A 71,777-nucleotide genomic window follows, 5' to 3' on the forward strand; every position below is an offset into this window, starting at 1 on the left:
AGCAAGAAGGATGCACTGGAGGGGGAGGGGGGAGGGAGGATATTGGAATGTGTTTTAACCAATGATAGAGTGCATGTATGGCATGTCCTCATACACACAGAGATACATACTAAGATACACACTCCTCAAATTGTTTGTAGCAAGGGAGTCTCTCTGCAGCATCAACAGTAAGGGGGGGGGGATTCCTCTACTGGAGACAGATCATTTGCCATATGAGGAGTGGGACAGGGTTGCATAATCTATAAATACAATGAACCATTGGGCCTGTAGTAGTGGTATACCCCCCCACCCCACCCTGAAGGAGGTGGGGCTGTACCACCATTTGTGTAGTTTTGAATCATTTTGGCACATAATTTAAGTCCTCACACCATCCGTTCAGATTCAAACCATGATATCGTTTTGGATTAGAGACTTTCAATAAAGCAAGCTTGTTGCTCATAGTTCTTATTGAGGATATGCAAAGAAGAAGTTATCAATTTGTAAGGAAATTGTTTTGGAATTTTTTTTATATATATGAAATGCTTACACTCGTGAATTATTGGATCTTGCATACCAGTTTTTCCACATGGAATTGTACCTTCTTACGAGGGACTGAATGGAATTTTGTATTTTGTGCCATTTTCTGCTATAACATTTCAAAAACTCATCGTTGGTCAAACAACTATTTAGAATCGAATAACACAAAACCAAATATTTGATGTGAATCTCCTCTCAGTCACACATAAATAAACACTATTCAAGTCCAACAACCCCACTTATTTACCACAGGGAGAAGGGAATGTACAAATACACAAAGAAAGAGAGTATTTGCCCTAAATGCTGTGATGTATATGGCCAAGGGGAGACATTTGTCATTAAAGAGCCAAGTGAACGGTTTATCCCCTATCTAAATAACAGGTCATGTCTCAGTGATGGGGGGGGGGGCACATAAAACAATCACCTTTTAAAGTGATTGTTTTTGATTTAATCATGTGGAAAGAAGGGAAAAGGGTAATTGATTAACTCTTATCAATGTATCCCAGCATGCCACTGAAAGAGTAATTAGCTAACCCAACAATAGTCATTTAGACCTTAAGGCACACGTCTCCTCGCTCATCTCTGGATCCCGCGATAAGTGAGGAGTCCCTCCCCATCGTGGAATGAATTTAAATATCGTCGATAATAAATGTATGCGTACTAACGGGCTCAGTAGAATTGTTCTTGGAGGCTTTTTTAAAAATTATTATTATTTTGTCAATTTGTCTAACGGTGGTGGTGGTGGCATCCCCGAGATACATCCTCCCCCGTTGCTAAATGGAAAGCTTGCAAGTCGATCCAGTGCGCATGTCCCCTGCATCCTGCACCCCCCACCCCCCACCCCCACCCCTCAGTTTAACTGACGCGACCCGGGCATTTTAATGGGCCAGTTTGGACGGTCCGCTTTTGGAGTATAACCTCGCCAATACCGGACGCTCCAAACCCTAACTTATCAAATCCAAAAATTCCCCGGATCAACTTTCTCCAACTCATAAAGTATGTAAGTATTTACAGCTATACGAACACATCGTCAAGTCATATTTCCGTTTCGTTTGTGGAGATGCACCTTGTCGGTGCGCATCCCTGCCGGACTTTTAAGCTTCACTCCGTACTTGGAGAGGAGGCGTTAAAGATGTGAGCAAATGTTTATTCAGACTGTAAGGGATATACTATGCATGTTTTCTATGCCTGTTTGAAAGAATATCAGCTAGTTGTACACCTTTCACGTTATAGCGCTCAGGTGCAGGGTTTTGAACATTTTGCCTATCGTTAAGATATTGCCAAGTGTTCATCTGGGGGTTAGCCCTGTGGGTTAGCTATCGAGTAGGTAATCTATCTGTGAAGGTGAGCGTTGGGTTAAGGTTAGGGTTAGTCAGAGGTTGAGGTTAAGTCAGGTTAACGTAGGTTATGTTAGATTTAGCTAAGTTCAGTGGGTTGAGGGAACAGGCACGCTCCCGTTCCTCCTTAACCGACTGAATTTTGCGAAACTTGGGTGGAAAAAAAAATGCCGTGTACGTGAGTGTCCACGAATGTCCATCGATTTCCCATCACCACGTCACCGTTTACGTGCCTAAATATCTCACAGAGCCCCTCTTTTATCGCTTTTAACGCCGATGTTAATGTGAAGAAAGACGCCGAGTCTCTGTTACGTACCGGCCCTGCTGACTCAATGGGAAGTCCGGTCTCGGCGTCCGATTGAAGCAATAGAATCGACGCTAACCATGAGTTTCCCTGTTCTCCAAATATGGTTGAGTACTACAGCTGTCCTGCTGAGCATGTTGGTGTGCGCTGGGTGCTGCAGACGCACTCCTGTAGCTATTTAAACTAAAGCATGGGAAACCAAATGACACTGACACCGATGAACACTGCGTTAAAGGGGCCACTGGAATCTTTGACAGGCTGATTTGTAAGCAGTACAGCAGCAATATGAAACAATCAGCACTGTGGGAGGATGTAGTTTCTTTCTGATTCTCTCCCTCTACGGCGTGTTTGTCAATCAATGCACAATCATGACTGACATGCCTTTGTCAGTCGATGTAGAGATCTCAGAGAGGACAACTTGCATTCCTTCAAGCTACAATTCTGAAGAATAGCATGCAGCAGATTTACACTACAATATATGAATATACATATCATGCAGCTTTTGCACTTGCACATTACTGTAAGTTGGGATTTTTCGTGGGAGAAATGATTGGGCCCATATATTCTCCAGAGAAGCCAAAAGCAGAAGAATACAGCAGGTAGTGATAAGTTTGAGGAGGAAGCAAAGCTTTTGTTGGTAACAAGCAGATGTGGCCAAGCAAAATCTTTACCCTTACCAACAGATAGCTACTACACCAATCACTAAAACTCAGGTTTCAACCTTGTTTCCTAGTGATGAAGGCGGTGACAGACCAGCATTTCATTTTGAGTGGTCACACACTTATGCAATTACCACTATCACCAGTAAGTCAAATGAAAGCAACACTCTTCACAACTGTAGCTTGTAGAATACTGCTGCCCATCATTTGCTTCTCACATCTTTACAACAGCTCCCACAAAAACTCTGTTCTCCCACAGAATTTATTTATCAGAGGAGTCTGTGCCCCAGTTTACCAAGATGTCAAATAACAAACCAAGAGTGATGACTGCAGTATTAAGGTCTGGTGACTCAGGTGATGGCTGCATTTATGAGAGGGGCTACATGTCTTGTAAACAGACAGGTCCTGCAATTAGCTTGACTGTAATTAAATGAACTAATGTAATTATGCACTTGTTTGCACATTCATTACCTCATAATTTTTAGACCATAGCTTTTGGACATTTAGTATGCAAATCCAAAATATCATTCTGTATCTCCTACAAAAGGTCAGTCCGTCTGTACTGTCTATACATATTTTGATTGTCCTTCGTTTTTAATGCACCATTGGCTTGCATTATTCTTCTCAGTCCTGATGCAAGTATTTGGGTATTGTTTTATTTCTTAAACAAGCATTTATTAAACCCACAGTGATGTTATGCTCCTCTACCATGATGGCTAACATTGTATTTAGCAGTTCAATGAACAGGTTTGCTAGGCCACAGCGTGTTGCCATCTTAACATAAGATTAAAATGATTTGTACAGTGTCCTATGTACATATACTGAGAGAAGTTTGACTTTTAAGTTAAACATAATAATGCCCTTAACATGAAATAATAGGATATGGAGAAATTCCATGTATGCTCATTACGCTGCTTTTGATCATCTCCTACTTAAGGGTTAACGTTGAACAAAGGAATGAAAGCATTTTAATGTCCTGGTAAATGGAGGCTTGGTTTCCTATCATCTGGCCTTTTTTGCTGACAACATATCTCTCCCCTGAACTCCCCCTGCCAAAATGTGTTCCTTTTCCAGGCCTAACTTAATCCATAGATTGCTCTAAGCACGAACGTGATGCTGATTTGCCGCATTGTCCAACTAATTTGTGATTTGAATTGGTGCTGAGCAATGTGGAAAACATTATCATGATAATCACAGGGAATTTTACACACTATCAGTGTACGTATATACCACCGTATCTGCTTACATATCCAAAACTATCCGGTTTAAGAATCCAAACAAGGTTCATCACCTTGAACTGTTTGGTAATGTTAAGTATAGTATCAGATTAAAACTAGTTTTTAAGTAATACTCACTCAGATATTACCACATCGTTTTAGGGAGAAGTTTTAGGTACCAGATCATTATCATTAACTTTGGCCATAAAGTTGTATATCATGATATGATATGACAGAATCTGAATTTCTTGTTGATACAATAGCACTAAGAGACAATGAAAAAATAATATTGAACTATTCCTAATTTGAATCCCCTTATTAATAGTATCACTATTGGTGATTCACCCATTTTGCAATCTAAAAATGGTGCAATAAGATAACGTGACGCCATGGATCTATGGAAAACATTATTGTGGGGATGCAAAATGTGACAACACAGGGGCCAGCCAATCAGAAATTGGTATGACCGAGGTTTGCGTATAGCATTTGACTTGACCAGTATGACTGAGGTTTGCATATAGCATTTGAGTTGACCCTTGCCTTTGATAGTATTCAGTGGTCTAAAATGCCTGTAGGTTGACACACGAGTTTATCTAATAGCTGACTCTCATGTAAGTTGCTTTGGCTATAAATGCATGTTAAATGAGAAGATTTAAAGTGTAAAAATGAACAGGGCACTGTCATAACACTTTACCCGACCTTTAGCCTACACCTTTCTCCTCTTGCTCCCCCTCTTTTGCATCTGTTGACAGTCTTCCGAGGGCTGTAATTACCTCTGCCCATCTTTATCTGTATCAGACTCTGACCCTTTCAACTCCTGTCTTCAGAATGTACACCAGCTGTATGTGGGTGTGAAGTTTAACAAAAGCATTAAAGGGCATGTAGCGTGTGAGAGTAGAGTGTGAAGTTGGTATTAAGGTTGAGCTGAGGTAACTATTTAAAGGGAATGAGGACAGTGACCTGACTGGCTGTACATGCTTTTGCATGGGGGAGTGTCAGGAAAAATCTCATTACCTTATCATCAGGAAATGATCTTCAAACATCAGCTGGGTTCCCTCCTCTTATTGAGAAATATGCTCATTTTACTGGTTTAGTCCATTGATGTTCGGATCTTTTACTTTTAACAAATCAAAAGTCTCTCTCACCCCCCCCCCCAATGACTTAAATGGATATTTATGTTATGTATCAGGAGTTTCTGGGTGGTTTATTTTGGCTGGTCCCAGGGGGCACATTGACAACCTTTCCCAGGAGGAGCAGTAGCTTTTTTGCATAGTTCCCACTCTGAAGTTGTATGCCAGCTTGACTGCATACAATGTCAAACTGGTGAGGTATTGGGTGCTGGCTTGGATTGGATAATTGTCTGGGGTCCAGCAGCCTTTCCTTGGTCCACTTCAAAGTTCAAGGCCTTTTCTAAACTTTGAGGGATGGTTATATCGTTCATGGCATGCTTGTTAGACTCTGCATCTTGAGGTGTTACTTTTATGGTTGATTACGTCATATTAGAAAATGAGCATACATTTTCAATATTCATTACCTAGACCTTAATCCCTAAGCCCCTTTGAGCAATGTTTCCATGCTCAATAGAAAATAGAAAGACATTCCTCTTTTGGATTTCATTTTTTTACAATTCTACAATTGTTATGCATAAAGTATGGAAGTCAATGATCCACATAATGTCAGAAGCTGTCCCTGTGTAGGCTGTTCAGCACTCCCCACCACAGGCTCCATTTGCCTTCAGTCATTGGTAACAGTCAATAGTGACTGTATAACTGAGAGATGAAGACAACAAGGGGCCCATATGAAGCATGAGCATTAAAGCAGCAGGCCTCTTTCAGCCTCCCTGCCTCCCTGTTATCATTTTGAAGTAAATGGCGAGGCAAGCTAGAGACATACTATTCCCTATATGGGCTTTGTTTGGGAGCACACTTGCCTTGCTGTTTAGGTCCGTCGAAAAGAGTCCTGCTCAAGAGAAGGGGTCCATATATGGTCATCCCAGCACGGGACTGAAGCCCCGTAGCACAGAGAAAGAGCTGGGTGGGAGAGAGAGAGAGAGAAAAAGAGATGGACTGAAAAACATAGATGTTAGTTGAGCAATTACATCATGATGGAGGATGAGAGCTGCTCATGAGCAGTGATTATTTAACGATGTTTTAGGTGAAGTTGTTCGTTGATTGACTGGTCTTCACTATTGGATGAGTAAAAAACATCCTTTCCCAGACTACTTTTTTCTATCTAAATTGGGAAACGAAATTGTTTGTGTCTCTCTCTCCCCTGTGGCGTGTGTGAAAGTGTAGCACCAAGACAAGGTTCTCTGAGAAACACTATTGTGGAACTCCTTGATGGATGAGAAACATTTAACTCTTGCAGTTACCACCACTGGCAGGGGACAACTTTATTGATGTGTCAACTACACAAACATACTCACCACTTACCCTTGTGTTTGATCAATCCTGTGTGCAGTTTTTAATTGCTGAACTTAAACCATGCTCTGCTTACCCAAGAAAAGAACTTCAGAAGATGAGCAACCTTTTATTGCTCCTATGATTGAACCAGCCCTGCTTGTTGTTGTTTTGAGTTTCAGTTAAATGTGTCAGTTGGAGGTCACGTCGCAAATATGTGGTACCATCTAAATGTCACTTCAGTTCCCTGCACTTTAAGATGCAAGCCCTTTAAAAATTAAATACCATTCTTTTTGCCTTTCTTATAAATGTTCCTGATTCCTTCATTTATTCTTATTGTCCTCACATCCTTCCTTTTTTCCTTCCTCTCTGCCTCCGTTTCTTCCATTCCTTGCTTCCTCAATCCGTTGGTGTTTTTTCTTTTCCCATATGTCATTGTTCATTAACGCATTTGCTCTTTTCTGACCTCCCATTCATTTGCCCTCATGTACAGTTGGCCCACCGCCCTAACCCAAGATGTCTAAGAAGGCCCCAACTGAAGATGAGAAATTCTTGTACGTCGACAAGGACTTCATCAATAGCCCCGTGGCACAGGCCGACTGGGCAGCCAAGAAGCTGGTGTGGGTCCCATCAGAGAGGCATGGCTTTGAGGCAGCCAGTATCAAAGAGGAGCATGGCGATGAGGTGCTTGTGGAGCTTAATGACAATGCCAAGAAGATGACAGTCAACAAGGATGACATCCAGAAGATGAATCCACCCAAGTTCAGCAAGGTGGAGGACATGGCTGAGCTCACCTGCCTGAATGAGGCTTCTGTGCTGCACAATCTCCGTGAGAGATACTTCTCTGGGCTCATCTATGTAAGTGTACCACACAGACACAGAAACAAAAACGTTATATGTAAGAAACAAAAGCATTATATGCAATCACAGTAAGACACTTTGGTAGACATACACATTATCATGTGTAGACATGTTCTAAGAAACCTATGTCATATCCATTTTCTCTATTTGATTCTGCTCACGTGATCAGTTCTGATTTCTCTTTCTGCTTGATATGACATTAGTTCCTGTACATTGTTTCCCCTTGTGGTTTCTTCTGTCAGACATACTCTGGCCTGTTCTGTGTGGTGATAAATCCATATAAAATGCTGCCCATCTACTCAGAGAAGATCATCGATATGTACAAAGGGAAGAAAAGACATGAAGTCCCTCCTCATATCTACTCCATTACTGACAACGCTTACAGAAACATGATGCAAGGTAAGACTCGTGCAGAGTTCATAGTCCCATGGTGTACAGTGTCTGACTGTCTCTGCTTCCCTTGATGGAGGAGAAACATCCAAGACAATATATTTTCAACCACAGCCCAGTTTCCCTTAAAGATTTATATTTCTTTTTAAGGTACTGGCAACGTCACTTTTAGTGTCACAAATACCTCTAACTTTTCTCTGTGGAGAAGAGAAAAAGCTCAAAGTGTTCGCAAGGAAGGTAACAGACATGTAGATAAACTGTAAAAAATAGTTGGAATAGCTCGGTGAGTTATTTTATGACAGTAAGACTACCCTTTAGTAGAAGAGTGTTAAACTGTTGAAATTTTAGCCTACAAAGGCAGCAAATTCAAGCCTATTTCAAGTGATTTGTGTCACGCTGAACTGTTCTCTGACAGCCTTTGGTACTTGTTATGGGTGAACTGTGGCAGTAGCAGTCAAATGTCTTCCTTTTTGTCCATGTGAGGATGTGACAGCTGGCTGGCTTGCAGCTCTGTCTAGTTGTGCATGTTAATACAAGGGGGTGATAAGGACCACAAAATGGCCCAAACCTGTCAGTTGTTGAAATGCAGAGCTAAGTGTGCATTATTGTGTGCATGCAATACCAAAACTCTTTGTGGCTGTGACAGTATGCTCTCATTCCAGACGAGATGGTTTGTACCAGGCCTATTAGTAAACCATTTTCTTGTGGAGGTGACGAAAGTGCCGTGCTTACAGTAAATTGCTCTTGGCCAACCCAACTGCAGTAGACCTCACTGTGTCTGCTGCTTTCCCATAGAAGTTGTGTCTTATCATTTCAGGGATCATGGCCACTTGATCTCATGTCGGCCAGAGGGTTTCGTGTTATTCTCTCAAAGGAGTTGACATCTGGACTGAGATTGGTGGTAGACAGTTAGACGTTTCCTGTTTCAGTACCACTCCCCACCTCCATATCGTCTCTCGGTCTCTCGGTCTATCTATCTATCTATCTATCTATCTCTCTCTCTCTCTCTCTCTCTCTCTCTCTCTCTCTCTCTCTCTCTCTCTCTCTCTCTCTCTCTCTCTCTCTCTCTCTCTCTCTCTCTCTCTCTCTCTCTCTCTCTCTCAACACGGATACAGGAAAAAAAAGTTTTAGTACATTGCAGTACAGGCCTGTTTCGTGCGTCGCACACTCATCAGCTGCTAATGATGAGTGCGCAACGCACAAAACAGGACTGTACTGCAATGTATTAAAACTTTTTTTTCCTGTATCTGTGTTGATATTCCACTCCTCATTAGTTGAGCACTTGTAACACCATTGACGGTTTCGGAGGAAAAAAAACCGCTATATATTTGTTAAATTTATCTATTTATTTATTTATTTTTGCTCTGTGTAAATACTAGATTCAACCAGTCTACGTTTTTGCTCTATACTGTGAACTTGTGGACGGGTTCATCTCTTCTGCACATTTCTCTTTGGAGCTTAGGTTAAAGCAACTTAGAGGACAAACAAATTGAATGTCTAAGTAAACTCAGTGCAGTGTTTTTTACCCCCTTTGTTTTTCTGAGGATCCATAAACACTAAAACGTTCTTATAAACTTAAATGGGTGGTGCTAGCTTGTATTTTAGCTTTTCCCAGAGGTCTCATGTCAGTGTCCAGTCTCATTACCTGGGATGTACTGTAGGTCTGTCAACAAAATATAGGTCTTTATCTAACCACACAAGCATAAGTATGCTGTTGCAGTTGGCCAACTCTAACCCTGACACATCAAGTGAGTGTCTTTATGCGAATAGTGTAAATCAAGCATTTACACCATGTAGTATTAGTTATGGTGAAAAAGTATCACCATAACATCCTTTTGGCCTACTTCTGGTGCAGTCTATTCCATTTTGCATCACTGAGTAACTTAAAAAATACGACTTTGCATGTGCATTGAAAGTGACATAACTATTCACTCCTCAATGTAATTCAAAGTGCTGCGTGAAGATGTGAGAAGATTATTTTGTCTTTGTTCGTTTACCAAGCAAAGGGCAAATTTACCTCTACCTTTTTACGAGTTTTCCAAAGAGTTTCTGTAGGTTAGCACTACACACAGCCCTACACTGTACAGGAGCTGTATATTGCAGGTGAAAGGAAACAATGACATCATTATGCTTTTCACTCCTCACCTCTTTTCAGTTTCATCTCAAGAGATATTTGTGTAATTATCAAGTGCTTTGAACGATGTTTAACGGATCACAAAGACTTGTTTAAGAGAAACTCAACAGACAAGTACTGTCTATGCTGGACATTATTTTGAGTAAGTTGTCTGCATCTTTTTCACTCTACTCATCATAAATGGTCTAAACAATTCAACTATGCTCAAGTTTTTTTTAGAATTATGGTTAGATAGAATCCTATCCAAATAAGGAGGAATATTTTTAAGCTCTGTTTCTTTGGTGTTTGTTTTCATGGAGCAAAGTTGTATTTTACGACCGTCTTTTCACAGAAGATTTTCATATATTTATTTCTCTGAAATTGTGGAGGCGTTCTCTGATGGTGGTAGCAGAAGACCTATTCAGGATCACAGCTTTGTCTGCGGTGGGAATGACTCTGCTTTGACTTGAGCTGAAATTATATCCGACAAGAATCCAGTCAGCCTGGCCGCTCCTGACGCTGCGCTCACACCAAGTGCGTTATGAGCAACAAACGCAGCCGACAGTCATTGATTTTCAGTGAGAGCCGGTGATAAGCAGCAGATGACCCCGTGGCAGCAGCAGTGAGCGGTGCAGATGTGAAGTTGAGCTGAGGTTAGCTTTATGCAAATTAGCAATGATGCACTGAAACAACAGACAATTGCAGAAAAGGAATACTACCCCCTGTAACATCTCTAATACAAAGTTAATTGGTGATTGGGCACAACTAAACTTAATGGTGACATTGTTTCACTATATCTTTTGTAATTGTCAAGTTTTGCTTAGTTCACCATAACTTATGTCCATCCAGCCATTATCCAAGCTGCTTATCAGAATTCCAGTCGCAGGATGCTGGAGCCTATCCCAGCAGTCATTGGATGGCAGGTGGGGAGACATCCTGGACAGGCTGCCAGTCCATCAGAGGGCACAACACATTCACACCTACGGACAATTTAGTAAGGCCGATTCACCTGATCTACATGTCTTTGGACTGTGGGAGGAAACCAGAGCACCCAGAGGAAACCAACGCAGACACAGGGAGAACATGCAAACTCCACACAGAGGACAACCTGGGATGACCCCCAAGGTTGGACAACCCCGGGGTTCGAACTCAGGACCTTTGTGCTGTGAGGCGACCACGCTAACCACTGCGCCACCATGCCGTCACCATAACTTATGTAATAATTGTATATATTGTGCAGTTTCACCATAACTTGAGTAATTGCTAACTGCCTCATTGAGCAATTATTGTAAATCTGTTATTGCATGTCTACTCTGCATCTATTTTTCTCCTGTCTATCCTGAAAGAGTGATCCCTCTTTTGCTCTTCCTAAGGTTTCTCCAATTTTTTTCTTCCTGACAAGATTTTTCTTCATCTGAATAGAGGGTGTAAGGATAGAGGGGCTTGTATAATGTACAGAATGTGATTGTAATTGTAAAGCCCTCTGGGGCTAAATGTGATTTAAGGGTATACAAAAAGAATTTGATTTGACTAGATGGCTGAGTCACAGGTTGAACAAGTTCCGGCGACGACTGCTAGAGGGCTGGCAGCAAATAGTTAGCCTCCAGAGCGCCCCCTGGCACTCGTGATGCTTTTGATGGGAGAGCAGGATAAGGAGATTTATCACCTGATTAGAAAAAGCAACTGCTTCATCAAAGGAACCGCATATCCAAATCATGGTTTTGCTGAAGTCAAACAATAGATTCAAAAATAATGAAGTATGCTGCATTCAGTAGGGTGTTTTTTATGTTTGGTAGTCTGTTTATGTTTTAATGTTTCATATTTTCATGTTTTAACCAAGTCTTTCAATGTCAGCCTTTAACATATGCTATTATGTAATGAGTTGTTTTTCTCAGATTTTAGATATGGCCATGTTTGCATACAGGAAACGATTATGTTTAGACCCACAGCAATGATGTGTAAATAGTGTCAGCAAGAAGGAGAAAGATTGGTAGTCATTTGTGAGGGTGTTTAGAGTACACTTGAAGGGAGAAAATAAAAACGTTGTGCAGCTTCAAGAGTACACTGGCTGTTTTCTGTGGGAGAACCCATTCAACTTGCTGGTAGATTCCCTTGTTTGGTAGAACATCATTTGAATGAGGACTAAAACGTTGAAAAAACGTTTGCAACATCGTCAGAACCGTGGAGTCTTCCATTTGTAGGAACCATTTGGTCATATTGCAATAAATTTTTACATTCACAATGGCTAAGCGGTAACACAGCCCAATGTATGCACTTTGGTGGATGTTTCTACCCACATTGCATAATGATAAATCATGAATTTGTACATTTTTGGCACGTGACCCCTGTTGGAATCAAACCCTGAACCTCTGCAGTGCTAGTGGCATGATCTTCAGATCTTGAGCTACGCATAACCAACAAATCTTAATGTGTGTGTGCATAAAAATACTAAGTAAAGCAGACCAGTTATCTGCATTATGCTTGGATATATTCTGAGACAAGATTTGTAACATTTCTCTCCATGGATAAGTGCTGCCCTACAGAAATCTGTAAACTCCTAAGTGAAGCGCTCGGTTGACTGTGCTTACTCAATCTCTCTGTAGGTCTTCTAGCAAAGTGAACGGAAGATAATTCTTGTTTTAGAGGTCTTAACCTGTATTAAGAACTCTGAGTCCTCCTTTCCAAGTGAGTTTCTTTGGATGTGGAAAAGCAATGGCTAGACTTATAGTACTAAGAGCCCCTTTTGTACCTCTATTTAAAAAAAAAAGTTTTTAAGTGTGTGTGTGTGTGGGGGAATTGTTGAGAAGATGGGCTTTCCCACAATGTACTGAAATATCAATGCATGGTAATAAAGTAGAGGTTCTGCATATCTTAAGCAAATCCAGATAAAAGATTAAAGTCGTATGGACTGACAAGCTCCACTCCATTCACGACATTATCTATGCTCGTGATGGGTCTCTGACGTCTTGGACTATACTGTGAATGGCTCTCTCCACACTCCCCACCCCACCAGGGTAAAATCACATTCTCCAGAATTAGCTTTTGTCTTTGATGTTGAGGAGATAAGAAATGCGAAGTTTCCACACGATCCAAGATTGCTGACCCCGCTTAGGTTTAGCGGGGGTCAGTAGATTATGCAGTTTCTGTGCACCCTCGAGTGCGTGTTTATGCCATAAAGGTGGATGGGGTCTTCATAATGTGATGCAGTCAAATATTGAGCTTCACCTGACTGGATAGGGTCTTGTAAAATGGATTTAGAGAGAATGTTAAACTGAAGGCTTGACGGAAACATATGAGAGAATGTTATGCCCCCCTCCTCCATTTGTGCTGATCCTAATACCTCCCCCCCCCCCATTCCTCTCATTGAGTTTTAGTCTCTGGTGTGAGGGTGAGGTTGGTGTCAGGGACATGTTTCTTGCAGCCGTGGATGCGTCTTTCCCTTTCTCGCTCTCTTGCTCTGTCTGTCTGTGTGTCTCTTGCTCTCACTATGTGTGTGTGTGTGTGTGTGTGTGTGTGTGTGTGTGTGTGTGTGTGTATGTGTATGTGTATGTGTGTGTGTGTGTGTGTGTGTGTCTTTCTTTCTCGCGCTCTGTCTGTAACTCATCTGCCTTAATTAGGAAGTGGAGAGAAGCAACAGACAACATTTTGTGTGTATATGTTAGGAATGGAACCAATAGAATGACAAGAGAACCCAGCCAAGTCCTGTCCAAACAGAGAAATGGCATCCATGCTGGTTTACCTTTAAGGGCAGGCCTTGTGCTGGAGTCCTGTGGGCCCTGCACAAACAAGACCTGACAGCCATTGGGAAGCACTGAATACCACTGAAGAGCTTAGGTGTGCATGAGGCTGGTGATAATGATGATGATGACGATGATGATTAGAACCTAAATCAGGCATGTTGTAGCTTGCCCTCATCTTCTCTCTCTCTCTCTCTCTCTCTCTCTCTCTCTCTCTCTCTCTCTCTCTCTCTCTCTCTCTCTCTCTCTCTCTCTCTCTCTCTCTCTCTCTGTGTTTGATGGTATAACTATGTGGTCATGTTATTTTGCTGAGCTCCAGAGTACTTTATGATGTAACAAAAAGGAATAAAAATGAATAACTGATCTAATAAAAATGAAATGCTCTCTCTGTTGTCAGTGCAACCTGGACTCAATCTGGTATCAGAGGTGTATAGTTACAAAAAAGCCTTAAATGGGTCCAGAGTTTTCTCTAAGGAATATCAACTTCTATTTCTGGCTAATTGTATTATGAGTCATTGTTCGGCTCACTGGAGTTGAATTTGTAGTTAAAGTCAAAGTGTTTGTGAAAACTGCACTTATCCTTACTCACAGGGAACCCTCTGAACTCGCAATGGATTTTTTTTTTGTGAATTTAGTGTTGAATTTTTTGGTGACAGACAAAAATAAACTGCACGTCATTTGGGAATGTGTGTATATAGGTAGCAACTACTGCACTTCATGCTTTAAATGTGCAATAGCACATGTTGGTATGCATTAAACCTTGACGCTCTAATCCTTTCTAGTATCTGTTAATATTATGATTTAACTGCATAAACCATGTTTCTTTTGTTTCCACAGACCGAGAGGACCAGTCCATTCTCTGCACGTAAGTGAAAATCTATATATTGCCTTCAAATGCAACTTTGTTTTTTGTTTACTTTTTTTTTTTTTTTAGACATTAATGTGAACAGAATAATGCTTATGTAAACGCAGTTGAACAAATGAGACATCTCTCTGGTAGTGCTTTCAGCTGGCCTCCACTAGCCAACAAGTATTATGGAATCATTTGGGATTTATGGGCATTATTATTGGAGGACTTTGTGGCAGCCACGCTCTTTAAATGTAGTGATGTGTGCAAAGTTTAGCATTTTACAATGTAAAAGCAGGATGTTATACAGTATTTCAGTGGAGCCGAAGTGGCTGTGCGCTCATCTGCAATGGGAATGCTCCCATGGGGCGTTGGAATTAGCCCTCATTCTCCTTCACAGACCCACAGACAGGAAGTATGCCCCGAGTCCTGATGAGAGAACCAGATAAGTTCTCCAAATGTTTGGGCCCAATTTTGTTGTTTGCTTGTTTTAAACAGTTTATTACATATTTGGAGTTGGGGGGGTTGGGGGGCATCCAATGAGAAACTGGGCTCCTTTGTGTGACAATAAGAGCCTGAACATTGGACTAGCCTGAAATATACAGTATATTTGATTAATGGACATTTATAAGCCAGTTACTTATTTCCCCCTCATGTAATGGCGACTTCTGAGACAGTGGACAAATATGCTGATTCAAATAAGGTGTAATTTCTCATTGATTTTTTTGGTTATCTTCGTGTACAGTCCATCGGCTTATTCTCTTCTTGTACAGTTGAAATTGATATGTGTTGTGAGCTGAGCACCAGTATCCAGTGTTGGACTGCATTCTCTACCTTACATTCTGTGGTTAGAATCAGCAAGTTCTGATGCACCAAATAAAACTAATAAAGATTTGTGTGTTCTTACCAGGTATGTAACAGTCTTAAGAGAGGATACAATACCAAGGGTGCACCAATTACTCTACTATCATTTACAGTGTATAATGCAATCAATTGTAATACAGTCAGCTAACACAGCGTTTCCCAACCCAGTCTTTAAGGACCCCCCCCCCCCCCCGTCCTGTAAATTTTCTTTGGAACCATGAATAGATCGTTCTGCTTGTAGTTACTCAATGGATCACATTACAGCACTTTGTATATCTGGCATAATTAAGCACAAGTTGATTGAGTTACTACAGGCAGGCCTATTTATGCAGGGTTACAAGGAAAATCTGCGGCATGCTTGTGGGTTCTTGAAGACTGGTTTGGGAAATGCTGAGCTAATGAGCAAACAGATTACGACTGAGGAATAAAAGTATTTCCAAGTATAATTTTGATAACCATGGCTTTTAGTATGGCTTTATTGCCCCTATTTTCTCAGAGACTGGGGAAATGGGAGGAAGGACTCCTCCTTAGTGATCTCCTCAAGGCTCCCTTTACTCTAAACTGACTGATGCCAGGATGCTGCCCATTCTTTGATCACATCAGACCATTTCCTCAAAAACCAACGCTTCCGTATTACAGGGAATTTTCTGGGAAGTTTGATTGTATTGTTTCCTCGTTGTTTATCGGTAATTAATGGCAGTAGTGATTTATGTTTAAGCAAAATTTTGGACATGCTTTAGTTGTCGTAAGGCTGTCAGTGGCCACTCTACTGTTTTAAAAATACCTGTTCTTCAGTCATCAAACTTCTGTGACATGATAGAATGAAAGAACAACCTTTGTCTGTCTGGCACATTGGGCAGACTAGTAGTGACTCAAAGTAACTTAAAAGACATGGGTTTAAACTACAGCTGGTGCTACGCACTCCTTTGGAGCCATATATGGGAGAAATGCCTCTGGTGCAGCACATGGAATGGCATGTATGACATTCTTTGGCTGTGTGCGTGCATGTGTGTGCATTGTTTTGTATTGTCAAAACATTTGACTGTAAGTTTGTGTGTATTGGGGGGGGGGTCTTAAAAAAAGATGACATTTGCTTTACAAACATTCCTTAATATTCCCTATATTTAGTCATTACCAGTCACTGTAACAGACTTCCAGCTGCAGTGCCATGTGGAGTATTGACTGTGTGGGATAGTGGCCACAATGTCTGTCTTATAACCGTGTTGACTGTGTTTGTTGTTGTTATTTTAATGATAGTATTGTGAAGTTTGTAGCATTACATCATCCCAACATAACATTTATATTTGCAATTTATGTGTATCATATCCTTCCTGTGAGAGTCTTCTTAATGATGTGTTCTGAAGTAGGAGAAAGACAGATAAAGGAAACGTTTTATTTGTTCGGCCTCCATAGTTTGTATGTGACACATTACATCAGAGGAATATCATAAAGATTTCTTCCTCGAAATTTTCAACATGACACAAAGAATGTGCCATGGGAAATAGCTGGAAGCGAAATAAATGTACAAGAACTTGACATTACAGTTTAACAGGGTCACCAGTTTCCTTTGGTTGAAATTAATTGTGTGTACATGGCAGTAAAACTGGCTTGACGGAATTACCATGTTAACTATAAAGTGGCAGGATGTTGCTGAAGAATGCTGTTCCGTTGCCCACACTGGCTCTGTTGAGGTTTTAAAGGCATCTGGTGTATTAGCAGTAGAACACTCTTTACTATGTTGACTGGAGGCTGGGGGTTTTCCCCTGGACCCTGAGATATAGAGAGATGAGCAAGTCCTTTGGGAGACCAGGGGGTGAGTGTTTGTGCTGCTCGGTGTTTGCAGAGATCTGCTAGTGTCGTAGTAAGTAGTCATATTATTTGAAGTCTTAGAATGAAAGTAATACCTCTATTATTTTAGTCTGTCTGAAAAACTGTTGCGATTACAACCTAGCTTAGACTTGTACTAGCGCCACTTTTTATGCAACTAAAGTACAATTGGATGCTAATGGTTGTTGCTGTTAAGAATTGGACATCATGTACTTTTTGTCTCCATATTAAGTAGTTTCCATACTGGTTTAAAGCCCTTCAAAGGTAAAAGGCCAAATACAATGACGATTTTAACAAAGCCCTGTAGTTGGAAACAACTGTTTAAACTCCAAAGATTATTGGGGATGATTTGCTGCGATAAATCATTGTGTATAGATCATTTACAGAGGGACTTTACAGGCAGCCCTATCAGAGTTTACTCGGTGTTAGTAAAATATACTATGAGAATGTGATGTTTCATATCCATTCGAGCACTGAGCAGAAGAGAGTGAGTAATTCATTTCCTGTGAGAGCTGCCAAGCCCCAAGACAGAGCCATGGTGGATCCCACATATTTGTTGCCTTTTATGGACCTGTATGTGTGAGCATGCGTGCATGCATGTGTGTGTTTGTAATCTGATGTGTAGCTGATCAGTCTGGGATTGTTTCAACACTATCAGTTGAAGCATCCTCAGTTTCTGATAAAAAGTGTTCATCGCTTTGAAAAGGTGAAAGTACTTAACTGACCACTAAGATAGCGAATTTTTGTAATATTTAAAAAAAATGTTTGCTTTTTTGGGGGGGTGCATGAAACTGATAACCTTGTCATTTAACTGTCTCAGTTTGCTTTTATTACAGTAATGCCACATTGTTTAGCTCATCATAGGTAGACAAATTCATTTTTTGAGCCATAGAAAGTTCTGTAACTAAGTTGTCGTGAAGTTTTGTTAAAATACTCTTGACAGATTAAAAATTAACCCTAAAGGTCATTTTTTTAGTTGCGCAAGTGTAATTAAGATGACCTTAAGTCTCCATTTTGATACGGAGTTATTGGTGAGGTCTATGTGGTCGAGGGCGTATGTGAGCAGTGAGAGGAGATGTGTTTTGTGTAATGTGACGGTGCGGTTTTCTGTTTTGCCCAATTCAGTTAAACTGAATTATTGAACTGTAAATAGTCAACCTTTCAGTCGGGTTTTCCTCTTGTTTGGTCTCTTTCATTCTTACTCTTGCATCTATCAAGATGCAGTTTCAGCCTGCTGTTTAATCTCTCTTTCTCTCTCTCACTTTTGTTGTCTCTTCATCTTTATCCCCAGTGGGGAGTCTGGTGCCGGGAAGACAGAGAATACCAAGAAGGTCATCCAGTATCTGGCTGTGGTGGCCTCTTCACACAAAGGCAAGAAGGACACCAGTGCTGTAAGTATGCATGTCAAGTTGGCTATTGTGTGTCAAAAGTTGGTATGTGTAATTCAGTTTCCTCACTCTTATGGGAGAGTTGACCCATGTTAAGGAAACTGCCCCATTTAATATTGTACCGCAATTTCCTCCAAATAGCAACAAGCAGGATCACAGTTGGCTTACGTGAGTAAAAGGGGAATGCCTGGAGTGTGTTTTTGTGTTTGTGTGTTCCTTCATCAGGCTAAAAGAGTGCATGCAAGATACTCTCACTGAGTAACGAAATACTCCCATTTTCCCCTCTTACATCAAGGGTCTTCACCTGTAAGATCCCCTGTCTTATTGTTCATGAACTCAAAGTACACATACACATTTTTATCAAGCTTTTTACCATGAAAAGGGCACAAGAGTGCTCTCTTTAATGATTTCGACTGCACGTTAGTCGTAATACAGACTTGCAGTCACCTTTTCAATCTATAAAATGTTTAACCAGGGAAGTCAATAAGTGCCTACCCTTATTCTTGTCGAACTGACAAGTGTGGATTTTCTTTTGTTTTTTAACCCATCTCCAAGGGAACACCCTTTCACTGCCACTGGAGTAAGATTTGATTCCTTAAGATTTAATTTCCTAAGATTTGATTTCCTGTGGCAGTGAAAGGGTCCATCACTTATCAATGAGCACAGTGTGAGCATGCCCGTCTCTGCCATGCCCTCTGAGGGTAGGGTGACTGTCCGTCTTCTTACCTAGAGTTTAGTGGACCTTGTTATTTGCACAGTGTGGAGTTTCTGAGTTTCCCCACCCATGTAGTGTGACCTTTTCAACTTTCCACCACCCTAACCAGGTCACCCCTAACTATGCCCAGTCTCTCTGTCAGCCCTGATTAAACAAATAAGCCACAAAAAAAAGAACAGTCTTGTTTTTGAATTGCACTTGAAGAGGGATCATACCTAATGAGTACAACTGTATCGTGACTCCTGTCTGCAGCTTATGGTTTGGCGTGTTGGTTTGGAGATGTTTTAAATGCCCGGAAAAACTTAAGTTACAGGTCAAAGTGATGTTTGTCTTTGCCAATGACCTGCTCACCCTTGTGACTGTTACTCGGAGGGTGGACAGAGTGTCTGCTTCCTTCTGAGGACGTTAAAATGTTTATGTGACCTGGACTGAATGAGAGAAGAACTAGAAGTTGTGGATAACATTCTCTTTTTCGCTTTTCCTGCTCTTTCTCTCTCCTTTTTCTTCGGTGCTTATATTCCTGCTATTATGTCTTTGTACTAGGGGTACATGATATATCAGTCAGATTATTGGTATCTGCCAATAATTGCTTAAAAGGTGCTATCAGTGTCGGGACAGCAAAATTATGCCTGATATGTTGCATATGATGCATATGATGATGCATTAATTATGTGCCACGGTGATGTTGGCATTGATAGAAAGATAGGTCTGCAGTGTGGGCTATGGCAGTTTTGATGTGACAATTACTAGCCTATTTTGAATTAATAAAGTTAATATCTAACTGTGTATTTCTAAAATCTTTCTGTGATTTCTGAAGGGAGCAGATTTCCTCCATTTGAGGCAACAGTGTGATAGTCAGGGTTTTACAGGGAAGCTTTCAAGGCTTTGTCCTGTTGGAGAACAAATGCAAGAGGAAAGACGTTTGAAAATGTTATGCCAAAATAAATGTCACATATTTTCTCCATAGTGCTCATACTCTGTGAATGCAGACGTGGAAACAGTGAAGCATTTAGTAATAACTCAAGACACAGGTATTAATAAAGCCGGTTTTTTTTAGATGTCTGCATCTGCTCCAAGCATCACAGGTACCATGGAAGTTATCAGTTATTCGATATCACCAAAGAATTCAGTATCGTGTATCCTTACTTTAAACCTTTTCACTTTACCCCCTGTCCTCTCTTTCTGTCTGGCTGAGTATTTGAACGCTGTGTTGAAGAGTAATGCTATCTGTCACCTGTCCCTTCCTTGCCATTTTCCTGTGCTCTTCTCTTTTTTTCTGTCTTTCCCTCAGTGACTGAAGCAAACGGGACCCTCTTCTTTCCTATGCATTGTGTCTGGTTAGCCGGTCTGTAACTATCCTCTTTTTCTAACTTATCAAATTAAGAACTGAAGTTTGTTTTTTGTTTTTGTTTTCTTTATCAAATCATGTAATGATTTTACAGTTTGATAGTTTTTTTTTCCTTGTTTGTTTTTGTTTGAATCGGCAATCAGGGAAGGGAAAGTGATAGCAGGTATTTTCAACTTAAAATCAATTCTGAAAAAAAAAAGCATTTGACTGACGTGATGTTATCAAACCTGGGCAGTCGTCATCTTATACCTCTGGTGTTTCATATTAAATGATAAAAATCTGCCAGACTCATGGTTGTTTTTTGCTCATTTCACGGGTTATAAACCTGTTGGGAGTGCATCCAAGAGCGAGTGTATTTAAGGGGGAGGGTACTGCACCTGACCCTGATGCTAGGCTCCTTTGATCAGCTGGATTAGCTCAACGCTGAGTGAAGGGATGTCTGGCTCAGTTACCAGCCTTCACCTTGCTCCACCCACAGACCCACTGACTGTGCAGTCATGCTGGAAACAACACATCACTCAAAATGTTCTTAAAGTGACAACATACTGTATCCAAAGGGTTTTCTGTAATACATCAGAGATTCTGGGGCATTTCATCATTTGGGGGGAACATTTGACTTGAAATTTAATCTTGCTCCTTTGCTTCAGTGTGAGCATCAGCTACTGTACTTGTCCTCCTTTTAACAATCTCAGCCAGACTGTCTCAGCCAGAGAAAAATTGATGGTGGAATTGATCACCTGCTTAGTTCACATGTCTACAAGTTATGTAATATGCTGCAGGATCTGAGGAAATTGGTGGACGAGTTTTGTAGTGATATAATATGCCGTCTTATAGCATGTCATGGGACATAGAGGATGATTTGGAGGGATTCTTAATAATTGCAAATGAGCTAAAAATGTTAGAGAGGCAACTTGTTTTGTTGATAGGATGGATGTTTTCGCTAATTTTACTTTTACAGTTTTTACTTTTTCTCACAAATCACCATAGGTAGTGTTACTCAAGTTGAGCCCTACCCCAACCTGCGCCATCTCATCCCTACCCAGCATACCTCAGTAAATTACCACTTTGTGTAATATACTGCTGTATACCCCTCTTCTCACTAGGGAGAGCTGGAGAAACAGCTCCTGCAAGCAAACCCTATTCTGGAGGCCTTCGGAAATGCGAAGACCATCAAAAATGACAACTCCTCTCGATTTGTGAGTTTTCTATTACTAAAGTGCATACGCTGGATATTTTACTACATCTATTTGTGCAATTCAAAGAGTTTTAATTTCTAGACCATTTAACACTAAACACTCAATATCTTGTTTTAAAGTTTATATTTTTTTGATTGTTGTGTCAGTCATAAACCTGGATCTGTTAACTTCTCCCCACTCCCTCCTACAGGGTAAGTTCATTCGCATCAACTTTGATGTGACAGGCTATATCGTTGGAGCTAACATTGAGACCTGTATCCTGACATGATGCAATAGTCCATATATTATTAGTTGTCCAGATTTGGCTCTCACTCTGAGAGAACAACTTGGATTGGGATTTGATTGATTAACACAAACTATAGTTTGCCAACGTTGACCATACGCACATTTCTATAAGAATCATCACAGTTTTTCTGCTATAAACAGTTTAGTTGATGGTATGTGGGACCATGACGTTAGATTTGAGTAATGCCAATGAACCGTGAGTCTCCCATGCTTTCCTTTTAATTGATATCATTATATAATAGCTTGTCTGTGCTGGAGCTATAACTGTAGGCTTGAAGTTGTCATATTTCTCAGATATAGGCAAAATGTCTTTGTGTGTGGCCTTCGAAGAGCCAACAAATGGAATTATTAAAGAAAAAAAATCTTTTACATTATTCTTTTACTCCAAACCCAGCCTGATGGTGATTCAATTCATAAGATGAGCCATTAAATATGTAATTATAAAGTTGCATTGTCTGTCAACACTCACAACTTTCCATTGATTTTGAGTTGCCATCAAGCTTGTCATAGACAATGGGATGCAATGAGAAGTACCTTACAGGTAATGTAGGTGGCATAGAAGATAAACATTGTTCCCTGGTTATTTTTTTCTATCCTGATCCTCATGTGTTTTGGACAGGGATTTTAATTGCCACTCCATTTGAGCATGAAGAATTTTAACCTTAACAGGTCTTGCTATCAGATCTTTTGGAGAAGTCTCGTTGTATCAGACAGGCCAAGACAGAGAGAGCCTTTCACATCTTCTACTATATGATCGCTGGTGCCAAGGACAAGTTGCGCGGTGAGCTGAATATACATCTATAATTTTGCCTATGGTGGACATGTACATTTTAGGGAAGCATTATTGTATTCAAGCCTTTGCTTTTAGTTGGCGTTCTTATTTAAAAAAACAAAAACAAAACAACAACAGCGCAAGGAAGAACACACTGATACATAGTCAACTGTTTACTGGAGCCCCAAATAGAAGTTCTCTACTGCTCATTTCTGTATTTTATATTTTCAGAGGAACTTCTGCTAGAGGCCTTTACGGGCTACCGTTTTCTGAGTGCGGGCCATGTTCAGATCACTGGCCAACAAGACGATGAGATGTTTGAGGAGACCATGGAGGCCATGAACATCATGGGCATCACCGAGGAAGATAGGACTGGTACTATTGATAGCTCTGATCTCACTTCAGCTGGGTTGAGTCTGATTTGGCAAGGCTGGGCACAGCTGGGCAAAAACACTGTCAGGACCACTCTGACACTAGAATAGTCTAGCCTAGCCAATTTTACTCTATTTCCTGCCTAATCTGGCTTCATACAGTCTGGTGTGTGGCATTAGTAAAACACATAAATATTTGATAATGAATGTTTATCGTTGGCAAAATACAAGTCAAGTATTTCCTATGTGGGTATTCCTGTGTGACTAACTCTCATGCCCTATTGCTTTTTTCTTGGTTCCAGGTATCCTGAAGGTGTGCTCCACAGTAATGCAGCTGGGAAACATTGAGTTCAAGAAAGAAAGAAACCAGGAGCAGGCCACAATGCCAGACAACACTGGTTAGACACCTTCAGACTATAAATACTGCACATCAGGTTTTCCGACTCAAGTGCTAACCTATTACAAGTAAAAGAATGGTCAGCAAAGAATGGAATATTTCAAATAATTGAACAGCTATAGACATAGTGTATGTTTCCACAAACATGCCCCTTTCTCTATCCAGCTGCCCAGAAAGTGTGCCACCTGCAAGGTATCAATGTGACAGACTTTACCCGTGCCATCCTCACCCCCCGAATCAAAGTTGGCAGAGAAGTGGTACAGAAGGCTCAGACTAAAGAGCAGGTACTAGAATGGGCACACTAAGTATTCAAAGGCACATACTGTTCAAAACAGCTTGAGTAGAAAAAAAATGTATGGATAAATGCTAAACGCTCATTTCACCTAGCTAATTATATGATTACTGTGGATGTATATGACACACTCTTTGTATGTGTGTCTATTAGGCTGACTTTGCTGTTGAGGCCTTGGCGAAGGCCATGTTTGAACGTCTTTTCCGCTGGCTCCTGGGTCGGGTCAACAAAGCTCTGGATAAGACCAAACGCCAGGGAGCTTCTTTCCTTGGAATCCTAGACATTGCTGGCTTTGAGATATTTGAGGTAGGAAGATGTCTTGATGCATGCTTAATAATCCAGGTAAGAAAATCAAAGAAGGTTGAATGAGTGATGAAACGTATCTGTCAACAAATGTTGTATCCAGATGAACTGATTCAACCTTCTTTGAGATAGGAAGATAGTTATCTCAGATGAGTCATACAACTGCCTCTGTTTGTATTCTTATGCCACTCTTTCATAACTCTCCTTTCAGGAGTTAAACAATGTTATACATGAGCCATGTGGGCCCAAACTGAAACTTAAGCATATCATGCAATATTTCAGTGTGATTGTGCAAAATGTACTGTAAGTTAATATGTATCATGTTTTTCCTTAGAATTGTATATATCTTGTAACATATATTAGATCTAAACTATCCCCTTGGCGTTCTTTCCTTTTGTCTTCCACTTTGGCAGGACAACTCTTTTGAGCAGCTGTGCATCAACTACACCAATGAGAAGCTGCAGCAGCTCTTCAACCACACCATGTTCATCCTGGAGCAGGAGGAGTACCAGAGGGAGGGCATTGAGTGGAACTTCATCGACTTTGGCCTGGACCTGCAGCCCTGCATTGAGCTCATTGAGAGACCAGTGAGTTGGAGCCCATTAAAGCCACAGTTTATTCAGTGTGCATCATGCAACTGTATCAGTGAGTCTGCAAGCTGCATTGTTTTGTTTTGCCCCCTTCTAAGATAGTGTTGATAGTACTGCATGTGCAGTATTATTTTCGATGTGAAGTATTATGCTAGAGATCTGCATTCAGAAGGTCACTGTCAATGATGACTACATATTCTGTGCAGAACAATCCACCTGGTATCCTAGCTCTCCTGGATGAGGAGTGCTGGTTCCCCAAAGCCACAGATATCTCCTTCGTCGAGAAGCTTATGAACACACAGGGCAACCATATGAAATTTTCTAAGCCTAAACAGCTGAAAGACAAGACAGAGTTCTCCGTGCTTCACTATGCAGGGAAGGTGAGTATGATCTGTTGCCCTAATGAATGTGAGAGCCTTCTCATACCAGATAGAGTTGTAATCTGAGGAGTGAGGTTGAAACAAAACCCATGGATCTCTAAAGTGTTATTCATGAAGTGGTTTAAGTAGAAATATGTTGCTGCAATGTGATGTTTTGGTTGTAGGTGGACTACAATGCCACAGCCTGGTTAACAAAGAACATGGACCCTCTGAATGACAATGTCACAGCACTGCTAAACAACTCCTCCAGCCAGTTTGTGCAGGACCTCTGGAAAGATGGTGAGCTCGAGTGACTTAGAGAATCTTGCATTAGTACAGTTGTTTTTTTATCAGTCAGTTGTATGTAGATAGAAGAAAAATATCATTATGAATCAATGCATGTATATGAAAATCACTATAAATGTATATGAATGGTTTCGGTTATGCAGTAGTTTTGGCTTATGGAATTTATCTGCTCCTTATCTTGTGACAGATAAATAGAATGAAAAGAATGATCAATTCATTTATACTAAGATTCAAGGTTTTAATACCTATGAAATGAAAATTCTTTAGCAACAATCTATCTTAACATAATTAGTACCTTGAAAGAGGATTATTGTCATGTCCCATTAAGTAATCATTACATTGGAATAGATCTTAAATTTTTCAAATGATGGCTATATTACATTGGAATGTAATTGAGCGACTTGAACAATGAAAAAAAGCCCACATTTGTTTTGTTCAGACCTTTCATCTTGAAATACCATGTTGACCTGATCATTAATGCAATGATTATTCTGTTATGTGACACAGCGGACAGAGTGGTGGGCCTTGAGACCATAGCCAAGATGTCAGACAGCTCCATGCCTAGCGGCTCCAAGACCAAAAAGGGAATGTTCCGAACTGTGGGCCAGCTCTACAAGGAGTCTCTGGCCAAACTCATGACGACGCTTCACAACACTCAGCCAAACTTTGTCAGATGCATCATTCCTAATCACGAGAAGAGGGTGAGAAATGTGCACTGCTGCTGCCACTGCTCCTAGTGCCTTTGAATAAACAAAATGTCTCACTGAACTCTTTTTAGGAGTAATTCAAACTAATCCAGTCTGAATGTCATTGGTCCTTGTCAGCAAAAATTCCTTTTGAAAAGGAGTTGGCTGTGTGGTGTAGGGAGGAAGCTATGTCTTCCCCAAAGTATTAAAAAAAAAGGCTTAATGAAATGTGATAAAGAATGAGCTTTTTGTTGGAGGACATTTTTGGTTAGTATTGCAATGAAATGTTTTGTGTTGATACAGGGCAATATCAAACCTATCACTGTCATTCTGGCATCTATATATATATATATATATATATATATATATATATATATATATATATATATATATATATATAGATGCCAGAATGACAGTGGTAGTGATAGTGATATATATGACAGTGATATATATATATATAGCGTTTTTTTCCGAAACCGTCAATGGTGTTATAAGTGCTCAACTTATGAGGAGCGGAATATCAATATCAATATGCCCCCGGAATATCAACACAGATGCAGAAAAAAGGCATTAAAACTTTTTTTCCAGTATCTGTGTTGATATATATATATATATATATATGTGTGTGTGTGTGTGTGTGTGTGTGTGTGTGTGTATGTATGTATGTATATGTATATATATATGTATAAAATCCAGTGAGTCAAGTAAATCCTTTATGAGACAGTATAAGCCTGTTTCATGCCATAAGCAATCATCAGCTTATTATTTTGCTCCTTATTTGTTGAGCACTTCCCTACCGTTGAGTGTTCCTTTCAATATTAAAAGTTTTCTCTTTTAACAAAGCTACTATATGTATATGTATATATATATATATATATATATAGTATATAACTTTGTTAAAAGAAACACTCAATGGTAGGGAAAGTGCTCAACAAATGAGCAAAATAATCATATGTGCGTGTGTGCGTGCACGTGTGCATGTGTGTGCGTATGTATGTATGTATGTATGTATGTATGTATGTATGTATGTATGTATGTATGTATGTATTTCTGAAGACAATACTTCCTTCCAAGACAATGTCTACAAATAACAGCTCTCTAATAAAGGGATTATTTTTATTTGTTTTGTACACAACATAATTAAACTGAAATTATTTTTTTCCCCAGGCAGGGAAGCTGGATGCCAATTTGGTCCTGGAGCAGCTGAGATGTAACGGTGTGTTGGAAGGGATCCGAATCTGCCGACAAGGATTCCCCAACCGAATAGTTTTCCAAGAGTTTCGTCAGCGGTGAGTTGGACCTGACATGATTGATTTGTCTATCATTTGCAAGTACAAGCATGAAATAAAGGATGAAATTCAAACTCAAAATTGATGTAAATGTATTTTTCACTCTAGTGAGCAAATCTACAAAACAATTTTTCTGTCTCATTCCTAAATTCACAGTTATGAGATCCTGGCTGCTAGTGCTATTCCCAAAGGTTTCATGGATGGCAAACAAGCCTGCTGCCTCATGGTAAACTAAAATGTTCCAAAAACAAAATGGCACTCAGTGCAGTCAAAGATTTTTTTCTTCACATGCAGATTCTTGTACCCCAGATGCATCACAAACACGTTCTCTTGTTGATTCCCTGTTTGTGTAGATCAAGCATCTGGACCTGGACCCCAACCTGTATAGAATTGGACAAAGTAAGATCTTCTTTCGCACCGGAGTGCTGGCCCAGCTGGAGGAAGAGAGGGATCTGAAGATCACTGTGGTTATCATTGCCTTCCAGTCCCAGGCCAGAGGCTTTCTAGCCAGAAAGTACGCACACTTATTTTGCCCTCAAACTGGATGCACAGATACTGACTGATGCTGATACTGGTATCAGATATCAAGCTGATACTGGGCTAAAATTGAGTATCATATTTATCCAAGACTAAAATCCGGTACCAAAAGCCACGAGTAACAAGTCATAAATGAAAGTGAAGTAGCTTGATTTACTGTATTTTTGGCATATGGAAGGAAGCCTGTATTTCTTCAATGGGGGGAAAAAAACAGACTCTATCTTTTTATTTTTCCCATTGACCCGAATTTAGTGGCCTAAGTCTGTGCTGTTCTGCAAAATAATGGATTGGATTGGCACATGGTATTGGCCAATAAAGATTCGGAATCGATATTGGCAATGAAAAAGTGTTAAAAAGTGATTGGTGCATCCTTACCTCAAACACATGGTGTGATTTCTCTACCCAACGTAGTGAGAACCTTGGTTCTGCTTGTTAGAGCTTTACAATATGGCTTTTTGACCATTATTACACATTTTCTATTGCATTTCAAGCAATGACATTGCACACATTTTCTCACTCTGAAAATTAGACAATGGTAATAATGAATGCACTGTTATAATTTTCACAGGGCGTTCGCGAAGAGGCAACAACAGCTGACAGCCATGAAGGTCATCCAGAGAAATTGTGCTGCCTACCTCAAACTCAGAAACTGGCAGTGGTGGAGGCTCTTCACTAAGGTCAGATCATTCACATCAGCGATTGCATTATAGTGAACCATATACGAGGCACATTTTTTGTTACGTAGATTTCTTTGTTTCATCAAGACAAAATAACATGGTGTTGCTAGTCATAAATTCAACTTTAAATTGTCTTTAATCTTGCCCATCTATTTGTTATCCATTACTGCTCAACTTCAGGTCAAGCCTCTGCTGCAAGTGACTCGTCAGGAGGAGGAGATGGGTCTGAAGGAAGAAGAGCTGCAGAAAGCCAAAGAAGTTGCTACAAAATATGAATCTGAGCTGAAGGAGATCTTCTTGAAACACACATCGGTAATTCTGCAAAACTGACACAAACACTTTATGCCCTTATTCACTGGTGTTCAGTTGGCTTTCTTTGCTATATTTGATGTATCTTATCTTATCTTAAATTCCTTTTAAATTGCTAAACTCTTTCTTCCCCTGTTCTTTTAATTCGTTCTTTTAATTGTATGCTTATTGCTTTGGACTTTTTTGCTTTGTTAACCTGACCTTTTGTGTCTTCACATCAATCACTTTGTGAACTCTTTCTATTTATTTATTTATTTATTTATTTATTTATTTATTTATTTATTTATTTATTTATCTATTTATTTATTTATTTATTTGGTTCTTTATTTTTGAAAAGTGTAATATCAATGAAGTCATAATTGTAATTATTACAATTTTTCTTTTATTGTTATTGTCATCTAAGGCCATTTTGTGTTTGCTTTTTATGTACCAATTACAGTAGTAACACATGAGACATAGTGGTGAGTTCTTTTGAAAGAAAACTGATTTTCCCCCTGTAAGGCTCTTCTTTTAAGTCTCTAAGTATCTTTTTCTGTTGTCTTTATGCTTCAGATTGTGGAAGAGAGGAATGCACTACAAGAGCAGCTTCAGGCTGAAACGGAGCTGTATGCAGAGGCTGAGGAAATGAGGGTTCGCCTGGCCTCAAAGAAGTTGGAGTTGGAGGAGATCCTTCATGAGATGGAGGCGAGGCTGGAGGAAGAGGAAGACCGTGCTCAGGGCCTGCTGGTGGAAAAGAAGAAGATGCAACAGCAGATGCAGGTCTAATGTCTCTGTTTATTCTGTGTTGCAGTGGTTGATGCTGTAGTTATTTTGAACATTTCCAAATACCATTCCGAATACAACTTAAGTCTCTTTATTTTTTTTTTACCTGAATGAAAAATCTATGATTTTATGTCTTGTAATGTATGCCCTTGTAATGTTATGAAAAAGTGAGGCTAACTAAGGTACCGTTATTGTAGGAATTAGAAGAACATTTGGAAGAGGAGGAGGATGCTCGTCAGAAGCTGCAGCTGGAGAAGGTTACCTGTGAGGGCAAGATCAAAAAACTGGAAGATGACGTCTTGGTGATGGAAGACCAGAATAACAAGCTGCTGAAAGTAAGCGTTAGCTTCCAACATAAATCTGAGGCTTTATCATAATGATCATCCACCGGCTAAAGCTGGGAAATATGATCATCACACATGAGGGGAAGCAGGATGGCGAAATAAGGGTAGATATCCTTTTTAACCAAAGAACCAGGAAGTTCTAGAGTGAGAGAATTTGGCGCTGTCTTGTAGCAAATTTTGCAGTCTGACCATGCAGGAAAGGAGGCTGAACGAAATGATAATTGCCTTATAAACCACACTTAAAGTACATTTTTATTTTCACCAATTGATCTGTTGTCTTCAAGCACTCTCTTGGACAGTTAAGATTGGTTTATGGTTGATTTCTCGGCCCTTCATGAACTCTCATTTGACAAGTGAAAGTGTTGAGCCTCACACCTAACATTTAAACTTTGGCAAAGGTTATGTTGTCTCCATGGTAGCTATGCACTATCCAGCATGGCGACAAATCGGGAATCTCATCAAAATGTACGATAACCAATGACTGTGTCCCTAACAGTTCAACATTTTGGAGGTGTGCTCCATGTAAAACAATTGTCAGGGGATTAATTTTCTGTCTAAAGGGTTGGGAGACCAAGCATGAATGAATTTACACTTACCAAATGTAAAACCTTAAGTGATAGTGACTTTCTTTTCTATGTGTAGGAGAGAAAGCTGATGGAGGAGAGGATTTCAGATTATAGTACCAACCTTGCTGAGGAAGAGGAGAAGTCCAAGAACCTGACTAAGCTCAAGAATAAACATGAGTCTATGATTTCAGAACTGGAGGGTAATTATCTTAAATAAATTACATGAAAACTACGCCTAGAGTTTGCCAAACTATACATGTTTATTTAACCCATTACATCAAACACAATATTTTTGCTCAAATTAAAAAGGAGATTTATTATAAACTGCTTAAGTTGTGAAATAGTCCTCTTAAAGTCACTTATTCTTGACTTTTTTCTGACTTCTGCTATGGCTGGCTATGCTTCCTTATTGCCTGCTGCCCCCTGTAGTCCGCCTGAAGAAGGAGGAGAAGGGCCGTCAGGAGCTTGACAAGGCAAAACGCAAGCTGGAAGCAGAATCTAATGATCTGCAGGAGCAGTTAGCTGACCTGCAGGCCCAGATCGCTGACCTCAAAGCCCAGCTTGCCAAGAAAGAGGAGGAGCTGCAGAATGCTTTGGCAAGGTAGAGGACTACCTGTGCTTGCGAGGGCAGTCATTTCCACTTTTATCCATACACAGAATTTGCGGGGAGGCAGGGAGGCATTGCCCCCCCCCCCCCAGTGGCGGAACTATCAGAATCAGAATATATGTCACTGCATTGAGTCTAAAATAGATATAATGAAAATATTCTTGTATGTGTATATATATATTTTTTTAAGTAATGCAATAAAATAAAATTATTGTAAGAAATAAATCTGAATTATGTTATATTTGGCTTTGTAATAAATTCAGGCCCTGTGATGGCCTGGCGGCCTGTCCAGGGTGTCTCCCCGCCTGCCACCCAATGACTGCTGGGATAGGCTCCAGCATCCCCGTGACCCTGAGAGCAGGATAAGCGGTTTTGATAATGGATGGATGGATGGATGGATAAATTCATTTTTGAGCACTTGTGTCATGTGACATGCACGTTATGACGTGCGACGTTAGATGCGACTTCCCTCTCTTATGTGCATTCAGTTATTCAGCTTGCTATCTATCTTTCTGTTATACACTGAGCAGTTATGGACATGAAAAAAGGCATTTACTTCTATACTAGGTAGGACACTTGGTTATTTGATATAATTTCTTAAGCCTGCTGTAAGACCAGGCGACACTGTTGCTGAGCATTTTCTAATTGTTAGTGCATGCTATAAGTTGGATATGAGTGGTGAGTATGCATATTTCATAGTTTTCTATTTAACACTAAATTATTTCATGGGTACACTAAATGTTTGAAAACGGTACATGGAAAATGACAGCCTAACAGTATAATATAAACGAATTGATATTTCACTTTTAACAGACTTTAAATGTATGGTTGCGAGTGCGCTTCAGTTGTGTGTGCTCATGTGTGTAAGACAAATACCCTACATAAGCCTTGTGATATAGTACAAAGTGGTCAGTAACTGATTTGATGCGCTGTGTTGTTTGGCTTTATGGCAAGCTTAGCACTATTGTCTTCCATTACACGCAACACACCACGCAATAGTTGGACTGTGTACTGACGTCAGTTCAAAAATGTTTGCCCCCCCCCCAGCGCAAATATCTCACTCGGCCTATGCCTTTATCTCTTGCTTATGTCCTATATTAATGCAAGTTTTATTACAAGTTATCTAAATCAACCCATCTAATCTTCCAGGCTAGAGGATGAAATGGCACAGAAAAACAATGCTCTAAAGAAGATCAGGGAGCTTGAGGGACACATCTCCGACCTACAAGAAGACCTGGATTCTGAGCGGGCAGCAAGAAACAAGGCAGAGAAGACCAAGCGGGACTTTGGAGAAGAGCTGGAGGCCCTCAAGTCTGAGCTGGAGGACACCCTAGACAGCACTGCCACCCAGCAGGAACTGAGGTTGGTCAAACAAGAGCAAAATACATTTTGAAGCCATTTTATATGTATGTTGATGTTTAAAAAAAATAAATAATCAAAGCACCTCATGAGTGATACTTGGAAAAACAAAACCCCCACATTGCTAACATTACAAACGGGGTGCAAACTACAGATGAGCCACAGGGAGCACAGCTCCTCATGAAAAGACGGAAGCACCCCTGAAAACACAATTTGGGAAATTTTGCAGGTCTCTAAAATATGAATAACCAACTTTTTTTTGCTGTAATTTTGCTATGTACATTTCTATATTGTTTTCAGAAGCAATGCATTGTGATGTATATGCATCCTTGAATTAAAAACTAATGCGTTTAATGGTAGAGAGTGATCACTCATTCACTATGAAGATTCAGTTGTGCTCTTCCTACCATCAATCATCATTCAAACATGGTTGCGTGATGACAAACTGATCATACATTTATTCCTACAAATTTATTTAATTCTTATTCTTTTTTTATTTTAGTTAATATTTAACATGTTCAATGTGTCTGTTATAGGCTGTTTTATTGTTGTGTGTCCTTTACATTTGACCTATCTGTTTCTTTATCATAGGTGATGTTTGTTTAGATAGTTGGCTCTGAGGCACAGATCTGCTGATAAAGTGATGAAGTGATATAGAGCAAGTATATGCTAGCATCAAGGATATTTTATTACTAATGATTCACTGTAAGTTCTCTCATCTCATCTTGGCACATCCCCCAATACAAAAAGCAATCTCCCCCGAAAGCCACAGTGTAGTTCACACCCTGATTACAAATAGTCAGGACTGCAAGCCTCTATTCTACATCACTAACACAATAGATGGAAAAAATATTCCAGATGTTCTTGTACGATAGATTTGCAAGGCAAACCTTGGCAGACAGTGTTGTAGTTCTGAATCTATTTGTGTGCATTAATTGTGTGTAATCCATCCATCCAACTATCCTCCCCTTAGAGCAAAGAGAGAGCAGGAGGTGACCCTGCTGAAGAAGGCCATGGAGGAGGAAAACCGAACCCATGAGGCCCAGGTCCATGAGATGAGACAGAAACATACACAGGCTGTGGAGGAGATCACAGAGCAGTTGGAGCAGTCCAAACGGGTAATGTTCCATTATTTTATGCTCTGCTAATAACTGCTTCCATTACTACGGTATATTATATATTATAGTGTATTATACCCATTGTTATTATGATATGCACTGAAGCTGTTATTCAGGCTTACTGCTCTTGATCTGCACTTTCACATTGTTTTCAATCAATACTTTTCTTATTGATTGAAAGTGCTTTCATTGTCTCACAGAATTTTGTTTTGTCATATACAGTGTCCTTTAAAGTGCTTATTACTTTCTCTGCTTCTCTCAGGTAAAGTGTAATCTGGAGAAGGCTAAGCAAGCCCTGGAGAAGGAGACGTCAGAGTTGACCATGGAAGTGCGCTCGCTGACCCAAGCCAAGCAAGATGGGGAGCACAAGAGGAAGAAGGTGGAAGGTCAGCTGGCAGACCTGCAGTCTCGCTTCAATGACGGTGAGAAGCAGAAGGCAGAACTGGGAGAGCGCTGCTCCAAGATCACGGTGAGGGAAAAGTAGTTGTACCAAATTATGGATAAATTAGTAAACTTCTGGTAATTTATTTAAAGGTACAACTTGCAGTCATGTCAATAAGACAACTACAGATACAAGTTAGAAAGAAGAAGGGACTTTTTATCTTATCAAAAGTATTATCCAAGAACCCAACCTATATCATTGACTTCTTGCAGGTTGAACTGGAGAGTGTGACCAACCTTCTGAATGAAGCAGAAGGTAAGAACATCAAGCTGGGCAAAGATGTTTCCAGCCTCACCGCCCAAGTCCAAGATGCACAGGTAATAGAAATGTTATAAAAGCCCTTAAAAAAGTTTACCTTCAGAAAATAGTCTGGTATATTGAAGTACCCGCTGACATTTTTGAGAATTGACATTTGATATTGTGCCTTGCTACAGGAACTACTGGCTGAGGAGACGCGTCAGAAGCTGCAGTTTTCCACCAAGCTGCGGCAGGCCGAAGATGACAAGAATAGCTTGCAAGAGCAGCTTGATGAGGAAATTGAGGCCAAGAGGAATGTGGAGAGACATGTGTCCACTCTCAACATCCAGGTAAGAGATTGCAGAACAAAATGGATGAGACAATAGAAAGAACTCTTATTAGGGCATTTTTTGACAAGGCAAGATGTCACTGGAGAGGGGTAGAAAGATGTTTGAACCTTAACACTTCAAACAAACAAAAAACGTTTCTAATATGGTGACAAAGGAGAAAAACACTCACTTCCCTTCAAGTCATTGTTTTTCATGACCAATGTACTTCTTTGTCCACAGTTGTCAGATTCCAAGAAGAAACTGGAGGATCTGTCGTGCAATATTGAACTGTTGGAAGAGGGAAAGAAGCGACTGCAGAAGGATTTGGAGGCGGCCAACACCCAGTTTGAGGAGAAGGCCTCAGCCTACGACAAACTGGAGAAGACAAAGAACCGTCTGCAGCAGGAGCTGGAGGACATATTAATGGATCTGGACAACCAGAGGCAGAATGTGTCCAACTTGGAGAAGAAACAGAAAAAGTTTGATCAGGTTACATGAAAAAATGATTTGTGATTCAGGGTAGAATTTTTTTGAGATGTGCAAGTATATCGCTACAGAAATAAAGTTTCATTCCACAATGACAATATCTACCATTTCATTTAAGCAGCACTAACCCTAATTCTACTCTAAAAAATAAACAAGTTCTAGCATTTAAATAAAATATTTTAATAGATAATGGGCAAGTTCTTAATTGACAAAATAGTAACTCCTTTTTAGATAAAAGATCCTATATCTTTTAGGACTAAATGCTGAATGATAAACTGAATGCAATATGTTTATCCGGACTGGATGTGTAAAATTTAGTAATACAAATTTTCAACTGTAAAAGTCATCATTCATCCATGGCTCTCTCTTGCTCTCTCTCTCTCTCTCTCTCTCTCTCTCTCTCTCTCTCTCTCTCTCTCTCTCTCTCTCTCTCTCTCTCTCTCTCTCTCTCTCTCTCTCTCCCCCTCCTCCAGATGCTGGCTGAGGAGAAAAGTATCTCCAGTAAATATGCTGATGAGAGGGACCGTGCTGAAGCTGAGGCCAGAGAGAAGGAGACCAAGGCTCTGTCCCTGGCAAGGGCTCTGGATGAGGCCCAGGATGCTAGAGAGGAGCTGGAGAGAGCCAACAAGGGCTTGAGGGCCGAGATGGAGGATCTGGTCAGCTCTAAGGATGATGTGGGCAAGAATGTGAGTGTCTAAAATTCCGTCTTCTCTATCAAAAACGGTCACTGAAACCCCTTTAGACAGCTGGCACCTCCCTCTTCGTACGGTCATTTGCACAGTAGTGTGGTCCACACCAGTGGCGTGTTGTGACTTTTACACTAGGTGGGGCTGCTTTGAATCTAGCGCGTCAGAATTCTAATTTTTCTTGACACACAGCAGGCATAAGAGTCTAGTCCCCTAGGATACATCATTTAATCATTTTTTTTAAGAAACATACACAAGTCTTACTTCCAAACGTCTAATACATTTCAGAAATAAAAACAAATAGCATATATTTGACAGAACTCGTTTATTTTTCCGTTTGCCTGTCATTGTCTGACACTATATTTCATTTATTTAATGTAGGCTTGATAATATGCATTAATTGAATTAGACAACTAAATTAAAATGATAGCCTATTAGTGATTTTTTTTTTGCATTTGAAACAGTTATTCTATTTAAGCCACAACTAATCAAATTTCAAATTTCACAAAGCAATCAAATTTCCACCCATAAACATAATTCGCAGCCATATAAATCTAATTAAATTAATAGCGCAAATGCGGGAAAGTTTCCAACAAATAGACGTACATATTGTGCACAGAAAGTGTTCCACATAAAATAATTTATGAGGAAAAAACTAAACAAAACTATCGTAACATAGGCCTACAGTAGCCTACTACATATTGATCGATAAGAATTTGGAAGTCCCCGCATCACGCTCGCACCGTGGTAAGCCTGCGCTATCACTTTATCTCTCTGCTGCTCTCCCTTCTATCTGCGTTTTTAATCTCATCTACTATGTACTCACGCATGATCCCTAACATACAATCCAGCAGTTCATTCTGAATAATATTTGATGTACCTTTAAACACGGTTGCCGTTTCCAAATGTTTCAACACACTGTCCAGTTCAGCAGCAAAACTCACTAGTCCAATAAAAATCTCAGGGTTGGCAGTGTCACTGCTCTCATCGTGGCCACATAATCCAAATTCATATGCTCCACAAAATTTGACACAGTCAATAATCCTTAAAAGTATAGCTCTATTCCTGTCCACCTCTTCATTGTGTTTAGCAACACCGATCCTGTAGCTGTCGCTAAGTTGGCTAGCAATGTCAGTGAATTCGGCCGACCAGGCGAGTCTGGTGTTTCTGGGCTTGTTTCAGTGTGGTCATTCTTTTTAGTTTTTGGCTTCACCCCCATCTTGACTTCACTAGTTTCAGCCTTAATTATGTTTTTATGTTGTATAGTGTCTTCCTTGAAGCGTTTTATTTCCAATTGTAACTTGTTTTCTGGGAGATTGTGGAAACCATAAATCATTAGGTTTTCACTGCAGTCACCATGGTGTTGAGTATGGTGAGGGGGGATAGTGTTGGGAGGCTCCTACTAAAGTCCACTTTCATCTCCACTGTTTTGAGCGTGTTCAGCTCCAGGTTGTTATGGCTGCACCAGAGGTCCAGCTGATCAACCTCCCGTCTATATGCAGACTCATCACCATGCCGAATAAGGCCAATTATGGATGTGTCATCCGCAAACTTCAGAGACAGGTCACCTGAGGTGCAATTGTGTAAAGGGAGAAGAATAGAGGGGGGAGTACACATCCCTTGGGGGTGCCAGTGCTGGTTGTCCGAGGACTGGATTTGATTTTCCCCAGCCTCACCAGCTGCCTCCTGTTTGTCGGGAAGTTTTTAATCCACTGGCAGATAAGGGCTGGTACAGTGAGCCGGGTGAGTTTGGAGTGAAGGATATCTGGGATGATGGTGTGAATGCTTAGCTGAAGTCCACAAACAGGACCCTTGCGTATGTCCCTGGGGAGTCAAGATGTTGGAAAATGTAGTGCAATCCCATGTTGACTGCATCCTCCACTGACCTGTTTGCTCGGTAGGCAAACTGCAGGGGGTTGAGCAGGGGGGCTGTGATTTCCTTCAGGTGGGCCAACACGAGTCTCTCGAAGGATTTCATGACCACAGACATTACCACAGATAAGATAAGACCACAGACCACAGATAGATGGATAGAGACGAACATAAAATCTGCATGAACAATATGTAAAATAAAATAAAAAATATGGGGGGGTATTGTGATTTGATATGAATCCTGGTTTGATTAAAGTTCTACCCCTACAGGCATTCTGATTTTAAGAATGTATTCTGGAGGGCAAGTTTCACTGAAATTAATCCATCCTTAGTTAAATTAGTAACTACTTTCTAACCACCCTCCAACCCGAATGATTCCCAGGTCCATGAGCTGGAGAAGTCCAAACGAGGCCTGGAGGCCCAGGTGGAGGAGATGAAGACTCAGCTGGAGGAACTGGAGGATGAACTTCAGGCAGCTGAGGATGCCAAGCTGCGTCTAGAGGTCAACATGCAAGCCCTCAAGGCCCAGTTCGAGAGGGACCTCCAGGGACGGGACGAGATGGGAGAGGAGAAGAAGCGACAGCTTGTCAAACAGGTAAATAAAGAATGAGTGATAATTTTTCCTTTGGGTGAATGCACACAACACAAAGACACATTGTGTCATAGATGAAAAGCACAACTGTTGTGTGTGTGTGTGTGTGTGTGTGTGTGTGTGTGTGTGTGTGTGTGTGTGTGTGTGTGGTTTTTTTTGGGGGGGGGGTTGTGAACTGAACAAAACAGGATCATTGGGCCTCATTCATCAATCGTTCATACGTACGAATGTGTTCTTACATACCCATGGAATTTTTTAGCTCTCAAGATTGTCTGACAGCAGATGCAAAGCCCGATGGTTAGTTGTAATTCCTTCCCCCTAATGTGTATTGCCTACCTCTTGCAATGAGCAATCACCCAGGTTTGCAAAGACATCAGTGTTAGCCAGTTGGTGTCTATATTCAGGGGTTACCAAAGTTCTACACTGGTCTCTGAGACAAACCTCAGAGCTAAAAAATTTCCATGGGTGTGCAAGAACAAATTTGTACGTATGAACAGTTGATGAATGAGGCCCATTGTCTTAAGTTTGTAATTGGAGGTAGGTCTATTAGTGAATGCGCTTTTTCAGATGAGTAGCCAATGTTACACGTTATTTACATGATATCCTCACTGGACACATAACATTGCTATTGTAAAATAGATGCTTTTGCATCGGTTCAACAAACTAAATTTACCTTGTCTGAATCATGTTTTTAGTGAACCAATACCCCAGAAAAGCAAGCTGACACATTAGAAACACTTAAAAACTTTTTATCAAATAATTGATTTGTTCGAGCCCATTAAATTTGATAGAGCACGTCTTACTTGCCTGTCAACGGCATTTCTGTGGATTCTTACCTCAAATGAGATGGCGTGGGCAATACCAAATGACAAAAATACAAGAGAGAAGCTCATGGGTAATAGTGGTTGGGATGCAAAAATATATTTATAATTTTCTTACCAGTTAGGATTCCAATGTTAATCAAAAAATGAAAATGTGAAACAGCATATATTTTGAGATGCAGTCATTCACATACATTCACATCATGGAGGGGTTGCAACCCCCCATCCCCACCCCAAATCTGTGTAGATGGTGGAGCTAAACATGAAGCCAAACGTCAGTTTGTAAGTGAGAGAGAGCGTGAGTAAGAAGATTCATGAGGTGCTTCATATCTAACAATATTTTCTTCTTTTATAAATGTTTTAAATGTTTACAGAAATATGCATTTTGATATGTCCAATATATAGATGGCTACACAAAGCATATTCAGACTCTAATTGGGAGTGCATGCACATTAACAACCTCAGGTGCGTGAGATGGAGACTGAATTGGAGGATGAACGTAAGCAGCGAGCCACAGCAGCAGCGGCCAAGAAAAAGTTGGAGGGAGATATGAAGGACCTGGAGGGACAGATTGAGACTGCCAACAAGGGACGAGATGAGGCTATCAAGCAGCTCCGCAAGCTACAGGTGAGACGGACTAAATCAAAGAGATGGAATCAAAACAGCACCAATTAAAGCACAGGGCTGTAGTGAACACACTATCCACAGACTACTTAACCAAATAAAATGTTGTGTTCTTCAATGACTCAGTTACGCAAAATTTGAATCATTCCATTGTCTGCCCAAAAAAATTGCTCTAAGGTATTTCCTTTTTTTTTTTTTAATTACTGTTTGTCAATTTCTTCATTTTTAAATTTAGGTTTTAATGTTCACTTTCACATGACCTTCGCTTATTACTTTTTCGCTCTTTCCAGGCTCAGATGAAGGACTATCAGAGAGAGCTGGAGGATGCACGTGCAGCCAGGGAAGAGGTGCTTTCTACTGCAAAGGAAAGCGAGAAGAAGGCCAAGAGTCTGGAGGCTGAGCTCATGCAGCTCCAGGAGGTAAAATATTGTAGTAGGCTACTGTCGTGGAGGCAAAAACTTAGAAGAAAGCAGAAGTCTGGACTTAATGATGCATGTCTAATAATTAATGGTATTTTAGGACCTGGCTGCTGCTGAGAGGGCACGCAAGCAGGCCGAGGCTGAGAGAGATGAGCTATCTGATGAACTGGCCAGCAATGCCTCTGGAAAGTGAGTTGAAATTTCATTATATTGAATACAGCACAGTTACTACATAGACCCAACAGTGCAATAAATACAGAAAAAAAAGTTAAAAAAAACTTATTCCAACCATGCCTCATCTGCACAGGTCAGCCTTGTCAGATGAGAAGCGTCGCCTGGAAGCTAAGATCACTCAGGTAGAGGAGGAGCTGGAGGAGGAGCAGAGCAACATGGAGATTCTAAATGACCGACTAAGAAAGAGCACACAACAGGTAATAAGGCTAGTAGTGACCACCAGGATGCAGATAAACTTCTTAACGTGTAAAGGTCTCTCTTTAAACACTTATTGACCTTTTCTGATCAACATCTTTTAAAATATGAAGCGTTAATACCCAAAAACTTCTGCCCATGAAGTTTAATTAAAACACGAAGAACAACGTTTCATTGCCAAAGCATGAGACCCCAAATCTCTCTCCTGTCATTCTGTATTTCCTCCACAGGTGGACCAGCTGAACAACGAGCTGCAGACGGAGCGTAGCACTTCCCAGAAGAATGAAAGTGCTCGGCAGCAGATGGAGCGCCAGAACAAGGAGCTGAAGGCTAAGCTCCAAGAGATGGAGAACCAGGTCAAGTCCAAGTTCAAGTCTTCCATTTCTGCCCTAGAGGCCAAAGTGGCTCAGCTTGAGGAGCAGCTGGAGCAGGAGAACAGGTCAGGGCCATGGCAGCATTTGAATGAAATCCAACATTATTCATGTTTTTATATGCCGCAGGTACTTTCAGACAAGCAGTTGGCAGATTGGTTAGCTGTTCTTTTATGGTCGCTGTGCAAACTCTTGTACAAACCAGGGAGCCAGATGATAGTCTTTTATTTATATTCTTATATATGTACACCTTTTTAAATCAAACTTCATAGACAGTAAATATGTACTGGTTATTGTTATGTAAAAGCCACGGTGTCGAATCATTCTCAGCCTTTAACTTCTTCATATTCTCTCAACATGTTTACTACTTTTCATCAGTTTTACTTTTCTAGCGAGATGACCAAAGGCTGTGAATAAATTTAAACTTTCTACCGCTTTACAGCAATCTTGATTCCACTATTTCACTTCTGAATGTTATAAAAACATCCCTTCTCTTTTCACCATGTAGACACTAAAATTGTCTTTCTCTTCTTTGTCCAGAGATAAACAGGCAAGTGCCAAGAGTATACGTCAAAAGGACAAGAAGTTAAAGGACCTGATAATGCAGGTGGAGGACGAAAGGAAACAGGCAGAGCAGTACAAGGATCAGGTATTAACACTAAATACACCTGTACACACATATACCCATGAATAGGCTTATGCACACAAAAAAAATGTGGCGATCACACATTTTACACTTATTTTGTTTTATTCGTAAAGAGAAATGGTTACAACGCAACAACGCTAGTATATTTTCCAGGAGGATTTTTGAGGGTTTACCAGTGGAATGAATTAGTGCCCTGTATGACTGCCACTGTCAAGTCAAATTTATGTGTAGCCCCAAATCACAACGGCAGTCTACAGGTAGATTGTGCAATTAAGAAGAAAATGAGTAATGGTCATCTCCACTTTCCTTAATGCCCTAGGCGGATAAGTCCAATACTCGCATGAAGCAGCTGAAGCGGCAGTTAGAGGAGTCGGAGGAGGAGTCTCAGCGAGCCACAGCTGCTCGTAGGAAGCTGCAGCGTGAGCTGGATGAAGCCACTGAGGGCAATGACGCAATGAGCCGTGAGCTCAACTCCCTGAAGAGCAAACTGAGGTAACATGCAGGATCTCTCACCTTCACTCTGTCTAGCATTATTTTATTTTTTTTGGCTAGTTGAGTGTTGTTTTTTTTTTTTATTTGTTCCTCCCTGCCCTTGAATAACTGTACCACCATGCACTTCAAAAGCATGAGGGTATATTTCCAATATAGCATGAGGGTATAGTTACCTTCACAAACCATCCGCTGTTTCATGCTACCTTGCAGGTCCATTAATGTCTTTGATATTAACATCTTTGCTCAAGGTATAAAAGTATCAAGTGATGTCAAGCATCTAGTGCTAATGTTCAGTGTGGAAAGGTCACCAATTCTCTGTGGCATTCTTGAAATTTTTTCTATGGTGCACCATCGAAACATTAAAGTTGTTGTTTTATAAGGCAGTTAATCTAGCATGACGGACAACTCTGAGGACGAGCAAAAACAACCATGTCCATCTCTTATTGCAGAGGCAACCCTGAGCCCAAGGAGTAACAAAGCAGGTACTTCTGCGTCTGGAAGTTACCCGTCACCGTTTCTTTTTAACCTGCCATAACTTTCATTGCCCCTTGCACTACTTTTGATTCTGCCATTTCCCAAGCCTGTCTGAGGAAAATATGGTTCACTGACCAACCGGTGAATCCTCTAGAGTCAAAATGTCTTTGTACATTAAAACAGGAATATATTTTTGCAATTGCTGACTGATCACCATATTTTTCTCAGCGCTCGGTTTAATTGCCATAAACCAAACTCATTTCTCTGGGCCAGGAAATAAATGAGTTCGAAAGATAACTGGCGTGCTTGACCTGTAACCAAAGCACAACCTCTACATTCTGTTCTTTGTAGTTTCCTTTACAATGTGACTCACTCGAGTGGTTTTCAAGCCTTAACCCTTCTCGAAACTGCAAGAGTACTAAGCAAAGTGACAAAGCTTGTGTGTTTGCATCTGTATTTGTGTGTCTGTGGAATTTTAGGCGTGGTAATGAGCCCTCCTTCAGCAGTGCACCTCGGCGTATGGGAGGAGGCCGTAGGGGATTGGTAGATGATGCTTCAGAAGAGGAGGCTGACCCCCAGAGCGACTACAATGGAACTAAGTCTGCGGAGTAGAGGAGGCGCAAAACAAGTGTTCAGTCATCAGTATTATGGAACAGGGCAGATCTGCTGCTTATAAGAATAACTTTTAAAACCTGATATCCTATGTAGTTCTTCCACGTCACTTCAAGATATGTACTTTGTCAAATTCAGTAGTTTTATGATCATTCTTGTTTCAGAGCACTATTTCCTTGAGACATTTTTGTTGGAAAAAGAATCAAAAGGACTGAAGAACATCAGTTTGGGGACAATGTTAAGGTGCCTATGAGGATTTGTGTGGTTTGCTGTATTTTTCGACACTGTTTTGTACTGCACTGAATGAACGATAATTCTGTATGCCAGGTTTTGTACCCACAAAAAGGTGCATCTAATTATGTTTTGTACCACTTACCTGACACCAAAGCCAGGTATTTCTTTAGATCACCTTAGAACAGACATCATGTAAATCTGTCGATTTCTATGCCATCATTGACAAAACCTGTTGCCTGTGACTGCTGTTTTTTTTTTCCTGAACATCGTTGAATTAGTTTATCAGATTGTATGAATAGAAATCTATTTCTGCCCACAAACTGCTTCCAATCAATTGTTTCTTCCACTGTTGAGTGTAGCAAGCTTCAACTCTATGCTGAGTCAAAATGTAAAGCTTAAAAAGAATAAAAAAGTTCATCGATTGGAAGATTTTCAATTCAGACAGCAAAACCACCAGTCAGTCCTAAAAAGGAAACCTTTATAAATCTTTCAAATAGATTAATGAAAACATCATTTAAGCCATTATTTTTTTTTTTATTAGAAGTCAGTTTCTTTGTGACTATTATATGACCATCTTCAATAGAGTATTATTACTCAAGTAGATTCTGGGTACTGATACTCAAATCCAATAATGACAGAAATGTCTGATGTGGATATGATTTTGGGTTTGTGTACCTTACAAATGCCAGTAATTATGACAAAGATCAGTATTGGTAATATGTTGCACTTCCAATACTTACTATTTTTTTTACACCCAGATTTATAATTTGTTCATAAAACTTCCTGGTTATCCCAAACCAATGTACCCTCCCATCCTCTACTCTCTTGCTTGTAATCAATTGTTTACATAACACCATTTGTATCTATGACTTGTGGAACCACCTGCACAACAAATATATATTAAAAAAAACAGCAATGGCTCTGCCCTTTTAGTTATTGTCTTTCACAACAATGGCTTCAAAGATCACATTACATTAACATAGGAACATATTCTTATGTTTGCCCAGTTCAAAACGATATCAAACCAATGGGACAAATGACAGGTTCAGTATTTCTGGCAAAGACAGTTGTTTAATTCTGATAAACGGAAGTATTAGCAGAGTAACAGACACGCAGTCATCAGTGGTCACAAGTTAAAAGTTCAGTAGCATCTGAGAAGTAACGCAGCTAAGAGATGCAGATACTCCACAGCTCAAGTTTGTAACTGACAACCCTAATTCCTGCACACAAACTGCAGGATAAAACATTAAAAAATAAACGTTTCATCACTCATTTAAGTCACCTTGTCAGTCTCAACTGACTGCAGGTATCCCCACCCTTATAAACAACACAGTTGCATAACGACTGAAATCATGACCTTTAACTAAATGGCCATGTGCACTATTGACAGGATTGGGGAATAGCTGCAATTACTGCATTGTAAAATGGCCGACAGATGTACTCTTTGACACCCCCCCCCCCCCCCCCCGGTTCAGGGATAGTTGTTCCCTCTTCACATAGCTGGCATCTTTGACTCCACCGTTCAAACCAGCGTTCCCTCCCTATAAAGGATGTGCATATCCTCATCCTTGATAGGGAGGAATGGTGGTTTGAACGGGGAGTCAGAGGCCAGCTCTGTGAAGAGGGAACAACCATCCCTGAACGGGGGGGGGGGGCGCCCACAATGGTGAGAGCTTGCAGGTAAGTATAAGTGCACCGTGGGTGAGCCTAGTCCCAGTTTACGGTGCAGTGTTTTTCAGGCAAGACAGCTATAATACAGACCCTGAAGTAACTACAGAAATAACACTATGAACTGTGTCTAGTATCTGTAAAATCTGAAGATCTACTATTGCTACAATTACACAGGCACCTCCATAGCTCAATGGTTACAGCACACAGCTGCAACCGTCAAACGATTTGATTCCAGCCGCTGACCTTTGTTGCATGTCATACCTCTCTCTCCCATTTCCCATCTGCCTCTTCACTATTGCTGTCTAATAAAATGCAAAAAAAGAAAAAAACAGGAGCTGATGAGTAAGGAGCAAGGGAGGTGGCTTTCTGGTTCACATAGTTCATGTTGTTGGGAGTGGGGTGGCTCAGTAAGATGTGCTTCATAGAAGGATCTTGACCCCGCCCTGTGGAGACTGGGAACCCTGGGTGATGCCCCTAAGAGATGCTGGCCCAAACTCTAACCGCTTCACTAGGCTGAAAGACAAGATGTAGTTCATGAACCCATGATCAAGACACAAATCAGGAAACCTATTTTCTATACATTCTCAACAAGGGAATAATGGTTGGCTTGTAAAGAGCTTAAAATCAAAGCATTCATTTAATCTGTTGTACCTGTAATATTTTCACAATCTTGGGAAAATTCTACAATATTTCATTACATAGTAATCAGTAAAATCCAGTAACGAATGCAGTTCATATTTTAAGCTCCTATTCTAAGATAAAATACAATGTTTCCTGTTAATATTGTCTGAGGACAAGAATGTCTTCCATCTGAAGAATAAAGGCTTAACTACTGTACCCCCCCCCTCACCTGTCATATTGTGGAGGAGGGCTCATACTACTGGCCTGATGCTCAGGGCCTCCTTCTATACCAGAGGGAGTTCCAGGACCACCTTGAAGTGCCGGCCTAGTAGTGGAAGTGTCATACACAAAGTCTCGACACGAAGCTAACTTTGACTCCAGGTTCTGACAATGACAACCAAAAAACAGAACAGCCAAAATGTTAATAGAGCTTCAACTGATACAAAAAAATTCATGCAAAGTTTGTATTTATATATGGTGGTATTATGTATATCTCTTACCCCAACTTTTCTTAATAACTCTCCAACAATGTTGAGTGCAGATATTCTAGCTGATGTAGTGAGTGGAGTCCCGGTTAGGCCATCACCTAAAACAGCACATCAGTCAGCTGTTCAACTAATTATGGACTGTTTATGATCGATATAAATGTGTACAAAAGAAATGAAAAAGCTTAAATATAAATGGCCATATCAGGCACTGTATGAAGACCCCCCAACCCCCTGCCCCTTTGGAGAAGGGAGATGGGGGGGAAAAAAGTTTTACTCTTTCCGTCTCACAAAAAAGGTAAATTCAGATGAACTCAGAAAATTATTTCCACCTTTGTCAAAATCCAAGGGAGGCATTTTTCTTGAAAGATTTTATAAGATTGATTCTCTTTGCATTCTAAATAAAGTAAAATGGGTCCACTGCTTGCTATCATGCGATTTTTCCATTTGTAAAAAAATAACCTATATCCACCAATCACCAGTTGTTCATAATGAAACTCTTCAGTCCATCGTATGATTAGAGTTCTAGTCTTATTTACATTAATTTGAGCCATATACACACCAATAGAAATCAGAATTAAACACACAGTCTCATTCTAAGGCACGATTAATATGCTCCTTTTGACTGTGTGCGACAGTGTGTTATCATGTAATTAGGGCTGCAACAACGAATCAATAAAATTCGATTATAAAAATAGTTTGCAATGAATTTCATTATCAATTCGTTGGGTCTCTGTTGGTGCACGCTATGTTACAGAGCTGGCTACATCACTCCAAGAAAAAAAAAAAACATTTGAAACATGGCGGAGAAAACTTGCTTGACCAAAATCATCTATGGGAGTACTTAACATTAAATTTGAGTGTGTTAGCTGCAAATTATGTAAAACCAATCTCGGGTGGCATGGGAGCACCACAGTAATAACAGAACACCTGAAACGAAAACATGTTGGAGCCATAGATGAAGGGGACTCAGAAAGTACAAAATCTTAATTAAATGAGTTTAGACCCATGCCATGTGTTGCATTTTGAAGTGAGGAATCTCACAGCAGGTAGTTAATAATAATAATGATAATAATAATAAAAAAATCAATCTTATATAGCGCTTTTCCAACACTCAAAGTCACTTTACAATAAATGGGGTGAAACAAGACAACAGATAAACATAGCACAAACATACAGGGGTGGATGGGAAGGGTGGGCTACGAGAGGGAGAAGCGGCAGCCACACACAAACGCCAGCAGTACTCTCCGACTTAAACAGATAGAAAAGGGCATGAAAAAAAAAAGGCACCGTGGACGTTGATTTTCTGTAGGGGTTTTCTCCCGTAGCCTATTCCTCTCCCGAGGTATCCACTAGGCAGTGGCACTATTTAACCCATAGCTGGGGGCTGGTTCGTAGGCATCAGGGAATATCACACCAGTGGGTCTGAGTACCGCACGTCTAGGGGCCAGACCTCCTCCGAGTCCCTTGTAGTTAAGCCAGGGTCCAAGGTGTACCCAGTTACCATGTGTCACCACAAGGAGGCACTACATAGGGCTTGCTGTTGGAGAGGCTATGTACTGGCAAAGAGAGACTTACGTGCTTGGCTCTAATGTTCGCATTTCTGCTAGCCAGCGGAGAAGGTTGAGAGTGAGACATGACAGGCACAGAACACTACACCAACACACTAGACGCTTCACAACAACCCCACTTCTTACACAGGAATGTCAGTTAGTTCTTCTCGTTTTTCTACACAATAGCCGGTGTTTGCTCGCGATCAAGTTTGAATGATCTATTAAGTCAAATTTCCAAGAGAACTAGCCTTAGCCAGGAGCATGCGATCAAGTTTGAATGGTCTATTAAGTCAAATTTCCAAGAGAACTAGCCTTAGCTAGGAGCATGTGGACATGCTAACATTTTTTCAATGTAATGCAAAGTTCCTGTAGAGAGCGAGCGAGAGAGAATGTGAGAGTGAGAAAGTGTTACTGATGTTAAGTCAGAATCAGAATCATGTTTATTGGCCACGTAGGTTGGCACATGGACTTTGACTCCGGTTTCGTGGCTCTGTCAGTGTACTTAAGATAGAATAACAACACAACAATCTTCAGATATACACAAGGATTGCATATTCAGGCAAAATAAGAGGTGATAAAGTGCAATCACATCTTATTTCTTATTTTAATTATCTCCTCTTATCTAATCACCTCTAAATGCTATTTGATGTAGAAAAGCCTGTTAAGTTTGTTTTGCGTTTTTCTTTTTATTATTTAAAATGTATTACTATTTTAACAGTTCAGGTCCATTCAAGCAATGTAAAAAAACTACCTGTTTTTGTGCACTTAATAAATTAAAAAAAAAAAAAAACACAAAACATAACAAATAAGCATATATCTTTTGTACATGTTGTATAGCATTCATTTAGGTCTGTTACTTGGAATAACATTTTGTTTTTTGAATAAAATGATGGAAATTTTTTTTGTGTTTTTATCTGATTCATCGATTAATCAAAGAAATCTACTATTACTACTACTTTTGGCTGCTCCCGTTAGGGGTCGCCACAATAATCGACAGATTAATCGATTATCAAAATAGTTGTTAGTTGCAGCCCTAAACATAATCCTAATCGGATACGATGAGCCAAAAATTTATCCAGTTGACAGTAACCACAGTACAAAGCAAAAAAACAAAAAAATCTTATATTTCATCATAGTTTCAGCCAAGGAAGACTTCATACTCACCACGTCGGATGCTGGATGCAGGGGGTGTGGCAAAGGAGGTGATGGGTTTGGAGGGCGTGACAGGGACAGAGGGATTGCCGGGTGAGGAGCGTGGAAACTCCGTTTTATCTGGATCTTTTCCGAGGCTGCTGGAGGGCCGCCGCTCCTTCTGTCTCACAGCCAGCTCCTGGCGAAGGTCTGCCAAAAACAAAAGACTCAGATGTGACTACAGAACTCAGCTTTTGATGTCTCACTCATTTTCCAAATATAAAAAGGTTCTAATTAAAACACTCGCATAATAGGGTTTACTCATTAATACATGTAAAACAGAGAAAACAGAGATAATAAATGGAACTTTGGAATTAAACAAAATACCAAAATGGATGCACTTAAACATTACCCCTGTGGTTTTTTGGACAATACTGATTGCAATCAGCATTTCTTTAAAAAATGTTAGCCTTTGGTGTGTGTGTGTGTGTGTGTGTGTGTGTGTGTGTGTGTGTGTGTGTGTGTTTTACCTCTGGCTTCATCTTTGAGCCTCTGGACAGACTCAAGTAGGTTTTCTTTCTCATCTAGCTCACTCTCCAAGAAAGCATTCCTCTCAATGACTTGGTTCATCCTCTGTTCGAAGTCCTCCAAAGTCATGATGGTAGCCCTGTGAGATGAAACAGGATATGACGGTTGGGCTGGTGAGTGTACGGGTTTGTGCCAAGGTCATTGTGTTATGTGAGCTGCTGAGGGTTTTTACATTCAAAATGAAAACCTGATACTAGATTGCCAAAAGTTATTACACTGACTTTAGAAACAACAGGTAAGGTTAAATAAGATAAGGCTAAGCATAACAAGATTATTACATATTGGGGTTGTTAGTCATTCAATTTATTAACACATGTAAACAACACAGCCTTCACATAGTCTGCTTTTTCTTTATAAATTAATTTCTAGTTTTTCCCCTCATCCCACCCGATTAAGCCAATGGCATATGGCCGGAACGCTTGTTGAATAACTCCCCTGGCTCACATTTCCACAGGAAGGAGATAGTCGTAACACCAGTTTCCTTCAAACTCGTGTCGGCTGCTCTCGCTATTTTACACGCTGAAGCCTTGCATGGATTGCATTACCTTCAGGCCACGAAGGAGATGTAGGGAGAATGCTTTCGGTTGCTTGGCTGCAGGCGCCCGGATGGGCCAGAGGGGTCGCTGGACAACAACGAGTCCCCAAACACTACACCGATCTACACCCACTATCCCTCGGGTAACGGCGGCCTAATGAATGCCTTACCCCGTGGACGCGCTGGCCGTGACCGCTTACGGAGAGTCTGGGATGCAAACCTCCCAGCCACATAACCAGCGGAATGCAAGAACAGCGGTTTGTTCCACTCAGCCCTCAGAGGGCCTATAGTCTGCTTTTTGAAACTGCATATGCCAAAAGTCACTAGATGCAATGCATTGGATGTTCTTTGGATTTGCACTGGAATCTTTACTTGACAAATTACAGACACAGTAGAACTGCAAAAGATCAATGACTTCTGCAATTATTACAAATTACTGGATCTCCCCAAATAATAAAAGTCCCGTGTGAACAGATTACAGGTGAGTGGGTGAATATTTATTTAGCCTATTTGTCATTCATATTCCATGGCTACTTTTTGATTCTCAAAATTCTTTAAATGACGATTTAGCCATTTATCAAGGTATATCTATTTGTATCTGTTCATGTAAAGGCAAGGCAAGACAAATCTATTTACTATATAGCACATTTCAGCATCAAGGCAATTCATGTATTACAGCTTGAATACTGCATGACGTCAGAATACAGTTGCAGCCCTGAACTTGGCTGCCACAACTGACTAACTCTGCTCCCCAACAAAAAGGGGAATTTCCTCCCTTGGGAGATCAATGAAGTACATTGAAAGCAAAGACAAAGACAGAAAGCAATCAGATATAATATTGTGAAACAAGACCTCACACTGCCTTGACACTGACCTCTTGGCCCTCTCCAGATCATCATTGGACTGCTCTAGCTCTCTGATGTATTTCTGGAGTTGGTCTCTGATTGCTGAGGTCTCAGCCAGATCTCCCTCTAGGTTTGAGAGTTGCCGGAATGCTTCAGAATGCTGTGCTTCAAACTTCTCCTGTAAACACACAGCAAACAACATGGAGACATTAAGAACTGCCAACTGCAGAACCAGAGCTAGCACTTTTAACTTTCAAGTCAGTTTAAAGAGTCTTTTTTATGTCCTGTTGGGTTTACAAAGACATGTACTTTTAAAGGTTCTTGTTCCACTTCCCTGTCCCCCACTGTCCTTTAGCAATTAAGGGCTTTTAGTACAATCCTGCATTCTCTCCCTCCATTAATGTTCCTTCCCCACGGACTATTGAGCAAAAATAGCAGTCAGCTGATTCAAAGTTGGGCAAAGAGGGCGTAGTGGTACTGCCAGTGACTGTGTGAATGTGGGTTGCCATACAGCTGTGTGTCTCTGTCTGTCTATTCATGTGTCAGTAAACCTAGTTTTTAGAGTCCTAGGCCTATTTAGAAATAACGCACTGTACCTTGATGCTCTCCAATTCCATGCGGAGCCGATTGTTGTCCGAGAGCAGCTCTTTGTTCCGGGCCTCACACTGCTTCAGCTCTGTCTCCAGCTCTGCCTCATAGTCCCTACTCATCTGCTGGAACTCCTGCAGCTCCTCCTGAGCCTCCTCGGCCCTAGTGACAAGCCGACGTTAAACTACAGCATTATTAACTTGCAAATGTAATCGCACATGATGTGATCACTGAAGAAAGGGGACATAAAATATTTTCCGTGGCTCTTTTCTAAGTCGATGTCATATGATGGTGGGTGTTGTTAGATGTCTATTCACGACAAGCAGGCGTACTCTGCTTATTAATTTTACCTTTGATGATGACTCTGTGCCTGCTCCTTCCAGAAAACCAGTTCCTCTTGTATTGACGCGAACTTATGCGTTTCTGGCTCACCCATGTCTACCTGTTTAGGTCTTTCTGATTAACAAGATGAGAGATGAGATCGCTACCCAAACCTCACCTTCGGGATTAGAGAAAGAAACAATATTTCAATCTATACATCAGAAGACCCCGGTCATCCATTCCATCGCTAGCTAACGTTAGCCAGCACTTGCCGGCACATTCCCTTGGACATACGTTGCCTTCAAAAGCGTGTCCCTGGCGTGGAGGTTAATTTAACGTTTCAATAACGAGATTAAGTTACTCTTCTTAAACACAGCAACAACACGACCGAGGCAGGATTTCGAGCTAGCGTTAGCGTCGGTGCCGGACTTGGGCTAGAGTGAGGTTCGCAAACTGCCGATCTCGGGTATCTACGTAAAAACGAAAAGGATAATCGAAGTTAACTCACCTTTATGCGAGAATATTCAATATCGTAGAACAACAAAGGTTAAAAACAAAGACGGTTCGAAAGTTACATTCACTTTAGAACGCTCATATTTAACGTACGCTTACGCTGCTTCCAAGGTTCGTAAACTGAATCTAAACACTTACTGGAACGCACGCCATTGGTGAATATGGATGTTGACGTACGAGGACTATCCAATCAAATGGTGCCGTAAAATCAAACGCCCCCCCCCCCCCCCGACTGCACAGAGAGCTCTGTCATACCAGCCGAGGTGACATGTGGCACCATCTTTTGGCCTTAGATAGAATACCAAACATTGTGCACGTGCATATTTATAATGTCGATCGTTCTTTCAGTTGAATCAGTAGATCCGAGATCAGAGTCAAGACGTCTGTCTACCGCCACAAAACTGTCGAGTTCACTGGGGTGTACATCCAATGAGCCCTGAATCCGATGCGGAGGGCATCCAGGGCGGTCCAGTACAGACAGGCCCCTGCACTCAATCTGTTACATCAGGAGAATGCACCAGCGTTTCCCACACTTTTTAGACAACGCACCCCCTTTTACATTCCGACCGGGTTGATGCACTCCCAATCCCCCACACCTTCAAACAATAAAATAACATAAAAGGAACAAATCATCAGTGTCTTATAAGAAGGCAGCTATACCAGTGGTCCCACTGCCGGGATTGGTAGTGTGTGGCACTGAAACTTATATTAGTTAAACTCTTAATGATCACATTATCAGAGTCATTGAGCTGGCAAACAATTTTATACATAAAATTTCTTAGAACAGCCTGAAAGGTGCTGACTCCTGCAGCCACAAACATTTCACTTGCACGACACCATCTAGGTCTTTTTAGTAGCATTCTCATAGCATCATTATAAACTACTCGAAGCCTCTGTAAACTTGCTTTTTTCTCTTTTTTTTGACCACAGGTGTGCAGTGGTGTACGATATGCTCTGAACACATACCAAACTTGTATGAGATAGCTTTTGCTTGTGCATACATCATGCGGCATTGCCTATAAATATTGTAACGTGCATGGATAAGAAGACACGCTGGCCGCTGGCTGACGGATCTGACCCTTTAGTCGAGCGGTTAGCGATGCCTCCTGCGGTGCGGGCGATACTGGTTCGCTTCCCGGCCGCGGCAGTTCCTGTGGTTGCGTTGTCCCGCGATTTCGCTACAATATCGTCTGTCATTTGTTCAGTAATATATTGTCCAAGATATTTCACCTCATCACATACCCCAAGATTATTATCAGACAACTTAAAATCAGGAAATTTCAGATAATTGACCTCTTTTGTTCTGCAGATCATGACAACACTCTTACTAGCATTGTATTTGATATCATGCTCCACACCATACACAGAACATATACTATTAAGGAGCTACTGGAGACCAGCGCTACAGGGACTAAGGATGACACCAAGGTATTACCAATCATGTACCCAGTGTTACAGGCTTTCAACTGCTTGGACAAATCATCAGTATATAGATTGTAGAGAATTGGAGACAGAATTCCTTCTTTTCTGACACCATTGCTAACCCCAAATGGGGCTGAAACACCCAATTTCACTTGCATAGTCTGGTGGGCATACTAATAAGCCAGAGTTCTCGCAATGTATTTATGCACCCCTCTTTGACTCAATTTAACAAACAACTTTCTATGATTAGCATGATTAAAAGCTTTAGAAGCATCGATAAAACACATAAGAACCGAATTTTGAATCTTGGCCTCTATATTTGTTAACAATTTCTTTTAAGGCATATATATAAGTCAGTGCCATGTTTAGCTTTAAACCCAAACTGGTTATCCATGGATCCAGCAGGATTCTTGACAGTATGCTGGCTAGAGCTATAGGCCTGTAGTTATCTAGGCTGCATACTTAACCAGCTTTGTCCTTAATGACTGACACTAACAGTACAGACAACAATGAGTCTGGTAACAAGCCATGGACCATAAAGCCAGTAAAACAAATAGCAAGGAGAGGAGCTATCCTCGGACTGGCATATTTAAGGTGTTCAACAGTAATATGATCTAAATTTTAGGGTATAGCTATTGTGATTAAAGATAACACAAGGTCAAATATTGAACAAATCATTCCGAGGGTAACAATATATGAGATGTACTTGATATTTTTCATTGAATTAAGTCTACATGTAGGCATAATTAAGCTTCCTCAAATGGAGTAATTTGCATAATGCATGTGTACTATGTGTATCTAAATATAAATATATATTTCTTGATACAGACCATTTGTATATGTGTATATTAGTTGCACATTTGCATATAAATATTTACTGGCGTATACCTTCACAGGATTTTTAACTTTTAGATTTTATTCCTCTACGTGTGTTCTTTTTTGTGATACGCATTTCACTGCTCATTGTACTTGTAAGCGAAGTATGTGACAAATAAACATTTGAACCTTGAATCTTGGAATAGCGGTTGTTGTCTTTTTATGAGTGAATATGGGAGTGTGATAAGTCTGATAAATAAAATCAACAGTATTTTTGCAAACCTTAGTGGTTGCACATCTAACCCAGCCACTGAGGATGCACAAGCCAGTGCATCCTTAGTGCCGGTCCCAAGCCCGGACAAATGGGGAGGGTTGCGTCAGGAAGGGCATCCGGCGTAAAATCTTTGCCAAATCAAATATGCGGATCATAAATAAGACTTACATACCGGATCGGTCGAGGCCCGGGTTACCAACGACCGCCACCGGTACTATTAACCAGCAGGGTGTCGGTGGAAACTATGCTACTGTTGGGCGAAGGAGAAGGAGAGGAGGAAAGCATGTCCAGAGGCAGCTAGAGAGGAGGAAGGGTAGGCATGTGGAGGTGAGAGTTGGAACTTTGAATGTTGGCACTATGACTGGTAAAGGGAGAGAGCTGGCTGACATGATGGAAAGAAGAAAGGTAGGCATACTGTGTGTGCAAGAGACCAGGTGGAAGGGGAGTAAGGCCAGGAGTATCGGAGGTGGGTTCAAACTCTTCTACCATGGTGTGAATGGGAGGAGAAATGGGGTAGGGGTAATTCTGAAGGAAGAGTATGTCAAGGGCGTGCTGGAGGTGAAGAGAGTGTCAGACAGAGTGATGAGTATGAAGCTGGAAATTGAAGGTTTATTGCTGAATGTTATCAGCGCATATGCCCCGCAAGTTGGGTGTGAGATGGATGAAAAAGAAGAATTCTGGAATGAGTTGGACGACATGGTGGAGAGGGTACCCAAGGAGGAGAGAGTGGTGATTGGAGCGGACTTCAATGGACATGTTGGTGAAGGGAACAGAGGTGATGAGGAGGTGATGGGAAAGTATGGAGTCAAGAAGAGAAATGTGGAAGGACAGATGGTGGTCGATTTTGCGAAAAGGATGGAAATGGCTGTGGTGAATACATATTTCAAGAAGAGGGAGGAACACAGGGTGACGTACAAGAGTGGAGGAAAGTGCACACAGGTGGACTATATCTTATGTAGAAGGCACCATCTAAAAGGGATTGGAGACTGCAAGGTGGTGACAGGGGAGAGCGTAGCCAGGCAGCATCGGATGGTGGTCTGTAGGATGACTTTGGAGACCAAGAAGAGGAAGCGAGTGAAGACACAGCCGAAGATTAAATGGTGGAAGTTGAAGAAGGAAGACTGTTGTGTGGAGTTCAGGCAGGAGTTAAGACAGGCACTGGGTGGTAGTGAAGAGTTGCCAGATGGCTGGAAAACCACTGCAGAAATAGTGAGGGAGACAGCTAGGAAGGTACTTGGTATGTCATCAGGACAGAGGAAGGAAGACAAGGAGACTTGGTGGTGGAATGAGGAAGTACAGCAAATTATACAGAGGAAAAGGTTGGCAAAGAAGAAGTGGGATAGTCAGAGAGATGAAGAAAGTAGACAGAAGTACAAGGAGATGCAGCGTAAAGCAAAGAGAGAGGTGGTGAAGGCAAAGGAAAAGGCGTATGGTGAGTTGTATGACAGGTTAGACACTAAGGAAGGAGAAAAGGACTTGTACCGATTGGCTAGACAGAGGGACCAAGCTGCAAAGGATGTGCAGCAAGTTAGGGCGATCAAGGATAGAGATGGAAATGTGCTGACAAGCGAGGAGAGTGTGCTAAGAAGGTGGAAGGAATACTTTGAGGGGCTGATGAATGAAGAAAATGAGAGAGAGAGAAGGTTGGATGATGTAGGGATAGTGAATCAGGAAGTTCAGCGGATTAGCAAGGAGGAAGTGAGGGCAGCTATGAAGAGGATGAAGAATGGAAAGGCAGTTGGTCCTGATGACATACCTGTGGAGGCATGGAGATGTTTAGGAGAGATGGCAGTGGAGTTTCTAACTAGATTGTTTAACACAATCCTGGAAAGTGAGAGGATGCCTGAGGAGTGGAGAAGAAGCATACTGGTACCGATTTTCAAGAACAAGGGCGATGTGCAGAACTGTAACAACTACAGAGGTATAAAGTTGATCAGCCACAGCATGAAGATTTGGGAAAGAGTAATAGAAGCTAGGTTAAGAGGAGAGGTGACGATCAGCGAGCAGCAGTATGGTTTCATGCCACGAAAGAGCACCACAGATGCGATGTTTGCTTTGAGAATGTTGATTGAGAAGTATAGAGAAGGCCAGAAAGAGTTGCATTGTGTCTTTGTAGATTTAGAGAAAGCTTATGACAGAGTGCCGAGAGAGGAGGTGTGGTATTGTATGAGGAAGTCAGGAGTTGCAGAGAAGTATGTAGGAGTGGTGCAGGATACGTATGAGGGAAGTGTGACAATGGTGAGGTGTGCGGTTGGAATGACAGATGGGTTCAAGGTGGAGGTGGGATTACATCAAGGATCGGCTCTTAGCCCTTTCTTGTTTGCAATGGTGATGGACAGGTTGACGGACAAGATCAGGCAGGAGTCTCCATGGACGATGATGTTCGCGGATGACATTGTGATCTGTAGCGAGAGTAGGGTGCAGGTCGAGGAGAGCCTGGAGAGGTGGAGGTATGCACTAGAGAGAAGAGGAATGAAAGTCAGTAGGAGCAAGACGGAATACCTATGCGTGAATGAGAGAGAGGACAGTGGAATGGTCAGGATGCAAGGAGTGGAGGTGACAAAGGCATCTGAGTTTAAATACTTGGGGTCAACTGTCCAAAGTAACGGGGAGTGCAGTAGAGAGGTGAAAAAGAGAGTGCAGGCAGGTTGGAGTGGGTGGAGAAGTGTGTCAGGAGTGATTTGCGACAGAAGGGTACCAGCAAGAGTTAAAGGGAAAGTTTACAAGATGGTTGTGAGACCAGCTATGTTATATGGTTTGGAGACAGTGGCACTGACGAAAAGACAGGAGGCGGAGCTGGAGGTGGCAGAGTTGAAGATGCTAAGATTTTCACTGGGAGTAACGAAGAAGGACAGGATTAGGAACGATTATATTAGAGGGACCGCTCAGGTTGGACGGTTTGGAGACAAAGCAAGAGAGGCAAGATTGAGATGGCTTGGACATGTGTGGAGGAGAGATGCTGAGTATATTGGGAGAAGGATGCTGAATATGGAGCTGCCAGGGAAGAGGAGAAGAGGAAGGCCAAAGAGGAGGTTTATGGATGTGGTGAGGGAAGACATGCAGGTGGCTGATGTGACAGAGGAAGACGCAGAAGACAGGAAGAAATGGAAACGGATGATCCGCTGTGGCGACCCCTAACGGGAGCAGCCGAAAGTAGTAGTAGTTAGTGGTTGCACATCTAGACTAAAACTGGTTTTAATTTAACCTGTTTGAAAAGTGAAAGTCTAGTAGCAGACGTACAAAATCTAAGCCTAATACCCGCTACTAAAACAAAAGCAATTAAAAACATTCTAGTACAATGTATGGACAGTTTAAGTCAGTCAAGAGTACACCTGTTGCCATTTTACAATGCTGTGATTGCAACTATTCCCCAATCCTCTGTGAATAGTACACATAGCTATCGAAACTCTAGTTAATGGTCTTGATGCATGCTCAATAATCCAGGTAGGAAAATCAAAGAAGGTTGAATCAGTTCATCTGGATACAATGTTTACTGACAGATACGCTTCCTCACTCAACTAAATGACCTCTTCAGTCTAAACTGACTGCAGGTATGCCCACCCTTATAAACAATACGGTACAATACAGTTCCCCGAAACCAATTACAAGTTTCATATGTAAATATGGGTGTGACCATTGATCAGGTGTACTATTCAGAGGATTAGGGGTTGTTGCAATCACAGCATTGTAAGGTGGCGACACATGTATAACAACCAAAAACGACGCGAGTTTCATGATCAAATAAAGGTGTGCCCATTAACTAGAGTTTCAATGGCCATGTGTACTATTCACAGAGGGTTGGGGAATAGTTGCAGTCACAGCATTGTAAAATGATGACAGGTGAACTCTAAGCCCCCCCCCCCCCCCCCCCAGTTCAGGGATGGTCGTTCCCTCTTAACATAGCCTTAACATGGGCTCTTTGACTCCCCATTCAAACCATCGTTCCTCCCTACCAAGGATGTGCACATCCTCATCCCTGAAAGAGTGGCCACCGACCTGTAGATGGGTGTGGACTGCAGAGTCCTGGCCTGACGTGTTAGCTGCCCTGTGGCACAACAACAGAACGACACAACATGGGAAAGCTAACACATCAGGCCAGGACTCCGCAGTCTACACCCATCTACAGGCGCTGGCCACTCTTTCAGTGCACATCCTTGATAGCGAGGAACAATGGATTGAACGGGGAGTCAAAGAGCCCATCTACGTTAAAAGGGAAGGACCATCCCTGAACCGGGGAGGGGGGGGGGCGCTAAGAGTACATAGGTCACCATTGCAACTATTCCCCAACCCTCTGTGAATAGTATATATGGCCATCGAAACTCTAGTTAATGGGCACACCCTTATTTGCTCATGAAACTGGTCGTTGGTTTCGGTCGTTATACATCTGCTGCCGTCTTACAATGCTATGATTTCAACAACCCCTAATCCTCTGTGAATGGTACATATGATCAATGGTCACGCTCATATTTGCATATGAAACTGGTCGTTGGTTTCTGTCATTAGGCACTGTATTGTTTTTGTTTTTGGTCAAATATTTTTATTGGGTTTTAAACAACAAGCAATACTTACACAAAGATTTTAAAACAAGTGCATGATATATGTCAGATTTACATGATATAAAAATGATATAGGAACATGACATATAATCTTATCCCCAGTCACCCCCCCCCCACTAGCCCCATTTATCTACAAGCTGGGATGCGCAATGTAAGTGGGAGAGGAGAGGTAACGATTAGCGAGCAGCAGTATGGTTTCATGCCACGAAAGAGCACCACAGATGCGATGTTTGCTTTGAGAATGTTCATTGAGAAGTATAGAGAAGGCCAGAAGGAGTTACATTGTGTCTTTCTAGATTTAGAGAAAGTATACGACAGGGTGCCGAGAGAGGAGGTGTGGTATTGTATGAGGAAGTTGGGATCTGCAGAGAAGTATGTAGGAGTGGTGCAGGATATGTATGATGGCAGTGTGACAATGGTGAGGTGTGCGGTTGGAATGACAGATGGGTTCAAGGTGGAAGTGGGATTACGTCAAGGATCGGCTCTGAGCCCTTTCTTGTTTGTAATGGTGATGGACAGTGTAATGTCCGTAGACGCCTTGTCTTACTGACATAAGAATAATTCAAGTGTGAGCCGACTTCGTAGGTTCTTAACTGTGTAGCTTTTACTAGCGTTCGTTCAACATACAACCTTCATAACATGCGCGTCTAACTTCCTGTATACGTCACACGCACTGCACATACACCCGTGAGTAGGTCAAGTTAAACACGTGACAGGACCTTCAAAATAATAACATCTTTCATTCATTACATCTCCCCCTCTAAGATGATTTTCTAACCTGTATATCACCCCCCTTTTCACAAAAAAAAATAAAAAATCTCCCACAGTACACAAGTCCATACGCCTCACAAATCCAGCCGGATTGCTGGCTTGCTCACCCTGCCAGAGCGAGTAACATGTGGTGTGGAAGTTGGCATTTCTGCTGCTCAGGACTCATCCGTGTTTCCATTCTCCCCTGGAGTGACATGGTCAGGATCCCTGCTGACAAAGGTGAGTGTTTTGGGTGTGGCCAACAGGTGGCGCCTGTTCCTTCTGTAATGTTCACCTTGAGCTGTCTCCACTATGTAGGATCTGGGAGTGGAGCTCTGACCGTGAACAACTGCTGGCATTGTCCATGTTTTCTGTCCATCAAGTTTGGTGAGTACTGCGTCACCCGAGTTCAGTGGGCGCAGTGTCTGCACGCCGTTCCTGCAGTTGTAGTAGAAAGCCTGCCTCGATTTGGCTGCGGCGTCAGCGGTTTTGATCAGGTCCTCTTTAGGCCAGGCCGGTTTCAGGTTATGCTGCAAAGTGGGTAAGGTGGTTCTGATTCTCCTACCCATGAGCAATTCCGCTGGACTGGCTCCGGTGGAAGAAGAGGGTGTAGCTCTGTATGTCAACAGGGCGAGGAGAGGGTCTTCCTGTCTTAATATGCTTTTGGCTATCTGAACAGCCCTCTCTGCCTGTCCATTACTCTGGGGGTAGTGTGGGCTTGAAGTCACATGGATGAAATCATAATCCTCACTGAACCTCCTCATCTCTTCTGAAACTAGTTGTGGCCCATTATCGCTAACTACAATTTGAGGGATACCAAAACATGCAAATGTAGCCTTCAGCCTAGCTACAACCTGACTACTAGTAGTTGTTGGTAGATTTAGGATCTCCAAAAACCTGGAATAATAGTCAGACACTATCAAGTAGTTTTGCTTTTTGTACTCACACAGGTCTATGCCAACTTTCTGCCATGGTCTGGATGGGAGCTCACTTGACATTAAAGGCTCTTTTCTCTGTGTGTTCTTGTGTTCTCTGCAGAATTGACATTGCTGTATCTTTGTTGTAATGTGCTCCGTCATTTTAGGCCACCACACTGACTGGCTAGCTCTCTCTCTGCACTTAACTATCTCCTGGTGCCCGTCGTGTATTCTCTCTAAGATCACCTCCCTCATCTCTGTGGGAATGACGATACGACTGCCTCTGATGACTAAACCATCTACCGCAGATAACTCCCCTCTCACCTGATAAAAGTCTCTGACTTTATCGACATACTCAGGCCAGCCGTGTCTGATGAAGCCCAACACTGTCTGGAGCTGCAGACCCCCATCCATGCTCTGTTTTATCTCCTGCATCCTTTGAGGTGTGGCAGGCACCTGGCACACGATGGCATCAATGTGTGCCGCAACATCATCATGAGAAGCACCATCTCCGTAGCGCTGCTCTGGGCCTCTGGAGAGTGCATCAGCCACAGCTAACGTTTTGCCTGGTGCGTATTCAGCCACTGCATTGAAACGCATCAGCCTCATTAACAGTCTCTGGCACCTAATGGGCACATTATCCAAGTCTTTGCTGTTCATGAGAGGCACTAGTGGTTTATGATCAGTGACAAGTCTGAAATTGTCAAGCCCAAACAAGTACTTCTCGAACCTTTCACATGCCCAGACGCTGGCTAAGCACTCTTTCTCGATCTGTGCGTACCTTGTCTCTGCGTCACTCAGCCGTCGGGAGCAGTAGGCCACGGGCTTCCAGTGTTCCCCATGCTGCTGGAGCAGAATGCCCCCCAGCCCGTAGCTGCTGGCATCTGCTGACACCACCGTAGCCTTAGTGACGTCATAAAAGGTGAGTACCGGAGCGGTGGCGAGTGCTGCTTTAAGGTCTTGGAATGCTGTGTTCTGTGCAGGTCCCCACAGCCACTCTGTCGTTGCTTTAAGCAGTCCATAAAGCGGCTGACGTACCGTGGACAGCTCTGGGACGTATTTTGCCAAATAGTTCACCATCCCGAGGAACCTCTTGAGTTCCGTCACGTTCTGGGGCTGAGGAAAGTTCTCTATTCCGGCCACTTTGTCCGGGTCAGGTCTGATGCCTGCCTCGTCGATGATGTGACCAAGGAAGCGGACTTGTTTCTGTTTGAACTTGCATTTCGCTTGGTTCAGTTTGAGACCTGCTGTTTCAATGACCCCCAGTGCCTCTGCTAGGCGCCGGTCATGGATTTCCTCAGTCTCTCCATGTATAAGGATGTCATCCATGTACACCTCTGTGCCCTCTAGCCCGGTCAGAGTTTCCGCCATCTTTCTCTGGAAAATCTCTGGAGCAGAGCACTCGTTATACGAAATGGAAGGCGGCTGAAAGCATACCTTCCAAATGGGGTGATGAAAGTGGTGAGCCCCCTGCTGTCTTCATGCAAGGGGATCTGGTAAAACCCACTTGCTGCATCCAACGTTGTGAAAAACTTTGACCCTGCGAGCCTTGGCATTATTTCCTCCATAGTGGGCAGCACATATTTCTCACGTTTCACCGCTCGATTCAGCCTCCTGAGGTCAGCGCAGCAGCGAACCTCTTTCTTGTTCGGTTTCAGCACTGGCACCATAGCGGCACACCATTCTGTGGGCTGAGTCACTTTTTCAATAATGCCCTCATTTTCCATGCGCTGCAGTTCTTTCTTAACCAGTGGTACAAGTGGCAGCGGTATCCGTCTGGCTGTATGCACCGCGTATGGCTGGGCACCCTCCACCAGAGCTATTTTCACTGGGTCTGTTTTCAGCAGTCCACTTGAGCCGAAAACTCCACTGACCTCATCCATCCGCTTCACTAGACCCATCTCCACTGCCTCTAGACGACTCAGCAGACAGCTGCCTCTCCCCTTGATCACATACACTGGAAAGGAGTATTGTTTCTCCTTGTATTTGGTTGTGGCCTGAAACTGTCCTATGCAGCTGATGTTTCCACCTGGGCTTATGAAGCATGTGTCAGGAGGTCCCAGTTTTATGTTTGGCTTCAGCTTTTTAAATGTCCCTTGGTTGATAACAGTAGCGTCAGCCCCCGTGTCAATTTTAAAGGTTATTGGTACATCACTTATTGTTAAACTAACAGTCCAATCCTCTTGACTGCTCTCTTTGCCAACTTCTCCCAGAAAGTACAGCTGTTTAACCTCTTCAGTGACTTCTCTCACCACTTTAGAGTGACATATACGCTCCCAATGTCCCTTTTTATGACACTTGTTGCACTTACTGTTCATTGCAGGACACTTCCGCTCATCGGTGTGCTGCGTCTTGCCGCACCTCCCGCATTCATCTACTTTGTTGGTTGCAGGCCTGCTGCCACCATGACGCTGTCCGCCCTTTTTCTTTTGGCGTCCGTCCCGCCGTCGGACAACATTGACGTTAGCCAGCTGGGCCTCTGGTTGGTTAGCTTGGAGGCTGAGCTGCTTCGTTATTGCCTCCGCCTGGCGCACTTGTTCAATGACTTTCACCAGAGTAAGGTCCGCTGTGAGCTGGAACTGACGGGAGAGCACTTTGTCTTTTATGCCCACTACCAGACGGTCTCTGATATGTTCATCCCTCTTGTCCCCAAACTCACAGTGTTCAGACAGCTCATACAATGTCCGGATGTACATCTCCGCTGTTTCTCCTGGCTGCTGGCTACGTTGATAGAAGCACGCCCTCTCATGTATGATGTTACGGCGGGGAATAAAGTAGTCGTCGAACTTTTTCAGTATGATATCATAGTCCACTTTATCACCCTCCGCCGCGAAGTCAAACGAGCTGAATATCTTTTCAGCCTCGCCTCCCATTGCATAAATCAGCGAACTCACTTGAATCTCCCCGTCGTCTTTATCCAGCTTTGTCGCGAGCCTGAAGCGCGAAAACCGTTGTTTCCACTCCGGCCATTCAACGGGGCAGTCAAACTTGAATTCACTCGGCGGATTAAACTTCGGCATGACCGCTCGTGTTCAGATACACAGACTATTCTGACACCATGTAATGTCCGTAGACGCCTTGTCTTACTGACATAAGAATAATTCAAGTGTGAGCCGACTTCGTAGGTTCTTAACTGTGTAGCTTTTACTAGCGTTCGTTCAACATACAACCTTCATAACATGCGCGTCTAACTTCCTGTATACGTCACACGCACTGCACATACACCCGTGAGTAGGTCAAGTTAAACACGTGACAGGACCTTCAAAATAATAACATCTTTCATTCATTACAGACAGGTTGATGGATGAGATCAGGCAGGAGTCTCCGTGGACTGTGATGTTTGCGGATAACAAACGAGAGTAGGGTGCAGGTTGAGGAGAGCCTGGAAAGGTGGAGGTATGCACTGGAGAGAAGAGTTATGAAAGTCAGTAGGAGCAAAGACAGAATACATATGCGTGAATGAGAGGGAGGACAGTGGAAGGGTATGACTTTAAATACGTGGGGTCAACTGTCCAAAGTAACGGGGAGTGCAGAAGAGAGGTGAAGAAGAGAGTGCAGGCAGGGTGGAGTGGGTGGAAAAGAGTGTCAGGAGTGATTTGCGACAGAAGGGTACCAGCAAGAGTTAAAGAGAAGGTTTACAAGATGGTTGTGAGACCGGCTATGTTATATGGTTTGTGTAACAATAGGAACCATTGTTAGGAACCATTGTTTAGTTCCTTGTTTACACAGGGGTCGTTTAGGTTGTTGCACCTGGAATAACGGACCGAGCATGATGCATAACCTTACGTGCCGAAGTTATTATTAAAGTTTATAGCCCCGTGGGGTTGAAACGAGTTGTAACGTCTCATTAGTAGAAGGTAACAGCACACTTTAACATGGTGGCAGCGGCGGACGACTCGGTTTGAAGTTTGGTGCGGAAAAGTTTCTAGGAGCGGGAGAGCGGTTAGTGTTCCTAAGCAACGTTCAGTATATGTTAGCATTAGCTGCCAGCGTGAGACTGCCGTGTGACATGGATGGGCTTAAACCACCGCAAACGTTATGTCTGGACTCAAGCAACCTTTCGAGGACATGGAAGACCTGGAGGGACGAGTTTGCTCTGTATGTGGATTTAGCCATGGCTGACGCCGATGACAAACAGAAGGTGAAACTGTTCAGCTATCTTGTCGGGGAGAGCGGCAGGGAACTTATGGACACGTTACTGGGCGACACACCGAAGGATGCATGGACGTTAGATGACGTTATCGAGAAGTTTGATGATCACTGCGACCCCAGCGTTAACGAGACTGTGGAACGTTATCGTTTTTTTTACAAAAAACCAGGGCACCAGTGAAAATATAGACCATTATGTCATGGAACTGAGAGTGTTGGCAAGAACATGCAACTTTGGGACAGTGAGAGACTCGCTCATTCGGGATCGGATTGTGTGTGGAGGTAACAACACAATCGTAAGAGAAAGACTGCTCCGAGAGAAAAACTTGACACTGGACACATGTTTGCAGCTGTGCAGAGCCGCTGAGCTCTCAAAGGACAATGTGAAAACCATCTCGGGATCGATGGTGGAAGAGGTACATGCAGTGCAAGGAGCACAGTATCGGAAACAGACGAGCAACACCCGTGGAATGCAGTACAGATTGGATCAGTGCAATGGTGGTGGTACAGAAACCAAGTGGGAAACCAAGAGTGTGTATCGATCCCAAGCCTTTGAACAAAGCTCTAAAGCGCAGTCACTTCCCACTGCCAACCATTGAGGACATTTTACCGGACTTGTCAAAAGCAAAAGTGTTCACAGTGTGTGATGTCAAGAGTGGATTCTGGCATGTGCAGCTGGAGGAGGAGTCCAGCTATTTAACAACATTTGCCACTCCATTCGGACGTTACAGGTGGCTGAGGATGCCAATGGGGATAAGTCCGGCCCCAGAAATCTTTCAGAGAAAGCTCACACAAGCGCTGGACGGTGTACCGGGCTTGTACATTATAGCTGACGATGTACTGATCACAGGCCAAGGGGAAACACAGGAGGAAGCTGAGCGTGACCATGATGGAAAACTGAGACTGTTTCTTGAAAGATGCAGACAAAAGAACATCAAGCTGAACAAAGACAAATTCAAGCTGAGACAAAAGGAGACCACATACATTGGACACCGCCTGACGGCTGATGGACTCAGGGCGGATCCAGAGAAAGTGCTTGCCGTTGAGAAGATGCCGGCACCGACTGATGTGAAAGGAGTGCAAAGGCTGCTAGGTATGGTAAATTATCTAGCCAAGTTTTGTCCCCACCTCTCAGACCAGTGCATAGTGTTGAGAGATTTGACACACAAAAACAGGGAGTGGAACTGGACAGCACAGCATGAGGAGGCTTTCCTCAAATTGAAAGAGACTATAGCAAAGGTCCCAGTACTGAAATAATACAACCCAGATGAGGAACTCACAGTGCAGTGTGACGCTTCAGACACAGGTTTAGGCGCAGCACTCATACAGATGGGTAAGCCAATAGCATTTGCAAGCAGAGCACTCACTCAAACAGAGCGTGGGTATGCACAAATAGAAAAGGAGTTCTTAGCAATGGTTTTTAGCATGGAAAGATTTCACCAGTACACATACGGCCGAAAAGTGACGGTGCAAAGTGATCACAAGCCGTTGGAAACAATAGTGAGAAAACCTCTACTAAGTGCACCCAAAAGGCTGCAGGGAATGATGCTGCGCATACAAAAGTATGATCTAGATGTAGTATATGTGCCAGGTAGAGACATGCTGCTAGCAGACACTCTGAGCAGAGCTTATCTTCCTGAGAGTGCACCGGATGCAGAACTAGAGACTGTCAACATGGCACAACACTTACCTATCGCAGCAGACAGGCTACATGATATACGATCTGCCACAAAAGAGGATGAAACACTGCAGCTTCTCATCAAAATGATGCAGCAAGGATGGCCTGACGATAAGTCAAAAACACCAAGGGAAATCAAGCCCTACTTCTCATTCCAAGAGGAGTTAAGCCACCAAGATGGAATAGTGTTCAGGAGTGAGCGCGCTGTCATCCCTGATGCATTGAGGAAAGACATCACTTGCCGCCTACACGCATCACATCTGGGTGTGGAAGGATGCCTACGGAGGGCTAGGGAGTGTGTCTATTGGCAGGGCATGAACGACCAAATAAAATCATATATAGCAAAGTGTGACATCTGCAGATCAATGGACATTAAACAACAAAAAGAAACACTAATGTCACATGATGTGCCAAGCAGGCCGTGGGCAAAGGTGGGCACGGATCTGTTCATGTTTGAAAACAAAGACTACCTCATAATTGCTGATTTTTTCTCAAATTTTTGGGAAATAGATTACCTGGCAGATACCAAGTCAACCACAGTGATACGGAAGCTGAAAGCTCATTTTGCCCGCCAAGGTATCCCAGATATTGTAATCTCGGACAATGGCCCACAGTATTCGTCACAAGAATTCCAGAAGTTCAGTCGACTGTGGGGATTTCAACATAAAACCTCATCACCAGGTTACCCGCAAAGCAACGGCAAAGCTGAGTCAGCTGTTAAGACAGCAAAAAGACTCTTGCTCAAAGCCAAGGCTGCTGGACGGGATCCTTATCTCGCCCTTCTGGACCACCGCAACACACCATCACAGGGTACTGATACCACACCAGCACAGTGGCTGCTCAGTCGCCGTACCAAAACACTACTGCCAACCAAGGCAAGCCTGTTACAGCCGAAAGTTGTGCAGGTGAAACAGGATTTACAAAATAACCAACAACGGCAGAGGGCATACTACGACAGGTCGGCTAAAGACTTGGACACGCTTGCCCCAGGTGAATGTGTGAGAGTTCAGCCTCTCGCACCCCACACTGGCTGGAGAGTGGGCAAGGTGCTGAGGCCGGTCGATAGGAGATCCTATGAGGTCCAGCTGCACACGGGTGGTGTCATCAGGAGAAATCGCAGACACCTCAGGCATGCACCAGGGGCAATCTTCACTGACACTATGGACATGGAGATCAGCAGCCCCAGTCAGCCAGAGAGTGTTGAACCCGGACATTAAGAGAGTGTTCCTTCTCGCAGTGTCTTAGCAGGAAACAAAACCAAGGACACTGGTGACAGGGCCAACCCTGTTACCACCAGATCAGGCCGCTCTGTTGTGCAGCCGCAGCGATACAAAGACTGTGACCTCACATAGATGAATGGATCTGTAGCACTAATGGACTTTGGGGGGGGCATGAATGAAAAAGAAAAAAAAGTGAATCACAAATGTTGTGCAAATGTATTAAAGGTTCTAAAAAAAAAAAAAGAAGAAACTGAAAAGAGAAAGGATGTAACAATAGGAACCATTGTTAGGAACCATTGTTTAGTTCCTTGTTTACACAGGGGTCGTTTAGGTTGTTGCACCTGGAATAACGGACCGAGCATGATGCATAACCTTACGTGCCGAAGTTATTATTAAAGTTTATAGCCCCGTGGGGTTGAAACGAGTTGTAACGTCTCATTAGTAGAAGGTAACAACACACTTTAACAGTTTGGAGACAGTGGCACTGATGAAAAGACAGGAGACGGAGCTGGAGGTGGCAGAGTTGAAGACGCTAAGATTTTCATTGGGAGTGACAAAGAAGGACAGGATTAGGAACGATTACATCAGAGGGACCGCTCAAGTTGGACGGTTTGGAGACAAAGCAAGAGAGGCAAGATTGAGATGGCTTGGACATGTGTGGAGGAGAGATGCTGGGTATATTGGGAGAAGGATGCTGAATATGGAGATGCCAGGTAAGAGTAAAAGAGGAAGGCCAAAGAGGAGGTTTATGGATGTGGTGAGGGAGGACATGCAGGTGGCTGGTGTGACAGAGGAAGATGCAGAAGACAGGAAGAAATGGAAACGGATGATCTGCTATGGCGACCCCTAACGGGAGCAGCCAAAAGTAGTAGTAGTAGAGTGAAACAGGGATGTGCTGGAAATCGGGTTTAGGATTTAGAAAAGAAAGAAAAATAAATAGATAAGTCAGTAAATAGAAGACAGGGGGTTTAGAAACTGGAAGACCTTCACTGACATAAATCAACAGAAACAAAAAACAGAAGAGAATGGGGCAATAATTCGTTAGTTTGGCTAGAGATTCTTCAAGTATTCCAGTAAAGGTCCCCACACATTTATAAACTTGTCCTTGGAGTTACAGACCGAGTAACAGATCTTTTCGAGGTTTAGACAGGACAAAATATCGTTCAGCCACTGAGCGTAGGTGGGCAGGGCAGCATCTTTCCAGCTCAGCAATATTGCACACCTGGCCAACAGAGAAGCGAAGGACAATATGCGGCATTTAGATGGGGTCAGGTGTATGTCATCCTTGCCAGTGGTGCCAAACAGGGTGACCAGAGAGTTAGGCCATGCTATTACCCAAACTGCTTATCCTGATTTCAGGGTCGTGGAGATGCTGGAGCCTATCCCACCAGTCACTGGGCAGCAGGCGGGGAGACACCCTGGACAGGCCGCCAGGCCATCACAGGGCCCACACACACACACACACACACACACACACACACACAGGGACAATTTAGTACGGCCTGACCTACATGACTTTGGACTGTGGGAGGAGCCTGAAGTTCAGTCAAATCCAGATTTGATTGAATTTCAGAACCAAAGAGCCAACACAATCATGGAACATTTGTTGAAATGTCTCAGTGCACACGGCTTCGATGACACATACTTGAAGAAGCACTTGGTTTCATTTGCAAGTGATGGTGCAAGCGTCATGTTGGGGCAAAAATCTGGCATAGCTAAAAACTAGTATCCTAATATCTTGACCTGGCATTGCCTCAGTTACTGACTGGAGCTTGCTGCGGGTGACACTATGTCCGATGACAGTGGTGTTAACCATTTTCAAGCATTTATGGACAAATTATACACTGTACAGCAGATCACCCCAAAATCAATGAGAACTGACAGAGTGTGCTGCCGAGTTGCAACAACAAGTGGGAAAAACCAGCCGTGTGTTGAGCATGAGATGGGTGGCCAGTTCTTTCCGCACAGTGTCTGCTGTTTGGATTAATTTTGAGTCATACTAAATTGTCCCTATGTGTGTGTGTGTGTGTGTGTGTGTGTGTGTGTGTGTGTGTGTGTGGGGGCCCTGTGATGGCCTGGCGGCCTGTCCAGGTTGTCTCCCCGCCTGCTGCCCAATGACTGCTGGGATAGGCTCCAACATCCCCGGGACCCTGAGAGCAGGATAAGTGGTTAAGATAATGGATGGATGGATGTGTGCTCACTTTAGCTTTGTGAAGACAGATGAGAAACGATCGACCTCCAATAAGAAACTGTATGACGGTCTGTTAAGGCGGCTGACTTCAAAGCAGTTCGTGTTAGATTTAGCACTCATGTATGACACACTAAACGAGCTAGCCCTGCTACCAGAATGCTTACAAAAACCTATGCAGATAAAATGATCAGACGTAGCATTCGGTTCATTGATGGACTGGGAGACCGACCAGGAACCAAAGTCCTTGCAGCTGAGATGGCAATATCAACAGGCAGGTTTGGCATAGTTGTGCTGACAGATAACTCAAAAATAGTTTCCATCAATCGTCAACAGTTTATTAGAAGTCCAAGCAATAATCTGAACCATCAACTGTTCACCACTGCATCAGGGCCAGAAGCAACCTCCCAGGCCGAGTCGGGGTATGTCCATTTGATTACACAACTGAACGTACTGGAACGACAACTGGCCACCAGCACCAGTACCCGGTTTTAGAGAGGTGGAAATAAGTGAACTCTGTAAAAGAGTCGAGCTGCCAACTTTTAGTGCAATTAATGGATTCAGAGACTTTATAGTGAGCAATGGGGATGCTACCCCTGATGAGCTCAGGCCTTTAATGAATTGCACCAAACTCATCCCATGTAGCACTGCGGAGTGCGAAAGAGGATTCAGCCAGATGAATCTAATTGTCACCCCGATCTGCACGAAGTTACTGATTGAACGGGTATACGCCTTGATGTTCATCAAAGTACACGGGCCACCTCTAAACCAGTGGGATCTGACAGGCTATGTGACAACTTGGCTGAGATACTCAGCTGAAGACACAAGAATGAGACCTTCAACGAATCTCTCAAGGATTCTCCTCCTGACCCAGTGTGGCGATTTCTTTGACTTTTTGAGCAGGACGTCTTGTGGTCGAAATAAAAACATCAATGGTGAGTAACACTGTTGACTTTTTTTTAGGCGCAGTCTGCTGTGCTTGATGTGTTTTATGGATTACAATTTCAACTTCAAACTTAATTAGGCCTATACTGTGTAGCCCAATCGAAATGACTAGGTGAACCGGTGATGTTGAATATAATAAGTAGTGGCAATGATTTGACTCCCCTCCGACTTGGAGCTACTGCAGCCTGTAATTATAAAATTGCACATACTGTGTGCATTTGGTGTAGAATAAATTCGCGGATCCTTTGCTATCAACTGGGATGATTTGTGTGTGGTTTGTGAATGAAGCATGTGTCAGCGCGCAGCATTCTCTGTGATGATGTCATTAAAATAGCACCCCTCCACTAAAAAAATCCCCACTACACCCCTGGTAGGGATGTTTAAATGATTTTAAAAAAAATTCCACCCAAGTGTCATCATTTGGGAATCCAGAGGTGTAAAGTCGGGAATAGTAATTCCTGAATGTGTCATTTATCTTGGAGTGATCCGAGGTGATGTTGCCATCAGCCATTTGAATTTTTGTAATGAGCTGTTTTGCTTTAAGTCCTCTCAGCTGATTGGTTAATAGCTTACTAGATTTGTCACTGTGGATATGAAA

At 42.1% G+C, this 71,777-nt stretch overlaps 2 protein-coding genes across 8 annotated transcripts; one reads left to right on the forward strand and one right to left on the reverse strand.

Annotated features, from left to right (window-relative positions):
• Positions 1-1,409: 1,409 nt before the first annotated feature.
• On the forward strand, positions 1,410-44,870 carry myh11a (myosin, heavy chain 11a, smooth muscle). 6 transcript variants are annotated; one of them, XM_056280824.1, is made up of 43 exons: positions 1,410-1,516; positions 6,926-7,290; positions 7,536-7,692; positions 14,371-14,398; positions 18,363-18,462; positions 18,601-18,627; positions 21,626-21,718; positions 21,909-21,972; positions 22,686-22,784; positions 23,007-23,150; positions 23,449-23,544; positions 23,709-23,827; positions 23,989-24,141; positions 24,552-24,725; positions 24,935-25,108; positions 25,273-25,387; positions 25,901-26,094; positions 27,247-27,368; positions 27,525-27,594; positions 27,722-27,882; positions 28,474-28,582; positions 28,763-28,894; positions 29,444-29,650; positions 29,851-29,988; positions 30,640-30,763; positions 30,993-31,164; positions 32,320-32,532; positions 33,503-33,647; positions 33,910-34,116; positions 34,302-34,406; positions 34,524-34,676; positions 34,896-35,144; positions 35,615-35,827; positions 38,082-38,294; positions 39,578-39,739; positions 40,027-40,155; positions 40,256-40,344; positions 40,463-40,586; positions 40,815-41,023; positions 41,496-41,604; positions 41,921-42,093; positions 42,543-42,575; positions 43,047-43,159. In XM_056280824.1, exons 2-42 carry the CDS (start codon positions 6,949-6,951, stop codon positions 42,565-42,567), a joined length of 5,832 nt encoding a protein of 1,943 aa, XP_056136799.1. In that variant the 5' UTR covers positions 1,410-1,516; positions 6,926-6,948; the 3' UTR covers positions 42,568-42,575; positions 43,047-43,159. The 6 variants fall into 6 exon arrangements, with proteins under 6 accessions (XP_056136799.1, XP_056136795.1, XP_056136798.1 ...); XM_056280822.1 differs by lacking the exon at positions 42,543-42,575 and adding an exon at positions 2,891-2,961 and having other exon boundaries at positions 1,485-1,516; positions 43,047-44,870; XM_056280820.1 differs by lacking the exon at positions 42,543-42,575 and having other exon boundaries at positions 43,047-44,870.
• A 136-nt stretch (positions 44,871-45,006) lies between these two features.
• LOC130112854 (nuclear distribution protein nudE homolog 1-like) lies at positions 45,007-52,382 on the reverse strand. 2 transcript variants are annotated; one of them, XM_056280366.1, is made up of 9 exons: positions 52,260-52,382; positions 51,781-51,929; positions 51,439-51,592; positions 50,872-51,020; positions 49,405-49,541; positions 48,908-49,084; positions 46,206-46,291; positions 45,935-46,089; positions 45,007-45,597 (listed from the first exon to the last, which is right to left on the reverse strand). In XM_056280366.1, exons 2-9 carry the CDS (start codon positions 51,864-51,866, stop codon positions 45,504-45,506), a joined length of 1,038 nt encoding a protein of 345 aa, XP_056136341.1. In that variant the 5' UTR covers positions 51,867-51,929; positions 52,260-52,382; the 3' UTR covers positions 45,007-45,503. The 2 variants fall into 2 exon arrangements, with proteins under 2 accessions (XP_056136341.1, XP_056136342.1); XM_056280367.1 differs by having other exon boundaries at positions 51,781-51,886; positions 52,260-52,365.
• Between the last annotated feature and the right edge of the window lie 19,395 nt (positions 52,383-71,777).

Source organism: Lampris incognitus, chromosome 5, assembly GCF_029633865.1.
Source record: "Lampris incognitus isolate fLamInc1 chromosome 5, fLamInc1.hap2, whole genome shotgun sequence".
NCBI classification, from domain to species: Eukaryota; Metazoa; Chordata; class Actinopteri; order Lampriformes; family Lampridae; genus Lampris; species Lampris incognitus.

Excerpts from the sequence above, each read along its gene's own strand:
- myh11a (XM_056280820.1), top strand. The coding sequence starts at position 6,949 with ATGTCTAAGAAGGCCCCAACTGAAGATGAGAAATTCTTGTACGTCGAC. Across the intron at positions 18,628-21,625 it reads CAGGATCACAGTTGGCTTAC|GGAGAGCTGGAGAAACAGCT; the intron begins GTGAGTAAAAGG and ends TCTTCTCACTAG. Across the intron at positions 41,024-41,495 it reads CAGCTGGAGCAGGAGAACAG|AGATAAACAGGCAAGTGCCA; the intron begins GTCAGGGCCATG and ends TTCTTTGTCCAG.
- LOC130112854 (XM_056280366.1), bottom strand. The coding sequence starts at position 51,866 with ATGGGTGAGCCAGAAACGCATAAGTTCGCGTCAATACAAGAGGAACTG. Across the intron at positions 51,021-51,438 it reads TGGAATTGGAGAGCATCAAG|GAGAAGTTTGAAGCACAGCA; the intron begins GTACAGTGCGTT and ends GTGTGTTTACAG. Across the intron at positions 46,090-46,205 it reads AGTTATTAAGAAAAGTTGGG|AACCTGGAGTCAAAGTTAGC; the intron begins GTAAGAGATATA and ends TGTCATTGTCAG.